The sequence below is a fragment of the Haemaphysalis longicornis genome, unplaced genomic scaffold (assembly GCF_048455015.1).
Source record: "Haemaphysalis longicornis isolate Haplotype H1 unplaced genomic scaffold, Haemaphysalis longicornis Haplotype H1 scaffold_9, whole genome shotgun sequence".
In the NCBI taxonomy this organism is placed as follows: domain Eukaryota; kingdom Metazoa; phylum Arthropoda; class Arachnida; order Ixodida; family Ixodidae; genus Haemaphysalis; species Haemaphysalis longicornis.
In genome coordinates this window covers 150,361,240-150,432,691 of record NW_027526460.1, presented here as the reverse complement: position 1 = coordinate 150,432,691, position 71,452 = coordinate 150,361,240, and the positions used below count along the sequence as shown (strand labels likewise).

At 47.7% G+C, this 71,452-nt stretch overlaps 1 protein-coding gene, 1 long non-coding RNA gene and 3 pseudogenes across 3 annotated transcripts; 1 reads left to right on the top strand and 4 right to left on the bottom strand.

The window, feature by feature from the left end:
* Positions 1-5,321: 5,321 nt before the first annotated feature.
* On the top strand, positions 5,322-6,577 carry LOC144152222 (uncharacterized; annotated as a pseudogene). The gene is made up of 2 exons (XR_013319107.1): positions 5,322-5,543; positions 5,704-6,577. The product of XR_013319107.1 is annotated as an uncharacterized LOC144152222 (transcript).
* Positions 6,578-11,632: 5,055 nt separating this feature from the next.
* On the bottom strand, positions 11,633-18,477 carry LOC144153820 (uncharacterized). Its single transcript, XR_013319386.1, has 3 exons — positions 18,314-18,477; positions 15,856-15,932; positions 11,633-11,986 (listed from the first exon to the last, which is right to left on the bottom strand). It is a non-coding gene; the product is annotated as an uncharacterized LOC144153820 (long non-coding RNA).
* Positions 18,478-18,952: 475 nt separating this feature from the next.
* On the bottom strand, positions 18,953-52,352 carry LOC144153490 (uncharacterized; annotated as a pseudogene).
* Positions 52,353-52,921: 569 nt separating this feature from the next.
* On the bottom strand, positions 52,922-56,576 carry LOC144153488 (uncharacterized; annotated as a pseudogene).
* A 687-nt stretch (positions 56,577-57,263) lies between these two features.
* LOC144153779 (uncharacterized) lies at positions 57,264-66,751 on the bottom strand. Its single transcript, XM_077685508.1, has 3 exons — positions 66,542-66,751; positions 58,915-59,010; positions 57,264-57,451 (listed from the first exon to the last, which is right to left on the bottom strand). Exons 1-3 carry the CDS (start codon positions 66,740-66,742, stop codon positions 57,305-57,307), a joined length of 444 nt encoding a protein of 147 aa, XP_077541634.1. The 5' UTR covers positions 66,743-66,751; the 3' UTR covers positions 57,264-57,304.
* Positions 66,752-71,452: the final 4,701 nt, after the last annotated feature.

Here is a 71,452-nt window from a genome sequence, read left to right as displayed (position 1 = left end):
GAGATCGCTATCATGCTCACCTGCTCGAGTCCGCCAACTGGCATACACTACCTTTGTACGCGCAAAGCTTGATTATGCTTCAGCAATTTGGAACCCCCATCAAACGTATTTGACAAATTCTCTTGAGTCTATTCAAAATCGTGCTGCCCGTTTTATTTCTTCTACGTACGGCTTTTCTTCGAGCATCTCAGCTATAAAGTCGTCCCTCGGTCTCCCCACACTTGTTTCTAGGCGGAAAATAGCAAGGCTCTGTCTTTTTCATAAACTATATTATACATTTCCTGACATGCACACTTCATTATTGCTACCCCCGCTGCGCACCTCACGCCGCCTACATAACTCAATGAGCAAGCAGCGCCTGTATGGCTCCACAAATTCGTTCAACAAATCTTTCCTTCCTATCGCCATAGAGGAGTGGAATAACCTGCCTGAATCTATAGCAACTGAACGCGACCCTAACAAATTCAAGATGTCATTAACAGTACACGTATACAATTAGACTCCATGTCCGAACAGCATGTAGTACGACCACACCCAGATGTTAGTGTAAAGTTTCCATGTATGCTGTTCTCCTTGGTCTTTTTTTTTTTATCGCTGTTACCTCATGCGCTAATCTGATTCTTATTGACACATCCTCCTCCTATTGGCGCCCCATGAGTCGTGTCCTCCTTATTTCCTCTTGTGACTACATGTGCTCACACTACTGAAGGGATCACTACAAGCCTGTTGTCCGCCACCTTTGCTTGTGTGCCCTCCTTACTGCTGGCTCACCTTTTCATGAATGATGTTGAATCTGTTGTATTTTCTCCCTCGTTTATTTTTCTTAAGCCATTGTTACCCCATTGTTACCTCGTTTTATTTTTCATACAAGCCATTGTTACCCCACGCAGTCAAGCGGCTGCTGGGATGAGTCCCTTCTTGTTTCTCCCCCCAAACGGCTTTTACATGTTGCCCGATCTTTCTCTTTGGTGTTCCATTTGTTTTTCCTCCTGTCTTGTTTTTTCTTTTGTTTCTCCGAACATGTATACGCTTTCATGTTTTTCGCTTCACCCCATTTGTGCAATACCCCTGTTATTGCTATTGTCATGTTTATGTAGTCTTATTGTTCTTGCTGATGTCGTGTTTACGGGGCTTTAATATTGCCCCTGTGTTTTCCCCTTGTTTTATCATGACCATCGGAAGCTCTCGTTTCTGCCCCCCCCCCCTTATGTAATGCCCAAGACAGGGCCTGTAAGGGTAATTAAATGATGATGATGATTATGACATATCTGCGCCTGATAGCGCGCGCACACAAATTAGCATATTGACACATATCAAACAAATTAACACAATGTACAAACTAACACCACTATAGCCAAAGGTGACGAATTAGCAAATAACAAATTGAGACAGGCAACAAAAGGCATGTACTACATTTTGAAATTGTCTCACAATGCCATAAAACTGATGTTCTGAAGCTTGACGTTTCTAGCTTCCAAACTGTTTAATAGCCGAGGTAGTCTGTTTTTTAACATTTGTAGACCGCATGTAGTCCTAGTAGCCGTGATTTTCCATGGTTCAAAATGACGCGTCTTATATGTTTCTACATTTTTTTTTTCAGTTTAGCTATTTTCTGAATGAAACTATCACCGCGTTTACTTTCTTGTTTAAATACCTTGCAAAGTCGATAGTCGTAACATTTCGTGGCTGGGACAATATTGTATTTTGCAAATAAGTCGCTTGTATGATGGTGCATCGGTACATTTTCAACAGCTCGTAAAAACTTTTTTTGTAGAATGAGTAGTCTGTCTACATTATATTTAGTTGTTGACGCCCATACCAAGTGACAGTAGTTGAGTCTAGAAGAGAAAAGGCTATTGTAAATCAACACCAGAATATGGCGAGGGAATACATGGCGGTTGCGAGAGACTATGCCTACTAATTGAGATAGCTTTTTTGAATTGAAGTCGATGTGGGCATCCCACGACATGGTTTCTTGAAAAATAACGCCGAAAATCTTAAAGCTAGGTACAAATTCAACAGGAGTCGACCGCAGTAAAATTTGAGTTTGTGCAACTATGTTTTTGTTTTTAGTCTGAAATATGACTGCTTTCGTTTTCTGAACGTTTATTCTTAAGCTATTTTTCTGGGTCCATTCGTCAAGTTTAATTAGTGCTACAATTGCTGCAGCTATTAACTCATCACTAGATTGCCCGGAAAAGAAAATACTTGTATCATCGGCATAATTTATAAATATAGCCGACGTGGCATTACTGTAACCATCGTTCACGTACATATTAAAGAGAAAAGGGCCTAGGATGCTACCTTGTGGCACGCCATGTGAAACCTGAAGTGGATCGGAGAGTCAGTCATCTAGGGCTACAATTTGAGTACGATGTTTTAGGTAGTATTCCATAAGAGCGCCGGCTTTTCCCCGAATCCCATAATGTTCTAGCTTCCTAATCAGCAGCTCATGGTTGATAGTGTCGAAAGCCTCCGAGAAATCAATATATAGGCCCAAGACTAACTTTTCATCTTCCAGTTGGCTTAAGATATGTTCTTTGTTTGTTAAGAGCGCAAGTTCAGTTTTGAACCCCTTGCGAAAACTGAACTGTGAGTCCGACAGCAACTTATGTTTTCTTTAAAAGACGGACATTTTCTGTAAAATAGCTTTTTCCAAGGCTTTCGAAAAGACCGGGAGGATTGATATGGGACGGTAGTTTCCCATGTCATTTTTGTCACCTTTTTTATGCAGAATGCTTTCTCGAGCGACCTGCATTTTAGTAGGAAATACAGCCTGCTCCAAACATAAATTAAATAAAAGGGAAGGATATAAGGCGCGTTTGTAGTCCTGTTTACGCGTCTGTTCATAAAATAATAGGGATCGCGTTTCGAACCTCCCGTTGCGTTCGTGGTTGAAATCCCGGCGTAGCCTCGTCAATCGAAGTTTTTCTGGCGGTGGCATTTCCGTAACAGATATGACGTCAGTCAGATGTTGGTGGACCCCGGAATAAAACACTTTCCGTGTTAAAAAAAGAAAACTTTAGCGTTCATCGTAATCATGGCAACACTTGCTCGGAACGAGAAAGACACCGAAAGTACGCCTCTCCAAGGTGACGCCCAAAGATTATCACTTCCGAAAAATGAAAGAAGCTCATACTTATAGCAACAATGAAGGAGAAAAGAAGGTTGCGGCAGCGAAGAAGCCAACATAATTAGCACTTCCTGTATACCCCTTGATAAAGCAGTGATGGAGCAGCCCGAATCTACGTGCGGGCAGTCGTTGATCTCGCAAGTAGGTTTGTTTCTTCTTCTTAGGTTGTTAGATGGAAAAGGAAAAGAAATGAACTGGGGATATTATTGAGCCCAGCTGGGGGCTCACTGGAATACAACCCAGTCCCGGGGGGTAGGGAATATAGAAGGGGATGAATAGAATAGGGTAGAGAAAAAGGAGATGGGTAAAGAGAAAAGTTGAGGCGCCGCGAAGAAAAGAAGCGTTGCCACAGTCACTGGGGGCCACCGAGCACAGTACACACCACCAACACAGGTCCTGGCGTCATGCTCCGTCCGGGAGAAGATCTCGACGGGAGCGGTGGAGCGTAGAGGCGAGGCTGTGCTGCGATGAGTCGTGCGCGGAGGTCCGAAGTGAGGGGAGCTTGCTGAGTGAAATTCCAGGAAGACGAGCGGCTACTGGCGAGCGGGAGCAGACGCTCGACCGCCCCACGCGGCAGAGCCTGCGCCGCCCGAAAAAAAAAAAAAAACACTCATGGCTCGCGACGCGTGGCCGGCATAATCGCGATACCGCCCTGGCCGCGCATGCAGAGCGAACGAAAAACACGTCCGCACCCCACGACGACCGAGGCCAAAACTCAAGTAGGTTTGTTTGAGACGCTTGGGTAGATGAAAAACTTTGGGGAACGATTTATTTTCCGGCTTCTCATTGGTAGGAGATGTGCACTTGTTACGAGCGGACATAGGACACCCGAGGAACCAGCATGCTGCGCACAACGCGTAATTCTGGAGTATGCTCCTTTGCTCTGTCAGCCGAACAACAGCATTATGATGAAATATTTGGAGGCAATTCAAAACAATCATGGGCGCTTTGTTACTAACTCTCATAGTTACGGTGCTAGTGTTACAAGTGTAAAACGTTGTCTAATTGGAGTCGGAGTGACCCCTAAAACGCCGGCGCACTTCTTCCTTCGTGTTATTCTTAACAGATTGTATGTGAGCGTGTTACAACGGATCGACGTCACTATCTCCAGCCCTCTACGTATTTGTATAATTTTGCGGCAATGGCCACCTTCGGCAATGCGCAACAACCTGCCTTATGAAACGACTATTCGAATTCCGCATTTTACCTGCCCAGCAAGTCGAGCAACATTCGCAACGACTCGCCCGTGTCGGACAGCGGCTCCTCTACCGCACGCACGCACGCACGCACCAAGCCCGATCACCATCGCTCCCCAGAGTCGCCGACGCTGGAAACTAGCTCCTGCGAGCCAAGGAGCTGAGGTAGTGAGACGGTCACTTTCACCTGTTCCCCAACCTGTAGTAATGTCGAAGAACACCGTGATTGTTAGTGTGAGCGGTGTGAAACCATTAGCGTTAGTGGACACTGATGACCCAATTTGCCTAGACACCAAGTTATGTTTGTGTGGAATCACAACGCTCAATTCCGAGGTGTCGAGTGCAAGCATCCACGTGCTATCGGCGTTTGTTCTGCGCCGGTTGTGCTTGGAGAAGAGGCCTTCTGACGGAATTTACTTTGCTGGAGCAAGCTACCCATGGCTTTATATTAGATGCGACGCTGAGAGGAGAATCTCTTGCCGGCGGCCCTGTCCTGCGTGCGTCCGTTGTGTGCGTCCGCACAGCTGCGTCTCTCCTCCGCTTGCCTCCTCTCCTCTCTCCGATAGCCACCACTCTCTCCCAACATCTGCGGTCGCGCTGCATGCGGCGCCGCGTGCGGCGCTGCGCGTGGCTGCGCACTGTGCGCATGTGCAGTACTCTCTCTCCGCGGTCCCCTCTCCTTCGGGCGCTCCCCCCGGTCTCATTCGACGGTCGTCCGCGCTTGCGCTTGCTCTCTTGCCGTACCCGAAGATTGCTTGATTCGACCGTACCTCCTAAACAACGCCTAAACGACTTTCATTTGCATGTATGCATGGTCAAAAGTGAAAATTACGCCCACCTCCCCTCGCGCCAACCCAACGATGTGATGGAAACTCAAGGTCTCTTCGATTTGGCTGCACTAGCTGCACCAGTTCAAGTGGTGCACCACCGTCGTCCTCGTTTTGCCGATGCCGCGCGCGCCCTCTGCACTTCCTTCCTCGTTTTGCCAAGGTGCAGGTACAGTGCAGGCCCACCTCGGCACTAGTTCTCGGTCGCCGTGCACTCGCCGAAAAGGAGGTGCCGGAATAGTGCAGCATGGCGTACGGGCCGCCCAACGCGTAGCAGACGACGCTGCGCGTCGTTTGACGGCGTGGAGAAGGACGTGTACCTCCTTCGCAGCCCGGACGGGTCACCTATGCAGGGCGACAGCGGCTGCTACCTGTACGAGGCGTCCGGTAAGCGTTGTTGCATGCCGGCGATAAACACGTGTAGCGTTCAAGAGCGGTTTTATTTTTGGTCGTAGCCATGTCGGCCTCGTCGCGTTGCTTTGGGTCGCAGTTTGTGATTTCTCAAAGGCTGTGCCGACTTTATACATGCTGGTGTGTACTTTTGCAGACGGGCAGCACGTAACGTTGCGGTTCACGGCAGCCGGCGATGAGAATTTGCCCCCTCCGGCGCTACCGCCGACTTCCGCCTGCAGTGACGGCGATGATGGTGCAGCCGCACTGGCTGACAATGAGGGGGAACTGTGGAGCGCCCGGAAAACGAAGTTCTACATCGCCCAGTACACCGCACTCAAGGACTTGGTGGGAAAGACCAGAACACTCTGCTATGTTATCCTTTGTGTGCAGAATTACATTCAGGATGCCATAATTTCTCCCCGCGCTAGATCTCTGAACGCAGTAGCTGCTAATGAACTGTACAGGGGCGCTGCCATTGTCGCTCGAATTTCTAGTTCCAAGCAATTTAAAATTATTCACAGAATGCTAACGTTCACACATCTTTTCCTCCTGCTTCGAGTGCTTCAAATATGTGACAGCTGAAATACAAATATCCTGATAGAACGGCACTTAATAGCAGCGCATGTTTACTAAGTTATAAATAAAACGTTGTGCACCCCTAGCATGCGACTCGTGTCAGTCAAGTGTTACTTTACTTTACTCATACATTACTTCAGCTGTGCTTTTCTTTTGTGTTTAGGACAAAAAAACAGCTCTGGATTAAAATAACCGAGCTCATTAACAAAGAGTTCCTATGCAATATGACGGCCACCCAAGTGGAAAATAAATGGAAGTTTGTACCGATCATATAAGGCAAAAAAAAAATAACACTTCAACACTTCCACTGGCCGTGCCCCCACAAGTTGCGCACACAAGGAGTAAGTTGGAATTATTTATTGAACTGTTTAACAGTTCTGGCATCTCATAACAGGTGACTCATACCCTGAGTCACCTCGAGACACCATGAACCTGTTTAACCATTGAAATGTTCTTACAGGGAACTTGCCACAGTTCTAGAGAAGGAACATAGCATAAGCCCAAGGATCCTTTTGGAGCCTGGGAAGGCAATCCTACCAGGAGGGAACCCACCCAGGGTAAGTGAAAATTGCATTGTGTAAGCAAAGTGCTGTTTGTTGGCGTGACGTTTATCCACAACTTCACCAGGGCCAGCACTGCAGCCGAAGGACCTTGAGGGTGGAGGAGATGGACCTCCTGAGGACTTGTCGGTGCACAACAAGGGGGGCCCTGTACCGAAGAGAGTGCGGCATAGCAGGTCGCAGCTTGGTCCCCTCTTGGAGACGCTCCAAAAGATGGGGGAGGCCAAAGCGAAGCAAGAGGAGGCAGGGAAAAAGCCATAAAGCCCGCCAGCAGTGGCAAGAGGCGAAGGCAAAGCGCCACAAGGAGCGAATGCAGAGATTCGACCGCCTCATAGATCTGCTTGCGACAAAGGACAAGTGAAACAAACAATAAAGACGGCGTTTCAGGACTGCACACTTTTTACTTTTCATGCAAATGTTTCTTCTAGCAGTGCCAACTCTGTTTTCATGCAAATGTTCTCTATGCACATGGTTTGCACATGATGTGAACACCACCCTTTTTCAGATAGTTCCCAGCCTTTCACAGTGGATGCAGTTCAACAACATAGCAGTTTCCGTGATGTCGGATATGTGGTAACACAAGGCACTTTCATGTCGACTTTGCGTTGGCAGGGCAAGGGTGTCCACAATTAGCACTGCTCTTTAGCAATGCAATCTCTCAAAGCCTGAGCGTAGCCTCGTTGGTTGCAGTCGAAGTCCCCTTCGGAGGCGTCGTTGCCCACATCATCACGGCGCAATGACATCAGCTCCTGCAGGAAGTCTGTCGTCGTTGCAGAAGTTGTGCAGAATGCACGCAGCCATTACAATGTAGCAGGACTGCTCAACAGTTCTGGCGTCTACAAAGTACAGCCTCCTAAAACGCTGTTTCAGGAGGCTGAAGGCGTTCTCAATGGCCACTCTGCTGGCTATGTCGCCTATTAAAGTTACTTTTCCACGTGGGGAATGTGCACCCGTTGTCCCTGAATGGGGTCATGAGCCACGGCATCAAGGGGTACGCGCTGTCCCCAAGAATGTAGCTTTCCCCGCACTCGACGGCTGCGCGTTCGAAGAAGTAGCTCTCTCTCAGGACGCAGGCGTCGTGCGCCGAGCCCGGGAACCCGATGAAAACGTTTCGGAACTTGTTTCTATCGTCGCAGATGCCTTGCAAGATGATAGAAGGCCACTTCTTGCGGTTGAAATACGACTTGGCCGATTCGCTTGGCGTCGGTATTTCGATATGCGACCCGTCGATGCAGCCAATGGCATTTCGAAGGCCCTTTCCACCGCTCTTGGCTAGAAACCCGGCCTTGATGCGCGTCACTTCCTCCAAGCTACTTGGCCAGCCGATGACTTCAGCGCTAATTGAGTGGAGGAAGTGAATGACCCCTGTGACACAGGCATGCACCAACGACTCCGTCACGTTGAACTTGTCTCCGATCGCGTACATCGACACTTGCGAGCCGATGTATGTACACAAGCGCAATGAGGCACGTACTCTGAGCTGATATTTGTTGCCGGCCTTGCACTGCGCTTGGATAGTAGGCCGAAGCGCTGAACCTTGAGCTCAGGCAATCAAACGTCTCCCTCGACAGCCTAAACAGCCTCTTGAATTTTTGTTCGTTGTATCTGCTGACAACACGCTCGTAACCAGACGCACGATTGGCGTCTTCGCGTACCAACGCGCACGCCACGGAAATACACACGGTGGCGAACTCGTCGTCAGAGTCACTGCACGGATCACTATACTCCCTGCCGTCGCTGTCGGAGTCGCGCAGCTCACAGAACAGCGCAGCTGCGCGAGCTGCGCGAGCTGCGCGGCAGCTTCGAAAAGTGCCATGTCTGACAGCCGATCCATGCTCGCGATGCACAAAGCTCACGTTCGCGTCTCCCGGCTGCTGCTGCAGGCCTACACTTGTGTCCTCGTTTTGGTTGTATCCGGTGCGCGCTAGTGTCGTGGCTGCACCTGCACTTCCTGAACCGGCGCTGCACGCGCGCGACACCGGCCGGCACCGCTGCGGCACTTTTCGGAACTAGTGCAGCCAGTGCAAGCCAAATCGAAGAGACCTTCAATGGACGTTCACTACGCGTTTCACGCAATTCGACTAATCGACCCAACGGAAACGCCAATGGAACCTCCTTCAGCGTCGCATCACACCAGGGTTTCCGCGTGGGGAGGTGGGCGCAATTTTTCAGTGTTAGCTGTTTGAATAAATCGTGTATTCATTTAGTTGTTTCAATAACGTCAAATACAATTCAATAAGTTGTATTAGTAATTTGTGCTTTCTCCTAATATGTTCAGTACTTCTGTCGGTAACTATACCAGGCAGTTTGCATCTTGTTGTTACTTCGGTCATGTTCATTGTGTTAGGATAGTATACTATTTGGGTATAGGCTTTCTTCGGGACAGCGTAGCTACGCTGGACTGTGGCACTGGCGAAATTTCTTTCCGGGATGAAATTCTGCCCACGCCGGCTGATGATCCCCGCAAGAAAAGCGCTGGTGTACATTGAGTTATTGACATTTTTCTGCTAGAAGCTAAGGCAGCTTCGTTTGTTCCGGTCAACTGTTCTGGCCTTCGTTCGGGAAGCTGCCTTATTTTGATTGAAGGCGATGCGAACGACATCGTGAAGAAAAAATAAAGGAAGCTCACACTACCTTCACAGACTTGAAGGTATTGATACGGTCCACAAGCATCACGATCCTCATGGGGGTTTAAGTCCATGACTGCCGTCGATTTTCTTATTTTTCGCTGGCGCAACGACCCTTACTCCATCATTGTTGCTATAAGTTTGAGCTTCCTTTATTTTTAAGAAGTGATAATCATTGGATATCAGCTTGGAGTGGCGTAGGCTGTAACGTGTATTTGTCGTTTTGAGCAAGTGTTGCCATAATTACAGCGAACGGTGGAGTTCTTGTTTTTGGCAAATCTTCGCCGATCTCCCTAACTGAGCATTCTTGTCCTGGAAAACGTGCGCCGGGGACGCTGGGACCGCGCGCACACACGAGCGCTCGGCATTTTATTGCTCTTTTTAACGGCCGGGAGGTCGCCGCAATTTTGGCCCATCTTCCTAAGCGGGTATGCGTGGTAGACAAACGTGTGGCGGAGGCGCTGGGCAATCGCCACGAAGCGTGCACACACAAGCGCTAGGCATTTTCATTTTAGCTGCCGTGGGGTCGCCCGAGGCATGCGCTCAGCTGCGGTCGGCATTTTCCTTCTAGTTTCAACTGCAGACTCAAAAATAACCATTTGCTGAAAAGCTTTGTTGTTAAACTATTCTGGTAACGGCCAAGGACAGAATCATGTATGCACTCTAAGAAAAAAGGTAGTCAGTACTGACCCATTTTACAGAGTCATTGGCTTGCTACAGAATTGACTACCTTTGGACTCTTATGGGGAGGGCCACCAGACTCTCTTTCAAACAGAGTCCTGGGACTCTTAGGGAGGGAGTCGTGACGAAGAGTCAAAAGTGAGTCTGCAGGACTCCTGAAAATTAGTCCCGGTGACTCCGATATAGTAAATAAAAAGAGTCTGCTTGACTACGTTATGGCCCAGCAGTGAGAGTCGTCCTGACTCTGTTTGGAAAAGAGTCTTGTGACTCTGTTAGACCGAGTCAAAAAAGGGTATGCAGGACTCTGTAAGGGAAGTCACCTCGACTCCTAATTTTCAAATGAAGAGAGTCTTCATGACTGCTTTGCGACTAGTAAAAGTAGTCACACAGACTCTCTGTTTGGCTAGAGAGAGCCCGCGTGGCTACTTTGGCTACAACATGACTCCAGCCAAGTCGCCCTGACCTGCTGAAAGGGAATCCCATGACCCCTGAGATAGAGCATGCAGGACTCTGCAGCACCGTCACCGACACTGAAAATCTGCAAAGAAAAAGTCCAGCCGACTATTTTCCGACTCGAGCAAACAGAATCCCTTCAGAGTCCATAGGGTAAAAAAATACCATACAGATACTATTATGACCTTATAAGGACAGCCATGCATACATGCAAGAAACATCAATGCAAAGTACCAACACAACTATTTTATTGAAATAAAGCCTACAACCATTTTAAATTATGCATTGGCTCAATGACTAGAAAAAAAATGATACAAAATAAAAATCACGAGTTTTTGCTTAGACAACATATAATCGACTATAAGAAACGTGAGAAATACAAGATTTAAAATTATCACCTTAGACAACATTTGTGTCTCACATAACAAAAACTAGTTACATTGAACGGGACAAGCAACACTGAGTTCACATATACAAAACACAACCCTACAACAGTGATCAGCCATCAGCTGCTGGCTCAATAACATAACAAAATGATAAGTGAATATGAAAACACACATTTTCTTAAAACCACATTTATAGAAAAAATGTTACAAGAAATAAAAATCACGAGTTTGTCTTAGACAGCATATACATGAATAGAAGAAACGTGAAAAATACAAGATTCAAAATTATCACCTTAGACAACATTCGTGTCTCAAATAACAAATTGTAACATTGAACGGGTCAAGCAACACTTGAGCTCACATATACAAAACACAACGACACAACCCTACAACAGTGATCAGCCATCAGCGGCTGGCTCAACAACTTAACAAAATGTTAAGTGAATATGAAAACACAAATTTTCTTAAAACCACATTATCACAAATATTTGAAAATGTCACTTTAGACAACTGAAGTGAAAAAATTATAGAACAATACAACTCGCAAATTGAAAACAGGACAATAAAATGCACAAAACAGAGTTCGGGAGAGTGTTATTGCTTAATAAAATTGTAATCTTGAACACGTTCATATTTAATGCATACAACTAGGTTCGGCTTTATGATAAGGCCACTTTGACCACTCATACACAATGCAAATGGACATAAACAAAGGGTGTTAAAAATTATTCATTGATGATTGTTATAATTTGCCTGAGAATATTTTGTACATTTTAGAACACAGAAATGTACTCGGAGGCTATATGTTGCAACACCCACCACTTGATCTGCTGGCCCTGGACAATGTATTTATTCCCTGGCTGTCCCTGCACGAGCTCTCAAGGTAGTGACTACCTTTGTCGCCGGCATTAAGGTGCTCAAGCATGCGCCCTTTCGAACCACCATCAGTTCCTCCAAAACTGTAAAGGTCTGCTTTGCAGACTTCACGTACTGCAGGTTGTATGCCCAGGACATGGCACATACAAGAGCGATTCCTGACGTGAAGTCAAAGACGTTAACGGATACATGTTCGCACACCACCTTAATTGAGTCGGACCGAGTGCGCTGATTTCCGTGTACAGCAGAGTCGGGTGCGAGTATGCAGTATTTGGGTCCTGTAAAAAAGAAGATAAATAATGCTGAAATTTAGTTGCTGTAAAAAAAAGTTCTTTATGTGAACAGCCATTAATATGTATAAATTATTACTCAGACTGTCTTTACTATGCCACGTGGATTAAAAAAGAAAATACCTGCGATGATAAGTTACAGGGAAAGCTCAGTTATAGTACATCCCCCGGTTATGCGAAGACCCGCTTCTTATGATTAATCATTGGGGTCGCAGCAACCTGCCCTTAGAACCTACGCATTAAATACACCGGTTGTATCACGCACAAGTACACGCAGCTAGCTTCATGTGATGCACGACTCGCAACCTGACACCCCTATTGCGGTTAAGAAACCTGCATACTTCCCACCTTTCAGGCCGCTTTTTTGCCACAATTTCCTTGAGGCTGTGGCTAGCGTTCCGTCCAGACGGAACGGAGCACTGCGGGTTATCCTTCCGTCCAGACGGAATACAACTGAGAGCTTAGCGTTCCGTCCAGACGGAGCCGGCGTGAAATTTGTACGGTTCCGTCCAGACGAAAGCAAAACCGGCTGATTAGACGCAATCTTGAGTGTTCATATTTGGTGTAGCGGTTGCGCCTCGGATAATGGCGCAATCGTACCGGGTTCGATTCTCTTGGGACATGCTTCTTTTTTTTTTGCGTGGTTGTGTCAGCGTTTCGTAACAGCTAACTGCGTCAAGTCGGTCTAAATTTTGTACTCAACCGAGCCAAGGCCGACGTAGCCATCGCTAGTTACGCTCGATTTCCTGTAATTATTACCAGTGATTAATTAACAGCTAGGGACTCAGGCTAGTCTCAAAGAGTGGTAGCGGTTTGGCCGGTTGGGTAAAAATCAATACCGACTGCTGTCGCTGAAATATTGTGAAGCGGGTCGCGTGTGGCGGCTTGGAGATCCGTTCGGATTGAGCTAGAGTTAGTCGGATCATCTGTGATTACTAATAATGACTAATAATAAACATTGATTCTGGCTAGTCCGTGAGCGGAAGCGGTTTGGCCGGTTGTGTAAAAAGAAAAAAAAAGACTGCTCTCAACGTGAGTTGTGTTTCCTCTGGACGGAACTTTAGTGACAGCTGCCTTTCCGTCTCCACGGAACTCGACACTTTTCTCTTCGCGTAATAATTAACAGTGACTCTGTCTAGTCAGTGAGCGGAAGCGATTTGGCAGGTTGGGTGAAAATAAAAAAGGACTGCTCTCAACGAGGGTTGTGTTTCCTTTGGACGGAACTTTAGTGACCCTTTCCGTCTGGACGGAACTCGACACTTTTCTCTTCGCGTTCCGTCCAGACGGAATGGCAACTGTCACTAAAGTTCTGTCTAGAGGAAACATAACTCGCGTTGAGAGCAGTCTTTCTTTATCTTTAACCGACCGGCCAAACCGCTTCCGCTCACTGACTAGCCTGAATCACTGTTAATTAATCACTGGTAATAATTACAGGAGATCGGGCGTATCTAGCGATGGCTACGTCGGCCTTGGCTCTGTTGAGTACAAAGTTAAGACCGACCGCTCTCACCACATCAATTGTAAATTGGGCGCTAAGTTAGCTCTTACAAAACGCTGGCCCAACCACGCAAAAAAAAAAATGTCCGGGGGGAATCGAACCCGGTACGATTGTGCCATTATCCGAGGCGCAACCCCTACACCAAATATGAATACCCGAGGTAGCGTCTGCTCAGCCGGTTTTACTTTCGCCTGGAAGAAACTGTACAAATTTCACGCCGGCTCCGTCTGGACGGAACGCTAAGCTCTCAGTTGTATTCCGTCTGGACGGAAGGATAACTCGCAGCACTCTGTTCCGTCTGGATGGAATTTTAGCACTTGTATATCGTTCCGTCCGGACGGAACGCTAGCCACAGCCTTTCCTTTAACATTGCGCTATCTCCCGGCTTGTCTCTTTGAGGCACCACTCTTTTTCTACTCGTTTCTTTACTACCCCAGTATGCTCAAGGCATTATCTCAAGCAATCGCGACTGCAGCCGCTCGTGCCTGTTTTTTTGTTCACAATCGGTGAAGGGTGCTCAGAGCCACAAGGTCAATTTTTATTTTTCTGGCTGAGCACAACAAACAAATGCCACAATTGCCACTAACGCTTCGTGATAAGATCAAAATAACCGAAGAGACCGAAAAAAATTCCCCCGCATTTCCCCGAGGGGGAGAATGTGAAAGTGCGAATGCACGGTTGTCGGCCCGCTTGCGGCGCTTGCGCTCGGCCCCCGCAGCCCACCGCCTCGCCGCCTTCTCTTCCATCTCTTCCATCGGGTTTGTAGTTTCACGTGCACACCACGCAGTTATCAAGCCGCTATAACGCCACTGAGTCGCCAACGCACGCCGCTGACGACGTAGTTTGAATGCGTTAAAGATATAAGGCGCGTCACTAACGCTGATATCACGTCGCGTCCGTGGCTTGGTCGGTAGAGCGTCGCGCTGCGGCCGCAAAGTCCGCGGATCGAAACCTGGCGCCGGATGCTGTTTCTTTATAGAGGAGCACTGCGGACGCCGACGCCGGCGGTGGATGGTTTGGGGTCGCTTACAAAGTGCATTCTTAAAAACGCTGAGCTACCGCCGACCCTTCCATCTACATTCGTTGCTTCTTTGTTCACGAATAACCCATTTAGCAAATGTCCTGCTTCAGAAAATGCCCTGCTTCACTCATTGCATTTGCATTCTTCTCGCACTTTTGCTATGTTCAGCTTTATCCCATGGCACACAGCTAACACAGCAAAACGTTTTTGGAGCGCACATATTGTGGAAGTAATTTTTTTTTCCTGGAATAGGTGCTTAGGTCACGCACTCACAAATTACATGAGGACAAGTTACACAGTAAATACCATGTTGCGCCGAACCATTTACAAAGCGCTGTTTGTCCATTTTCGATTTCACATGTCTGTATCTAGTCTGTGCTACTTCAAGATGTTAAAAAGCACTAGCAACTACCCCACTGTGGATCTTTCCAAAGCTTGACTTTGCTGGCTGATATCTTAAACACGCTGGTTCCTTCCCAGAGTCTAAAGCTTCCCTTAAAGGAGCCATGAAGACTAAATACAAGTTGGGTGTATTAGAAAGACTGCTTAGGCCCGATAACAATGATGCCAATATCATCGCAATCTTTGAACAAATAACGGAGATAATAAAGAAAACGTGTGAAGCCAAGGCGACCCCCTAGACAATTTCCCGCAACTTTTCTATGACGTCACGGAACCTTGTTTGTGCGATCGGCGGCCGCCTAACTGACCTGTCGCGACGACACATGACTGGACGTCTGTAATGAGGCCTCTAGTTCCATTTGACCGCATCACTTGAATGCTAACGTGCAGTTAACGCACTGAAAATTATATTTTATTGTTGGTCCATATGACGTCATTCTTGCTCATAACACGTCACTGTGGCGCAAAATTTGAAAGTTTTGAAATACTTCTTGCTTTTTTTCCGTTAAAAAAACATCTTTTGTGGCTCTAATGGAGCTGAGTGAGATACTGAATCCTAGTTCTTTCAAATTAAATGAAGTTGTATTTTCTCTTCATGGCTCCTTTAAGGCTTCTCTTTATGGTAAGTTACAAAATTGAGGTTATCAAGAAACCGAAATTTTGAGTGCACTTCACATTTAGGAAAGCAAAAAAGTACAGGGTCAGGGCTATTTCGCTACCTGTGGTCAAAGTAACCATGAACGTTAAGCCTAAACACGTCAGGCAGCCTTTTAAAGAGCAACAATTTTTTCCCAGTTGCTCTCTCTTACATGTAGATCATTTCTTTTAGTTTAAGATTGGGTACACCCTAATATTTTTAATTCCGAGGGCAACTCAAGCCAAGAGCCCTTTGCCAATGTTGCCATCTAATTCGCAAGTTAAGCTCACTGTTCTCACCAGTATCGTGAAGATGTCATCCTCTCTTTCCTTCGCCAAATAGGGCAACCAAACAGGAGCGCTGACACCTTTTGCATCTGTAAAGAGAACAAACTAAAGTTGTACAGCCGAACCCAACTGATGGAAACCATTTGCATCGATTAATTAAGTATGTTGAACTTCTTCCGGTAACAGTATAGTTGCAGTGAAACATATAGCAAAAATTACGTCTATATCGAATGAAAATACAAGCGAAACCCGCTATATCGAACGGCAAATGACGCAGGAATGCCCCCTCCGCCCCCCCCCCCCCCCCCCCCACACACACACACACACCTAGTTGGCTTTTCCTCAAGGCGAAAGAGGAATACTGCCGGCACATTTATCCCGGCCGCTCATCGGCAGTTGGCGGCTCCTTCCCTCCTCCTCGCTCTCCCTCTCTATCGTAACGCACCTGCGCCGTCTAAGGCGAGTTGTCGCACCCCCATGATAAAAATTATCGTGGCCTGTCCACCAGGGTTTTTTTTTTTTCGTTCTTTGAGTTTGTACCGCTCGCGCTTTATAGGTTTTTTTTTCCGACGTGTAGCTGTGATGGCTAGCGCTAGAAACGTTTATTTGACGGCTCAGCTAGCGCGAAGCGGCCGAATTTGCATTTCGCCGTGAAGCTGACAATTATAAATAGAGTCAAAAGCGGTGTGGAGCTATAGTACTACAAAGGAATTGTCATCTAGTGCAAGATAACGCTGAGTATACTTAGGTGTAGCCGGACATGGCGTGCACGCAAATTTCCTTGCCTGCTTCCTTGTGCCTGATTTCCACGTACGTGTGCTCGTTAAGGAGGATATTCCCGCCTTATGCTCCCGAATGTGGCCTTGCAAACGCTCCTGCGCCACCCTAACGCATAATAATAGTTCACTCCATAGCCCACACAATGCTAATATACCTTTCGTTAGACCGGCGGCCTATGAACAAAACGCTTACGGTGCGCAAGCTGCAGCAGGATGGTGCGCAATTTCATGTTATACAAAAAACAAAACATCTACGCGTTGCTGGAGCAGGCGAGACAGGCTTGCGAGCAAAACATAGAAATGGTCTCATAACGAGCACAGTCTCTGCGCTGGAGTAGCATTAAAAGCGTTCTGCGCACCTCCTATATTCCTCTAGCACCAGCCACCGTAAGCTTACCGACGCGGTATTCAGACATAACCTGAAAAATAAAAACCGCATTTCACTATGCTTCGCCGTACCATTTAACCACAAAGCTACGCCAGCTTCCTCGAGGTCCGTGTGTACGGGATTTTGGCGCACGTTAAAGATCCCCAGATGGTCAAAATTAATCCGGAACCCTCCACTGCAGCGCTCCTCATTGCCTGCGTTGCGTTGGTGCGTTAAACCCTTCAATCAATCAAGCTTCCTCGAGGTACCCGGCGTTTCCTTTGGTTGATGGCCACTGCAATGGAACAGTTGATACACCTTCAACCGTTATCAAAGGGAACTTATTTAACACTAGTTTACCTTCGCAAACATTATAGTGAGAGTGAGGGCTGGGGGAGGAGAGGAGGGCAGGCCCATTAGTGCTAGTAAAATCTGCGGAGCGGGCCGTACTGAGCATGGTTTGGGCGCGACCCAGGTGTCCATCGTTATTTGCTCAAGTTACTGCACCCTACATGCAAAGCTATGTCGGCAATGTGACGCCAGCATACAGGGGGAGCAGGCACTCGTGAGAGCCGAGCCCACAGTGGCCATAGATACCATACTGTCTCGCGCCGGATCACTAGCAATTGTTGTCAGCGCTCTTGTGGCATGGCGACAAAGCAAACATGCGAGTGAGCAGACAGCAACATATCGCAGTGGGACACGCAGCCTCGCTCCCGACATCTCAACTACGCATGTCCGTACGTTTTCCTCGGCCGCTGCCAGGTGACGGCACCGGGATCTTCGGCCGTGCGCTCCGCGGTTCGTATTTGAATTGTTCATTACTGTTAGCGCAAAATTATATTCTTCCTATACATACGCGTCCCGCATTTGTACGAAGTGGCTGCTGCTCTGCGCCGAAATAAGCCGCTGTCGAACACCTACTCGTTTCTTTTCATGTTGACATTTCGCCCCTCTGTCAGCCTGAGCCATATTCATCAAAGCGCACTCAGCGTTCCGTGTTCAGGGTCAAATAAAAGCGCCAGAGGAAGTAAAACAAACTTTCACTGCGCCTAGACCGTGGAGCGGCCATCGTGTTCAAGGTCGCCGTTTCGTCGGCGGTGAGCCATCGGCGGCGGCTAGCGCCAACGGTCATGCTGCCCTGTTCGCATACTCAGGCCGTCGAAAAACCTGCCACTCACGCAGACATGCGGTTGGACGTTTCTGCCACGACTGTCCGCATAGTATTCAAGCAGCATATCTTACACAACTGAGCGTTATTCGCAGAGTGAACGAAGTATTTTCACGAGGGAAAATCTCTCGCCGCGGTGAATACTTCACTTACCTCTATCAGATGCAGTTGCTGTGTTGCCGCAGCTCCGTCCGTATATCTTCCCATATCATGGACGCTGTCCTCACGTGGAGCACGGCAAAAGCGCTGTAAAATTGTCGCGACACTGACCAGCGAGACCACGTAGTTACGAAAACCACCCTAACGGCCACAACACAAAGAACGCCCCTCCGGCGGAGCACGCCGGCAGTTCAAAAATTTCCACTCCGCGGCGCCGGCGGCGCCTGCTCGCCTGCTCGCGGGAAACGCCTGACGTCACACCTGCGTCGACCAATAAGAGCGGCATCTTTTTTTGTTTGTTTTCTATGCTCCTCGTATCAGTACCCCTCTCCCGCAAAGTTGCGCCCCAACCCGAGTCAAAGAAGAGTCGCCAAAATTATGACTATGTTCTGTGACTCCTTTTGACTCGCCAAGCGTAAAAGGTAGTCGCGGCGCCGGGGACTCTCTTTTGACCACCTTTTTTCTTAGAGTGTGGACAGTGAATTTATCTAGTCAGCCCTTAGTTCGTCCCTGTAGATTCAAGATTGCACTAACAAGTAAACGTCGCCACCCATAGCGGTGAACAACAGCCTCGCCCATACGACGAACCTGACTTTACTGCGGCCACAATGCGAGGTACTAACCACTATACGATCACGGCTTTCCGTAGGGACAATTAAGAGCCATCACGATTGGGAGGAAGCTCTGCACAGCAAAGACCCGGAGATCCAACTGCGGCTGGTCCGCCTGGCTCTGGGTGCGGCGGCACCGGGGTGTCGGGGCGTGCGGGACCGGGGGGACTTTGCCGTTCTCTCACGGGTCTCTGAGGTGAGGGAGCTCGGCAACATAAGCACCGGCTGACGCCCACGGGTGACTCCAACGCCTTGGCTACTGGGCCTCCCGCAAGGGGCTCAACAGAATAAGTTTCTCTCTCTCTCTCTTTCTCTCTCTCTCTCTCTCTCTCTCTCTCTCTCTCTCTCTGTCTCTCTTTCAAGTGATGACGCGGCGCTGTTGCCCGTGCGCTCGTTGGTCACAGAAGAGCTCTACGTTGCGGACGTTCGAGGCCTTGCCAGTCTCGAAGACCATGAAGGAGGTGTCTCTCAAAGCGGAGGTACCCTGGGCGTTGGTGCTCAGCCAGTAACTCCGAAATACCTCGTTTTTTGTTAAACCCAAGCGGCTTGAAGACGCTGCTTCCTGCTCCCAGAAGACAGGACAAGACATGACAGGACAGGCCAGGACAGGACAGGAGAAGGACGTGGCTTGGCCTTGAGGTCTCCTGGACGTTCGCTACAAGCAGATAACTCGCCGATTAGCCCGTTCTTCCTGCCTCCGACATGCCACCCCGCTTCCGCTTCTTTAGCTCGTCCTCCTCCTTCTTCCCGGCGTGCTCTTTTCTTTCCAACACCAGCACGAGCGCTCCGTTGTCTTCGCTTCTTTCTGGCCCTCAAAAAATTGCCTGCTCACAGTTGGTTTTCTGTACTTAGTCGTTGACGCCGATTGTGGGCAACCTTCTACTCTTCAAGTGGTCACCAATTGATGTCAATGTACACGCTGAACAGCACGCAACAGCTGTTCAGCGCTCAGGTCCGGTGAGCACGTGAGTGAGCACGTGAGTTGGGTGCTATTATCGCTGTTGATATTCTCGCCTGCAGACAAATAGCTTCTGGAGCACAGTGTTACGCCTTTACCTGTTGCACTGATGTTTCTCTAACGCGCAGGAAATTAAAAGGGCAAGAAACGAGAAATCTGAGAAATTTTATTGATTCCCTCTAGTTTAAACCAGCTGCCAAAAAAGATAGCTTATTCTCTACGAACACACCTATTTGATAAAGGCGTCTCAAAGCGCTCTTGCGGCATTTTCTTACTACTGGAATCGATCTTAGACGCGCCGCTGATGTGCAGAAAAAATATACGATAGTTTTGTAGAAGTATATATGCCTGCCTTTGAAAAATCTTGATCCAATCCAGACTTCATTGCTGCATTTTTGTTGGTACCGACGGGATGCAGATAATCACAAGAGAATAAATATTTTTTACGACCACAGTGGATACAGTACCCTCCGGTAAAATGTAGTTGCAAGGGTGTTTGAGTTTCGGCGGATGAATGTTTTTTTTTTATTTATTTGCCTGATACCTGTCGGATGAATTTTAAGGGTGGGTATTGATCGATTAACTTTCCGGTTAGTCGATTATTGCCTTATTCGCGAATAATTAGTTTAACCGATTAAACAGTTGAAGTCAAATGAGAAAACTAAAACAATATTTCCGTGTCAAAATTGCGCACAAGCATGTCGAGGAGCATATTTAGGTTCTAATAACGCGCCTGATGTCATCATATAAAACAATGCAAACATGATTAGACATAGTAATGATTAAAACTGAAAGCTTACAGCCAAGACAGACAACAAAATAGCTACCCTTATAGAAATCTACACGCTACAAAAATCGGAGAGCGAGTGCCCGCACCGATGGCTCGTTGTGGAAGCTAACTGGGTCGTAAGTAAAGCAGAATTATTAGGCACCCACCGCAATTACATTGAGAATGTTCCCAATTCTAGAAAATTGTTTGTGACGAACGCGGTGATAACCGTCCAGCCCGCATCTTCGCTATGATGATTACCTGTTTACCTCCCTTGGAGTGCCTGTGAACAAGCCGATGAACTCATAGATATTGTTCTTATATATATGTTATTAGGATATAAATAAAACTTTTTTGGTTATTTTTCTTCGTAAATCAACCCAACCGAATAATTGATCAATTAACCAATAAAGCCTGCCTATTTATCGGATTAAAATTTTTAACCGACACCCAGGCCAACTGTAGTTGTAAATCGTTACGAAGCTGAATAGGCTTCTGAATCGTTACGCTTCTGAAGCTGAATCGTTACGCTTATCCCCCTCTACTTAGAATAGAGGGGGAGAAGCGAAAAATGCGGACGGGCAAAAAACTTTTGCATTACATATTCCATAAACGGTTTTAGCAGCAAAAACCATTCCTTCGAATACAGGGTAAGTTATTTCTCAGCATCTTTACTTTTCGTGTGAACAGCGGACTCACATTACATGTTCCATTGACAACATGGACATTTTCAGTACGAAAGCTCGACTACGCGACAACTTTCAAGGTGTTCAATCGCATCGCATAGAGCTTACGCCGCCCGCGCGAACTGCGCCTTTCGTATCCCCTCACCTGCTCGGACCTCCACCACTGCAGTACCACGTGATTAGGCAAGGTGGAAACGTCTCCTTCGCTTGCACCTTATCCATAAGCGGCATCTGGGCCATCTGTCCGTGCTGTTTTAGTACAAGCAAGCCGCGTGACTTTGCGAGGCATTAGCGACTGACATGTCAAACACCGCACAGGCTGAGCTAACCGGAACGAGGGCTAGAGAAACACATGATGCACGACACAAAAAGATGTTTCGCGGGCGGCTTTGCGCGGTTTGGTTCCTGACAGTCGACATTGACGGCGCGCCGGTTGGGCTGTCAGTATGTAGCTGCCGTTCAGCGCAAGAAATAGTATTAATCCAGTCACCTAGTGAATATAACTATACGCCAGGATGCGAAATGCCAGTATGCGACACCGGACAGGTCGAAACTAACTGTATGACGTCGATCTATCGCAAACACAACGAACATGTATGTCATCAGTGAAGGCGTGAAACGTATAGCTCCGTGTACACGACTGCACCATCCCCCCCCCCCCCCCCCCCCCCGCCCGTCCCCTCCGCAGACTACTATTTGTGCATGTATAAACCGGCAACCGGTTAGGTGCGTGTGCCGCGAAATAAAAGACGCCGTCAAATATGTCGCTCTGAAAGCCCGTCAAGCTGAACACGAAATATTCGCTCACGCTGGCGTTCGGAGCGGGCAATTGATATTCATATGGGCGAAATTCGCTGCGATTCAACGAGCTGGATCTTGCAATGGCAACCGCAGCTGCTGCGGCTTTCCGTTGTTTGCAAGCCCACTGGCCCTTCTGTTCAGGCTGATAGTCCTTCAACTCGCGCTCTTCTTTCACCAAGCTAAGCACGTGCGTCCTTCCCATAGCGGGCTACAACCTGGAGGGACTCGAGCTTTATTTAAGTGGAAAAACATGTGGCTGCCCGTTTGGCTCCCGCGACGTAGGCATCTTTGTGTCTGCGTAACACATCAAGCCTATTAAACTGAAACCGCTCTACAACAAACGGCATCTGACAGGTCACATTGAGCCTTGAGATATCCGCGTTTTAATCTGAAACCAATACAACAGACATGTCATCGGTAGCGGCGGGAAGCCGAACAGTGCGTGCAAGCCCCCCCCCCCCCTTCCCCGCCCTCTTCCCCCTCCTTCCTCCCCCAACCCATGCACGCACGAACCGGCAACCAGTGATGGTTACCTGCTTATTCGTGAAATACAAATGAGAAAATGACGCTAGGAGAGCCTTTCAAGGTGAAGAATTATGGGCTCACGCCGGGGTTCCGAGCGGGAAAGTTTCGATTTATCCAGAAGCGAATCGAAGCTGCTACACCAGGTGGAATGCGATGCCGCAACGCCGGTGGCCCCATGTTCGGCGTCCCTTCGTTTTAACGCCCCTTCGCGCGTCTGTTGATTCTCCGCAATCATCTGATAACGGTACCGTCGTTGCCAGCCGAATGCGAAACTTGTGAAAGAGGCATCAGTCCAGGCGAGGGAAGAAACAGTCGTGAAAGAGGGTTCGGTGGCGGCGAGGAGTAAGTTGGCTTCACCGTAATGAAAACATATTCTACTTGTTAGTAAAAACAATGTGTTGTATGCGTCGCGAAAAAATGTTACCGCGAAACAGCAAAAAACAAATATTTTGAGCATGTCAATGATGCGGCAAAGCTGCAGCTGGATTTGCTGGAAGCACATTTTGAATACAACGCACCGGGAACATCACCCTAGCTTCAAAGAACGTTTTATATGAGCGAGCTCTCCGTTGTTCCCCTGCCTACCGCTTATCTGCTGAATATCAAAATCCATGCAAGAATCCCCCATACGCACCTGAAAATGCCGGGCGTCATTTTGAAATTCCCACCGCTACAAAAGCGTCTCATTATGCATTAATGCTTGATTGGTCATCATTTATTTATTTATTTATTTATTTATGTATTTATTTATTCATTCATTAAAGTACCCCTAAAGTCCCTCCGTATAGGATGGTATTACATAGGGGGGAGCATACGCTTACATCAAACATAACACTAAGGGGTGCTAACAGAATCACAAATTACAAACGCAGAATAAAATACAAGTAATAAGAACTTTTCAAATACATAACTCCAAAACATATATCTAAAGGCAAGCACATAACAACAACAAAAAAAAGAAAAAGGTCCATATACGCACGCAAGAACAGAATTAGGTCCCTTCCATTTTCAAAAAGACTTGAAATTTTGATATGTTTCCTTCTCTGGGAATGTGGTGGGGTGTAGCCCGAAAGAACCCATTCCCGTTTGACCCCTTCCCGTTTGAACCCATTCCCGAAACGCCCTTCCCGCTTGACCCGTCCCGTGTGCGCCAGTTCCCGAAACGACCTTCCGGCTTGGGCTCTTCCTGCTTCAGCCCGTTCCCAAAACGCCCTTCCCGTTACAACCCGCTCCCAAAGCGCCCCTCTCATTTGAACCTGCATTGTTGCAACCCAGTTGAATTTCTGAAAATATGCGTTAGCGTCTTCGAAACTGTTCCCCAAAATGTGCTTACAAGCATTGGGTCATCGCTAAAAACATGTATGCACCAAATGTTCCGGAATCGACCGATATTTCCGGCCGATAAAAGTTTCCGATAGCCTTAGGCCGATACGCCCTCTTGACACAAAATTTGTAGCGGCGAAAGTGTACCATAAAGATACCCGATATCTTGAGTAATGCACGCATTCGATTTTTCTGCAGTTGGTGTTCGTACGTGCGGCTGAAATTTATTTATCAGCCTCTCTTATGCCCATTGTTGGGAGCGTAGCTTTGTCTTCGGGTTCGAGAGATCTATAGATCAAAGTTGTCCGTAGAACAGACTTTAAAAAAGGCAAAAACATCTGCAGAATTCTGAGAATTATCTACTAATGTCGTTCCTACGTGGGTAATGGGCAGATATTTTTATTTATTTACCGACACTTTACGGCCTGATCAGGCTCACGCAGGAGTGAACCTAAAAACACATCAGTATTGGTTGGCGTAGTTTAAAAACGCCCCACACAAATAAGTAAAAAACATAAATATGTAATAGACGCAAAGGGGTCTGAACAAGGATATGCATTCCTAATGTATTCCAGTTTGAAAATACGACGATTCAACCAGAACACATATTTGCAATACGTAGGGAAAATTCTTATAACGATACCGAGTTCACTGTTCGTTCATTTAACTTATTCCAGTAAGAAATTGCACGAGGAAACAAAGAGAACTTTCGAATAATAATTCAGCTGATTTGCTGCCTAATAGTCTTACTATGATGTCTTCTCGCTGAACGTCTGAAAGGCCCTTGGAGGTAGTATTGCGGGTCAATTTTAAGTTTCTGTAGCAAAGAAAATTTAGGCTCGAAACGACCCTGCGCTGCTGAAGTTTCTAATGTTTCGCCCTATTATGCAAATTGAGTACGCTAGAGTGACGGGAATGAACAAAATCAATAAAACGCAAAGCTAAGTTAACAATTTTCGCCGCTTCTCATGGCTGCGATTTTTTATAGCCAGATGTATAGATACATAGGGTTACTTTATTTTTATACATTTTTTTATATTTTATAGTTTTCATCTGTATCTTTTCGACATTGATGCACACTTGCGCTACTATAACGATTAAATGTGTTAGTCTGCCAAATACGATTTCTTTCAAAGTGAGGGTGTTTTTGCGATTTTTTATTTGTGCTTCCGCGGCGCTTTTCTGGGCTTTTTGATTTTACCATTTTTTTGGTTTGTTAATTTAAAAGATTTGTTTCTTAATTTAAAATATTTGTTTATTAATTTGTTAATTGTTTATTTGTTTGTGTAGGTTTTGTTAATTTAAAAGATTTGTTAATTGGTATGACGAATTGTAACCAAATGTCGTCGTCTCTAGATTCAAAAACTGAACCCCAGGTTTGAAAAGCAGTCAAGGACTCTGGATGTACTGAGCATGCTTTTGCAGCGGCTGTGAACAAACGGAAATAAATGAAACATAATATGAAAATGTTTTTATAATGTTTCATAAACTGGGTACGCTATTCCGGGAACGGGATAAATAGGAAAATACGAACCGGGAAGGTTCTTTCGCCCCGGGTTGAAATGGGAAGGAACAAACGGGAAGGTTGAAATGGGAATGGGTTCAAACGGGAACAGGCCAAGCGGGAAAGGGCGAAACGGGAAGGGCGTTTTGCGCCGGGTTGAAACGGGACGGAACAAGCGGGAAGGGTGAAATGGGAATGGGTTCAAACGGTAACCTCCCATGTGGTGTGGCAGGTTATTCCTGTGTATTATTGGGACTGGAATGAACGAGTGTGCGAACGCAAACGAATGGCAAGTAATGCGCTTAACTTTACTAGAATGATCGCGCCCCGGAAATGTAACAGTGGGTGAGTGAAAGAAGTCGTCACGAAGGCGCTTATGGTGCTGGATGTTAGACGGACATGCCAGAAAGCGGCCACACACTGGCCGGTCTTGGGACACACTTTCTGCGCCGCCTGGGTCGTTGGTACACTCTTAGGCAAAAAGGACTAAAATAGGGACTAAAATACAGCCGTTAGTCTTCAGGGGCAACCGTTCATCTTCAAGGGGAGTATCTGCGGCAGAGTATGTACCGTGTGCACAAATGCGGACTAACTGTTCGTCCCCGCCGATCGCTAAGGAGTAACGGGAAGACGAAACGCATTCAGTTAGTCTCTTTGCTGCGTCGTTAATCCCCTCATGCCGTCGTCGTTGCCCTTTCGCGCATATGTCTGTGAACAGTTTTAGATTTCCAAAACACACGTCATTGCAGTCAGCAGGTCCTTTAGATGGTGCCACATGAGAAAATATCGATGTTAATTATAAGAAAATCGCCTAGGGTTAATAGACCGCCGGGTAATGGCAACGAGCGGCGACGCGCGATGACCAGACGCTTCTCGGTGAGGTTATGTTGATACGCTGTGTTGCATACGATTCGTGGGCGGTAATAAAGTTCAATGAAAGCTTTCAAGCGCGTTAACAGTAACACAAAAAATTAGTGACAATAGCAAACGTGGATTCCTAGGCGTAATGAATATGTAAATGTTTAACAGACGAGAAAAAAACGTAGTAGTTGCGGATGACAACTGCAAAATAAAAAATGCTCGCTACAGGTAACCGTCTCGAAGTTATTCTTTGTGCTGTGTACATAATTGCCTTGTGCACCAAAGCTATGACAATGCTGCAACTGCTGTAAAACCCGCTTGCATTTACCAGTCGGAATCGTCTAGCGACGCGATTGAACAATTCAGGCTAAAGAAACACCGAATTTGGTTTCTCCGATGCAGGAAAATATGGTCTGCTTCCCTATTCTAACACTAAAACAGACGACACCGTTCACACACGTTACGTAGAGCACTTAACATATGTATCGAACACTAAGAATACATATAGTTTGCGCTATTTGTGAGGAAAAAAAATGAGTCGTCCGATCGCCCAGCTCTTACCTCAACTAGGCGACGACGAGTTCATGGTTATTTACGAGAAAAAAACTATGGTTGTGAGGCTGTACTTACAATCAAACTGAGCAATAGTACGTAAAGTTAGCAAAGCGCTAAGCGCAAAGTGCGGTCACATTCGCTTGCACGGATTGAAATTCGGACTCGAGTTTCTATGGGTCTGCCGCGTTATGCACAGAACTAAACGCTGTATACTTGAATATTATCTACTGCGACTTCCACCCGGCGCTGTGGTCCAGCGGTAGCGCGCCGAGCTCATTGCGTCTATTTCCGGGCATCGGTGGCTCGATCCCTGGTGGTGCTAACGTTTTCTTCTTTTTTCTGCGAATCAGCAGTTCGTCCTTGGGGAGCATCGGAACGGACCATCCGGGAAGGGGACTAACCGTTGGTCCCCTCGCAGGTAGTACACAAAAGGACTAATGATTGTGGCAGGGGCTGTTAGTCCCCCAAAGGACGAACTGTTAGAACTTTTTGCCTAAAAGTGTACAACCGGAGAGCTGTGTGTCGCATGAGTAACCCCTGCGAAAACCATGCTGATATTTGTAAATAATGTGTTTTGTCAAGGTATTGGATGATGTGTTTTGTCAAGGTATTGGATGATTTGGGAGTGTACGATGTGTTCTAATTGTTTACAGATCATAGTAGTTAATGAAATGGGTCGGTAGTTTAACGGTGATGTGGGATCCCATGCTTGAATTCTGATCACGCAGTAATGAATCCGCTTGTTCAACTACCTCTCAATGTTCAAACAACAGTGTCGAACCTCAGCTGACTCTTCGGCTGCAGTCTTTGATTTTCGATGCGAACGCATCTCATTCACTCGCCTTGTCCCTGCATCCATCCGGCGTTGTTGTCGGTGTTGTTGGCGTCCACCCCTTCCCCATTCTCCTCGCCGCACCAGCTGCACTCTCCGCCGCTCACCCCCTCTCCTCTCCGATAGCGAATACTCTCTCGCGAGGGGCATTGGATTGGATTCGATTGGATTGGCTTGGCTTGGCTTGGATTGGATTGGATTGGGTTGGATTAGGTTGGATTGGGTTTGGATTTGTATTGGATTGAATTGGATTAAAGTGGATTGTGTTGGATTGTGTTGCGTCGTAGCCGCGGAAGACGCACTGGCGCCGGCACATGCGCAGTACTCTCTCTTCCGCGGTCTCCTCTCCTTCGGGCGCGCTGCGCATATAACCGGTGTGCCGCTCTCCGGCGGCCTTTCGGTCGACGGTTGCTCTCCGCTTGCGCTTGAACCCCCTCAGCGTCGCATCACACCAGGGTTCCCGCGAGGGGAGGTGGGCGTAATTTTAATCACTGAATGTGTCTTTCCCCCATGAGGCACTAATATGGCTGGGTGCCAGGTTTTTAAAGCGAAGCCTTGTGTGCCTTATCGATGGCGGCTGCAGTAACGACAGAACACATTGCCGAAAGCTTTTTTTTTGCAATGAGTTTTTTTGTTGTGCAGTGGGTTTTGACAAAAGGCTCATCAAGCTCGTTGTTGCGTTCCAGAATGCCAAGCGCCTCAAGAAAAAACCGCTTCATTTGACCGGAATCGACCAACCTGGGTCCCCGAGTTATGAAACGGACGTCTATCCCATTGCGCAATATCGTTTTTCTTGTTATTGCTCCACCCAGACTTAGACACTCAAACTAGCACCCACTACAAAAGCTCACAGGCAGCGAAGAATCCGCCCAGTTTTGTAAAATAATCCAAACCGTTTCCAAGCAGTGAAGATAAAGCCCGCACCGAAAAGTTGCTGCGCTGCTTAAACGATCGGCTCCAAATGTAGGACGTTCCGCGTACCGGTCAGTCATGCGGCAATTACACAGTCAGTTCTATAGCAGAATAAAAACGTCATAGGTAACCAGACCAACATTTTGAAAAGGCAAGAAGTGAATTGTGAAATGTAATTTCTAAGAGTCCGTTGCAAAACTCCCAGAGAAACACCCCGTCGCGGCACAACACAAAGCAATGATCATTAGTCTCAGGCTGGTTGCAGAAACGCCAATTGTCTAACCAAGGTATCGACATCCCCTCTTCACGCAGTTATTTTTTAACTGGAAGGAGATGCAAAGAAAGAAAAAAAAACATTTTTGCATTTGGCAGCCCACACATACGCGTGTCACGATCTAAAACGCCGTTCGCGTTGTAACGCAAGTAAGGCTAGCGATAAGCAGCCACATGAAACAGATAATCAATTAAATAATTCGTTATATCCTTTCGTCAAAGGCTGAACAGACAGTACAAAAAAAAGCACGCAGTAAGGAAATTAAAAGTGTTCACAACGTCTTTCAGAAAACCCCACGAGTGTTTCCTGTCAACCTCAGCCGTAAAAAAGGCGAGAAAAACGGATACAGACCCCACGAAGGCTGGCGGGAGTGCGGCGCAGCCATTCGCCAGTATCGTCCTTGTGTTACTTTTGTGAGAACCTCGTGCTTAATTATCATCACGAGCCTATCTAGGTCCACTGCAGGGCCGAGGCCTCTCCCATTAATTTCCAATTACCTCGGTACTGCGCTAAGTGCGACCAATTTATCCCCGCAAACGTCTTGATCTCATCTGCCCATATAACTTTCTGCCGCACTCTGCCATGCTTGCCTTCTCTAGGGATCAACTCTGTTACCCTTCATGACTAACGGTTATCTTGCCTTCGCAGCATGCCCTGCCCACGTCCATTGCTGCTTCTTAATTTCTACTAATATGTCCTTAACACGCGTTTGTTCCCTGACCCACTCCGCTCTCTTCTTTTCCCTTATTGTTACACCAATCATCTTCCGTTCCATTGCCCGCTGAATCGTCCTGAATTGAAGTTAAACCATGTTAGTGAGCCTCCAAGTTTCTGACCCGTAAATGAGTACTAGTAAGATGCACCTGTCCTACACTTTCTTCTTCAGGGACTATGGTAGGCTGCCTTTCATTATCTGAGAATGCCTGCCGAATGCACTCCACCCCATTCTTAACTTTCGAATTATCTCTGCCTCATTGTTGGGATCCGGGGTCACAACTTGGCCTAAGTAGATATTCGCTTACCACTTCCACTGCCTCGCCAACTATCTCAAAACGCTGTGCTGTCCCGATGTCATTGATTAATAATTTAGTTTTCTGCATATTAATTTTCAGGCCCAGGGTTCTACTCTGTTTTTCCAGTGTAGTTAGCATGCTTTCTAATCCCCGAGTTACTTAACCAGGCAACGTCCTCAGCAAATCTGAGTTTTCTGGGGTATTCTCTATTATTCATTACGTCCACCTGATGCCAATCCAATGTTCTGAATACTGCTTGTAAGCATGCTTTGAATAACATTGGAGAGATCGTGTCTCCTTGCCTGACGCCCTGCCGTAATTTTACTGCTCCCCTTTTGGAGGATGATGGTAGCTGTGGACCCACTGTAAGCATGCTCTACTATTCTTACATAATGCTCGTCTATACCCTGGTTCCGTAATGCCTGAATGACTGCTGAGGTTTCCGACGAGTCAAATGCTTTCTCATAATCTATGAAGGATATATATAGGGGTTCAATGTACTCCCCGCACTTATCTATTACCTGATTGATCGTGTGATTATGGTACAGTGTTCAATAGCCTTTACGAAACCCTGCCTTCTCTTTAGGTTGACTGAAATCTAAGGTGGCAGAAATTCTGTTATCGATTACCTCGGTAAGTTTCTTGTAGACGACTGACAGTAAGCTGTTCGGCCTGTAATTTTTCAAGTCCTTCATGTCACCTTTCTTATGTATTACTATAATGTTTCTGTTATTCCAAGATTCCGGTACAGTCGAGGTAATACAGAGTTTTAGCATAGCGTTACTGTGTTTGCGTTACCGTTTATTGTATTTGCGGGAGTCAACTACGCAGCGCGAGAGTTACCGCGAACGGTAACTTATCGGCACAGCCTTCAACGTCGCCAGCGGCTTCCGTTAATGCGGTAAACGGTAGCGCAAAAACCGTAAAGACATACTAAAACTGCCTAATTAGGAATTGCGTGAACAGGTTCGCCAGTTTAGTAGTACAATGTGTCCGCCATCCTTCAAGAGGTATGCTGTTATGTGATCTTCACCAGGTGCTTCGCCCCCTTTCATTTCTTTCAAAGCCTTCCCTAGCTCTTCTGTCGTCACTGGTGGGACGTCTATCTCCTCGGAACTACTTTCTCTTTCGGCATTATCCTGGATGTCCCGGCTACTCTGCAGATCTCTATAGAACTCCTCGGCTACTTTGAATATTTTATCCCTATTTGTGATGACATTGCTTTGCTTGTTTTTAAGTGCATACATCTCATTTCTCCCCACAACTAGACGCCTCTTCACTGCTTTCAGGCTGCCTCCATTCTTTACAGGATATTCGAACCTCTCTACATTATACTTCCGTACTTCAGCTGTTTTGCGCTTATTGATTAACGTCGAAAGCTCCGCTAGTTCTGTTCTGTCAGCTGGGGTGGAGATTGTCATGGTTTTCCATTTCCTAATTAGATCTTTCGTCTCCTGGGAAAGGTTACCAGTATCCTGTATAGCCATCGTGCCTCCGACTTCTACTGCACACTCCGTGATAATGCGTGTAAGGTTGTCGCTGGCTCCCTGTGTCGTAAGCTCGGCTTCCTCGGCAAGAGCTGAGTATCGGTTCTGCAGCGCGATTCTGAATTCTTCTACTTTCCGCCTTACTGTTAGCTCATTAATCGGCTTCTTTTGTACTAGCTTGTTACGGTCCCTCCTCAAATCTACCTTAATCGAGATCTTACCATACGATCATCACTACACCTTACCCTTCCGAGCACTTCCACACCCTTCACGACGCCAGGGTTATCGCAATATATGAAGTCTATTTCATTTTTATGTTCTCCATTTGGGCTCCTTCACGTCAACTTCCGGCTCTCCCGTTTACAGAAGAAGGTATTCAGTATTCGTAGGTTATTCCGTTCTGCCAAGTCAACTAGTAATCCCCCCCTGCTATTTCTATACCCCAGACCATAGTTCCCAACTGCCTTGTCTCCAGCCTGATGCTTGCCTACTTTAGCATTGAAATCTCCCATAACTGCGGTATACTGTGTTTTTACTTTAGCCTTTGCCGATTCGACATCTTCATAGAAGCGTTCCACTACCTGGTCCTTATGGCTGGATGTGGGGGCATAGCCCTGTACCACCTTGAGCTTGTACCTCTTATTGAGCCTAATACAAGACCTGCTGCCCTTTCGTTATTGCTAGAGTGTTCTTCTATGTTGCCAGCTATGCTTTTATTGAATACAAATCCCACGCCCAGTTCTATTGTGTCCTCTAGGCCACGGTAACATAGAACGGGTCCATTTTTCAGCACCGTAAAGGCTTCACCTGTTCTCCTAACCTCACTAAGCCCTATGACATCCCATTTGATGCCCTTTAATTCCTCGAATAACACCTCTAGAGTCGCTTCACTAGATAAGGTTCTCGTGTTAAACGTTGACAGGTTTAGATTCCAATGGTGGCCTGTCCGGATCCAGGTATTCTTAGCACCCCCTACTGCGTCACAGGTCTGACCGCCGCCGTGGTCAGTTGCTTCGCAGCCACTAGAGACTGAGGGCCGTGGGTTAATTGGCGTATTCATGGGAGGTTGTTGCCGTTACTACACCAGGGTGGCCAATCCTGCTCCGGTGAGGGAGTGCGTTACCCGCAATGGTCGCCGGGGTGAGCCCGCACACCAAGCCCCAACTGGGATTACATAATTGCGCGGTTTTTTTGGGGGGGGCGGGGAATAGTCCGGCGCCGGGATTCAAACCACGGTCTTTCGAACCACTCTCTGCCTCTACGACACCGCTGCACCGCACGGCGGCGCAGCGGAAAATCAAAAGTTGCCCGGGGACACATATCATAACAAAACACGCAGCCTTTTTTCTTCCTGCGGCGGAGACTGAGCTAGTTCCCGGGAGTCTGTGCGAACACGAATGCCCTCGTGCTTTCTGAGTTGGCTTTTAAATACACGTCAGGGGATTAACCCGCTCTAGAAGTTTCGGGGTTAGAAATCGTTCGCGGAGGGGCCAGTGGCCTTCTAAGAAAGAGAAAAATAAGAAGTTGCCCTTGGAACATACCGTAACGTTGTTCTCTAAACACGCAGCGTATTTTCTTCACGCGGCGGAGACTGAGCTCGGTCTTGGGCGTCTGTGCGAACGCAAATCGCTGCTTCGCCCGATGTCAGGTCGGGACAAATATCGGGTTCCAGACGATCATTCCTGTTCATCTCTGTTTGACATGAGGGAGAAAGAAAAGCCGCGTTCCCCGGGAAATTAACCACATGCCCATAGCGCACAGTCAAAGTTGAAAACGATGATTGGCTGCACCCGTCGCTGCCAAATCAAGTAGGTCGGCCTTGCCAACGTTGGGCCTTGCGGCCGCAGGCGCCGGCAGTGTCTGGCCCTTTCCTTCCTTCCTCCCTCCCGACGGCGTTCCCAGCGTATTCTGTCTCCTCGGAACAGGCATTTATTTGTTCGAAGCAAATGGTCAAGCGGCCGCCGCTTGGCATCGTTCGCCATATTCGCAGCTTCTGCACTCGTTTTTTGACGGTATGAAGGTCGATCTTTGTGATGACATGATCGACCACGTCTGCATAAGACTGTGAATAAGACTGCTCAGAGCAGGCTTATTCACAGTCTTATCAAAATCCTATTGAGAGTCTCATTCGCCGTCTAATAAGTTTCCCGAAAACGTTTTATAGCCTAGGGAACATAAGACACGAATAGGAGTGCCAATAAGAATAGTCTGCAAATAATACTGTCCTAATGGGCTTCGAGCAAGCGGGCCCTGGTTTGTCCAACTAAGACTTCCACGTTCGATTCTTGTCGGTAGCAGCGATGCCGACCTTCTTCAAAATTTATACGCCAACCAATAGTGGCGCCATAATGAATGTAGTCTTTAGCTCGGTTGAAGCCCTTTTAACAATAGTTTCGAAACTGTAAATGAACAGTAGGCAAAAGGAAGTGCCTTAAAATGCCTTTCCTGTTTGCCATTACGGTCAAAAGAAAACATGGCAAAACGATAGTGTTAAAGCATCGCGTAGTCAACGGCAATGCACTTCCATGGCAGTGTAACCCAGGCCGCAGAGCCATTTAAAAAATTGTCTGGCGATTACGATACTCCCTAATGCGATATTTGGGCGCAGCAGCAATGCGCTGAGGCAGCAGTCACTCGTGGGTTCTCTCTACGGTGAGCCTTTGCGGCGGCGGCGGCGCGAAGGGCCTCTCACGAAGGGACATCATAGTCACGCGCACACCACCCTCACGTTTTCGCCAAATGTCGCGCCGTCGAGCGGCTCGTGCGGACACAGCATACTTCCCCCTCTCTTTCCCCACCGCACACTTTCGGAGAGCGCTTGCTCGCGCCGCCACAGCGAACCACCCTCCCCTCCCAATTTCGCGACACTCTCCTTCTTTGCTTTCTTTAATCGTTCGCTTTTTCTTTCACTGGTCCGTCTTGCCATCGTTCACTCGGTTGCGCCGACAACGCGGCTCAGCCTAGAGACGGCCGATAAAGGTCTGCGCCCTGAAAGAGTGCGTTGATAACGCATTTAATAAAAGGTTGAAAACCAGAACTCTTCGCCTAGCAAGAGCCTGTGCGCATTTTAATTATTTCTGTAGAAGTGAAGGATGGGTCAATATAAATTTGTATAAGTTACGAAAACGACTTCAATGCCCACAGAAGATCTCTACTTATGCATCTCTACCTTGAAGATCTCTATCTTGCACCAGACCTACGCAATGCCTGGTGCAAGGTATTACACTACCGGTGATTGATCACACAGGTGTTTTCAAATTTAAATCGACCCAGCCGAGGTACGAAAGACGGCTCTTACTTGTCACGGAGGACTGTTTGAGTTCGTACGCATGCCCGTTGGCTTGAGCAACAGCCGAAGTGCCTATATTCGAAGCACAAGTTTGCCCTTTGGCGATTTGGTTGATGGAACTGTGATTTAACGATCGTTTAAAAGCAACGGGGGCGTTTGAAAATTCTACTGCAGCGCATGCGCGCTGCCACCCTAGGAAAATTGAGCTACCTCAGTGTCCTTCCACTTTGTGAAGAAGGATAACCAGCAAAGCTGGGGTGGCGAGCGTAAACGCGAGTGAAGATATGCTTTGACCGGGCCGCGGTCCAAGGGGTCCACGAAGCAAACACGTTTGTTTGTAATTTGCGATTAGGCATAGTATACCTCCGAGTTTATTATCTGAATGCAACTTTGACGAACTACAGGACGCACATGGGTTGGTCCATTTTCCAGCCGTAGAACTCCATTTTCTGGTAGCGGGTGAGAATTCTACAATTATTTACAACCTCGGTAAAACTATGCAATTACGAAAGTATATAAAACTCGGCGTAACGTTACAGTTGCCCTCGAGGCTAATTATCTTGTAATTTGTTTTAAGAGAGTTTCAATAAAACAAGAGTTAGACCTACTTCCTGTAAAGATACTACCTCCAATTATGGCCGCTCTTTAACAGCAAAAAACAATGAACAATGACACCAGCATTTTGCGGCGGAAGCACATGGAATTTTACTTGCAGTAACCCATATTATAAAAACCAAAACACAACAATCAATTGTTTTACAGGCTTTTTGAGCGTTGTCACAGCGTTGCAGACAGGGAAAAATAGTAGAAACATGGTTTTAAATAATCTCATCAAATCGAAAGTTTTGGCGTATTCGGACAACATCCAAATAATAGTTTGCTGGATGCCTGAATACAGTGGAATTCTGAGGAATGAAATTGCTGATAGATTGGCTGGTAAGGCCGCACCACGAAGTGGTATAGACATAAGGCAGGTCCCATACCAGGATATGAAGCCTCTTCCACGAAGAAAACTTCGGCAACCATGGCAACAAAACTTTGACAAAAAATCATTAGCAAATTACACTTAATAAAACCACAGTTAGGTCGATATACAACAGAAGAACGAGATAGATTTACTGAAATATGTATGTGCAGACTCAGAATTGGCAACACGTACGGTACTCATTCTTACCCATTAAAAAGCACCGAACCACCAATATGCAACACATGTGAGGGACGGCTCTCAGTTCTCCAAATCTTAATTGACTGTTCAGGATTTGAAGACGCTAAACGCCGCCAGTTCCCGAGATTTATAAATATGTCTTACCCCTGCACCCCTCGCTATTTTTAGCAGATGAACCTACGTTTCCCACAAATCGCCTTATAACTTAGATACGTGATACCGGATTTTTAAAATTTATTACTTACCGCGCAAAATTCTAAGATAGTATACGCGAGGATCTTTACATTTAGATTGAGGGCCTTTTACACCCTATACCAATGATTTATTTTTTATCGTCCCCAAGTCCTTCCAAATTGCATTTTACTGACTGAAAGACCACACACTCTGACATGGTGCTCTTTCGCTTCGATTCCCTTGTGCCATAAACACATACACACAAACATTCTTAAACCCTCAATGTTAAGACGCCATCTTACTAGCGTCAAGCTTACAACAATCCTAATAAAGTCGGCTTCACCTCTAAACAAACTTGCACTGCTAGAAAGACAATTCCCAGGGAAATTTACCCATTCATACTAAAATATGATGGCCATATAGTTTTTTTTACAATTTTTGAATATTTTTTATCTGCTGAAGGTATGGCGCACAGTTTTACGATCCTGGCGATATGAGTGGGCGCCGCCTTTTGGCTCTACGCTGGCGCGCGATTCTTGCATAGATCGCTCTGTTGCCGGCATCGTTACTCTGGTTGCCGGAGACGGTCTCCTGAATCCTAGGTATATATAGCTTTTCTGTACAAAGATTTAGCCGATGGGATTTTAAGTTGTCGAAGACCACCATCGAGCCAATCCAGAGAAGCTGCAGGCAATACCTAACTAGGGACCCACCCGGTCGGGATGCAAACATCGAGCGTTCTGTTCGCATTCTTTCGTTTTGTCGGCAGTTTAAATCATAGTGCAATAAGAGCCCCTACCTTTAACACAGTGTTTGCATAAAGGCACAATATATATCTTGGGAACAGAACAGCATGGAGTTTTTCTGAAGTTTCTGCAAAGGATAGCGAAGAAAACATCACGTATCAGACCCTAAAAAATCGTTGTTCTAGAGAGAGATGACAGTGTGTTTAGATTGGGGGCTATCTTGTTTTAGGATTGTGATGATGCGCTGATGCATGTTGTGTTCCCCAACCACACGAATGTTCTTGCTGGACGAAAGTATTGCATAATAGCTAAGTAGGGCCTTGCCACTGTTTTGCACTAAATATTGTTGACTTGTTTTTGGACGGATCTCTGTTAACAATTCGGACGGGTCACCTTACGTTTCCATGGCTGAAACGTCTTCCTTATCCAGCTGGTAGAGTCACCAGGTAGGTGCTTCAGAGCCCTTCAAGTATTGCATAGAGTATCATAGAGATCCACAATGCAGTTGCGACGGGAGAGATGGCGCTGACATTTCAGCGCTACAATTGCTCTATGTACTATAAAAAACGTCCACAACGCAGTTGCGGATAAGTGGCACGTGATCCTGTTGGTAAACCGACGCGGATGGAATCTGAGGAAGAGGCTGTAGTCGCTTTGGTGCACACGACTCTAGACAACGACCGTTGCACCTTGGTGAGCAAGAAGGGCCTTCGTTACGCCTAACAGTACGGCGGATTCTCTCGTAAGGTGATCGGCAAGCTCTCCGAGCAAGCATCTTCCGATACTGCATTGGGCGAGGAGTTCAACTCGTATGTGCTCAGAGACGATGGCCTGTTGTTGCCCTACATCCACATGGCGGAGAAATTTATGGGTGCAACTTTCTGGGTCTTTTGTCTGCGCAAGCCGCGTAAGCTGGTGGTGCGGACCTATTTTGGTCTTGCCTTCGCTGGTGATTCATTCAGGCAGAAAACCTTCAGGCAACTGTTTAGGGCACTGACTTGGCGAGAAATGCGCCAAGATGTTTTGCGTTGCGTACGCGCGTGCGCGGGTTTCCAAAAGCTCTGCCACGTGGAGGTTTTCATCTCGGAACAATAAATGTTGCAACCCGTTACGTGCCATGGAATGTTGTTGTTTGTTATATACTAGGCCTTTTTTTCAGGAGCCCCTGCACTGATCAGTTTTTCTTGTTTGCGAGATGTGCTCTCAGTGGGTCGACTTGTTGCCGCTGTGGCAGTTCACATGACAGGATGTGTGTAAAGGTTCGGCTGCTCTCAACACCTGACAACTTACAATGGGACTTACTTACAACCAGCCAGATATTCTTAGCCTCCTGCCATGCCCTATAAATTCGCCACACCCCAACGTCAACCTACCGTCCACGGGCTAATATGACCGAAATCTGAAACAGAAATTTAAATATCATGCTGATTGAATGCGCTGTTCTCCACACTGGCTGCGATTTAAAAGTGTACTGAATTGGTTGCAAAATCGGCAGAAATCTTTTTTCGGAAAATATTTCTCATTTTTAACAAATATAAAATGGTAATTATTGCATGAAAACGTCTTAGTCATTTATTGCTTGGAGACAGCGGTATTTGTCAATAAAGTTGGCACAACAGCCCGTCCACTGTTCACTCCAGTGTCACCGAAATAGCTAGAAACAGAGAATCAGCGGTCGGTAGTGACAAGCAACAAGAAGCAACAAGTGACAGGAAGAGAAGCAACAATGCGCGCCGCCTATTCGGTGTTTTCCAGTTCAATTGGCGAGGCTCTGAATCAAGCAGACGCGAAGTGAAAGCTTTATAATTACTGCCATGGTTGCGGTGAGTTGCATCCAAGTTAATTTTTCAGCCATGATATTCTTGCGTTTTCAAATGACTCTATAAACATTCTCCTAGACATTACCAACAAGTGCACTCGTAGCTATAGAATAGATGAACTTCATCTGTAATCCAGGTCGCCTGTACGTTCGTGGGTTCTGCGTGTATATGCGATTCGACGGGCTCAAAAACGAGTAAACCCCAAGTTACTCACGATTTTTAGGGAGGCTTAGAGAAAAGGTTTAAGGGACCAAGGCGATCTGGGTTTTAAAAACGTCTGGCTCGTGATCTCGATCAAAATTGTAGTCTATGACAATAGCTTAGCTAAGTATATAGATTTCGCCCGTGGTAAGCAGGAACAAACCAACGTGGATAGCATGAACTTGAAAGTCAACGTTTGACAGATATCTGTCTAGTAGGGAGGTTACAAATGAGCAATATAATTACACACTGAGCCAAACTATTTTTCAAAGAATGAGCTATTGTGCTTGCCTGGTGTGCATGCCTGCACGGCGCACGAAGCGCCACGAGTCGACGTGGATCTCGGCATCTTTAACTTCTCGTCACTCGTAAGAATTATATCTGTTTCCAAAGCAAATTTCACATGCGACAAAGAAAGTGATAGTAATGTGAAGAAATGGGCTGCGTTTCTCGTCACTCGAATGCAAATGTCGTAGAAAGACGATAGTCCTGTGCCGCGCCTCCACGTCAGTGCCTCTTATTTCTGTCCCCGCCCACCTACCGTCGCTGCCGATTTATCGCGAGGGACACTCGGTCTATGAATACTGTTCCTGGTGCCACTTTCCAAGCGTCACGCCTTAATTGGCGGTGAGCGCGAGTACGGGCGGCGCTGCGAAGCGCGCCTCTGTGACGTCGGCTTAGGGATTCTCGCATTTGTCGTCTGCTTCACTCGGGCTCACTCTCCCTTTGTTTCTCTGCGCTCGGTTGACGTCTGATGCTTGTCCGCGCCAGATTTTGCCTGTGCGTAACTTTTTATAATAATAATAGACATACAATCGCATACACTAGCTGAAGGCGTGAGTTAAAGTGCAGTTTTGGATACCGCTACGGAAGAAACATTGCCGGCGTCGCCCCATTCCTTGGCGAAGCCGGTCCTGTGCGGAGCGCGAAGAGTCTGAGATAGGGGTCAGCTTCTGTAATAAGCAATCTTTCGAACAAAGGCAACAGGCAGCTGCTAATAACCGACAACAGAGAAATTGCAAGACAAAAAACAAATACCAGTCCTTCGGGGCTGTCGGCTTTGGCAAAAGGCATTACGATTGCCGGTAATCGTATGTAAAGTTACAGTTTTTGCCACCTTGCCGAACGCTCCAAGGTATTGTATCGCATTCTTTTGTGATGGCATGGCATGAAAGTATGCCGACAGGTATTATGGGTCTGCAAGAACGGTAGGTTGAGTTCCGAATAACCCACTGTGTTTACAGGCATGTGGTGGTTTTATACCCAGCTTCTAAGAAGTATGGATGTTTATTGAGCAAAACGAGTCACGTTTATGGTAAAGATACACTATCATTATGCTTGTTCAGACCTGGAGGGATAATGCAGTACATTACCTATAGCCATGTCTTCCCAGAATTCAGATTTGCGTCATCCGAAAACGGCACTCAAGCGGAGGAGGAGGACGAGGACGTGGACGAGCGGGAAAAGGGGGAGAAAACTGTAACCGTAAAATCGAGATGATTAGTAGTTCGGGTCCTCAGCCCAAAACAAATGAGTAAGAACAATTTTTCGAATTCATAGATCGCCATCCCGGTGTGTTCTTTACGCCTCGAAGAGTGGAAAGAGTTGAAGAGAACTCCTTGAAGCTATTCATCGGTTTCGGTTCTTCTAATGTATGCACGTATACTAGTTATTGCGTTCGTAAGCGAGTATATCAAGCCTTAAACACTGTAATCATCTCATGATTGATCGCGCTGAGAGTCAGTTCGTTATGATAACAATGGTTGACACAGAAATTCGGAGCATAAAAGCCTCCTTTCAGTACTCTGCACAACGTTGCCTCGGGCGCGATCGCGGTGGTGTAGCAAAAAACTATATGTGCATGTGAATAAACAACGTACGCAGCGGATATGCAGCTTCTTGCAAGTAGCCACAACGGAAGCCAATTTGTGAAGAATGGAAGGTATGCCATGCATACAGCATGAAGAAAGTGTCCTCACGATTTTTGTGAGCTTCCCGAACAACCCCACACCTACTAATAAGACGTTTGTGAAGGGGTAATAATTAAGTAATTATTATTATAATTAATACGTTGTGCACAAAAAAACATTCATCTGCTACAAATCGACAACAGCGAAAAAAAGTAAACAGGCGCTCTATTTCCTGCTGTGCGATGCGCTTGTACCCAGCACTAGACTGTTGAGTCTTGAGACTGTTGAGTCTTAATCGCAAAAATAGTGTAGGGAAGCCAACGCATTTTGAATACTTGTCTGTGCGCTGTACCTCGCGAAAGGACGGGTTGAACACGAGCTTCTGACGGACGCTCTCAAGAAAGTTGTTTTTTCTCTTCTCATGTGTTTCAAACTTTGGGGGGATACAGCTTGAAATTATTCAGTTGTGTCAGCAGCTTGCAAAAATGACTGAAGTACTGAAAATACACTTTTTATGGCACTAAAGCAACAAAGCGGGAGCAGGTACTGCTGCCCCTCACAAGCGGAGTGTAGCAGACGACAGCGGCGTGAGTCCCTAAGCCGACGTCAGAGCCAGGGGGCGCCACTCAAACATCTCACCGCCAAATTGTTGTAAGCAGCAAATAAAATACTCTGCTGTTTAGCCACTACTTCAGCGTACGCCATTTGCCGGTAAATACAAGGCTGAACTACGTCAGCAATGCACATATGTGTCTGCCGCTTAAGTAAGCGAAGCACTTGGACAAAAACAGGTGAAATATCCTTATTGAGAAAATATCGTTTGAAAACAGAACGACTGGTGCCATAATACAAAGAGAGTCTCATGAGTATTTCAGGCACACTATAAGAACATAACTCAGAGTACGAGCGCTCTTGTATATAGACGGTAACCAACGCTTGGTATCAAGAACGACAACCTTACAGGGCTACCTAAACGGCAAAGGTTTGGTCTATGTGTATGTCCTTCTCTCAATTGAGCCGCCTCAGATGCTTTCAAGCAGTTATTAAACTGCAGAACAGCTGAAGCTTCTGTGATCGAAATTGTTAGAAACGACTCAAGCATTGCCGAAAAGAGCTTTAAGGCATTTATCTCCACCACATTAACATAGTGGAATATTCCTGAAACGCCGCGAGCGCAGATTACTAAAAAATCGTTATTCAATCAAAGTAGATTATGCTTCTGCCTTGCGAAATTCATGAAATAATCGCTGATTTTGACAATGACCCAGCTGCTGGTAGTCACGGCATTAAAGCAATTCTCCTCAAATATGCTGCCCAAATTATTATCCAGATACTGTGATACCTAATAAACCCTACATTTGAAACAAAATTTCCGACGAGCTAAAAGTACCTAAAGTTACCCTTATGTATAAGGGAGGAGAAGAGGTGGAAACAAACGAGTACCCCCGTAGGTCGATCTTACCGTAGTTTTAAAAGGTATTTGAAATCGTTGTTTACACTAGACTCACGCAATATTTTTTTCAAAAATCGCAAAAAATCTCTTAGGCGGAGTATGGTGGACATGAAGTAAACGAAATATCAGTCCTATTAACGTAGCATATGAAGTGAATTACTGGAACAAGTGATTCACCAATCCTTTGGGGTTTGGATTTCTGGGAAACTTTCATGGCCATTTCACGTCAATAGACTTGAGTTGCCACAGTTAAATTTTCACAGGTCGCGGGATGCATGTACCACATTCAAAATTTGATACCAACTTGCCTGAAACAAATATGAGATATACGTGGGAGACAACAAAATACTAAAACTACGATTTATAAAAGAATGGTTCACATATGTCAGAGCTCCCTAAGGAATCAACAAGAATTAAGGACATACCGACGTTTTGTGAAATAAAACACGTTAAGGCCGACCAAATTTAAAACTTCTAACTCAATACAGCATATTCATAAAGACCATCTACATAATGAACTGTCGGCCCAATCCAGCACATACACAATACACAAGGTCCAAATTACACCAACCAAATTTTAAGTAATTATGGCAAACCAGCCGCATCTCTCATCAAGCTACAAAAATATTTAGTAGGAGTGACGTAAAAAAATTTGCACAAACCATATGACGCCTTCACAAGTGAAAGCAGAAGATGTCTTGATAGTACTCGTATAACGTACTTCCAACCCTACACATACTACATCGATTAGAAGGCCATCGCAGCTCTGCACGGTGCTCTAAGTGCTTTGGCTTTCCAAGTACGCCGAATGTTCTTTAGGAATGTTCTGCTTCACAACCATCACTCTCAACTTATCTTAAATACTTTCACCTCTTCCATCTTCTCCCCAAGACCAGCTCGCGGCGCCGGAGGGATCGGACCGAGCGGCCTGGTGACAAGCTTTGGTGGGTCACGTTCGCCAGGTCTTCCCGTCTGTTTAGAGAGAGAGAAGAAACATTTAATAGAGCAAACAGTGGTGGTTGAGCCGTCACTCGGTGGGGTGGGTTCGCCTCAGTCCAGGTACCCTTGGGCCTTGGCTGCAGCCCTGGCATGGGTGACGAGAAAGACATGGTCAGCGTGACGGGAGCGGGTCGAGCAGGCCCTCCCACTTCTCTGGGGAAGGTATGGGATTGGAGGAAGCGATTGGGTGTTTTGACAGGCCCACAGCATGTGGTAGGCAGTATTAAGAGAGGGGCAGAATTGACAGTTGAGGGTGTATTGGGTAGGGGAGATAGCGTGGAGGATGGGTGCGTTGTAATAGGTGTTTGTTTGTAATCGACGCCAGATGACTTCTTCCGCCTTGGTTAGTTGAGGGTGAGGTTGAGGCAAAGTCAGGCGAAGGTTGCGATAGTGGTGCAGGATGTTGTGGTAAGGTGATGCAACAGCGGGAGGTGGAAGAGGCTGGACCATGGGTTCTGTGTCTGAGGGAAATGCCCGTTGTGGAAGGGCGCGGGCAGCGGCGTGAGCCGCCTCATTTCCCTCGAGGGACGAGTGACCAGGGGTCCAGACGATGTACTGCTCGGGGAGGGGATTGATCGATGCGAGTATGCGTAATGCGGGAAGTGAGATGCGTCCACGTTGAATGTTACAGCAGGCTTGCTGGGAATCTGTTATTATTGTAAGGTAATCGGAGCCAGTTTGTACCGCCTGTGTAGATAATTTTTTTTCGTTTGAGAACTCCGGACTTTGTGTGTGTGTGTGTGTGTGTGTGTGTGTGTGTGTGTGTGTGTGTGTGTGTGTGTGCGTGTGTGTGTGTGTGTGTGTGTGTGTGTGTGTGTGTGTGTAAATAACCTTTATCAACAACAACAACAACAACAACGAACTGTAAACTGTGAAGTTTTTTTTTCGATTTGTGCCGCAATATTCCATTGTATGTCTGAACACACAACTTGCATTTATGCTGCCTGTGTTATACGGTAACCGAAATCGCTGTGTGTATTCTACTTTTGGCAAACGCATGTTTGTTCCTTTCTTTACGCTGCAGAAACCGATGAGCTTTCTTGCAATGTATTTTTATTTTACTATGTTTGTCTTACGTAGGTTGCACGACTAGACACACGTCTGTGTCTTACTCTTTTGTGATGTTGAAGTTATTTTGTTACTTAGAACTTCCTGTCTCATTTTCCCCACGCAAGCTGTTTGAAGCTATGTGCTCTGTGTGAGATTTAAACCTGTAGGGTAGCCAGGGCAACGTGAGGCAATGTCCGCCTTTAAAGAAAGCAAAGGTAGACAATAACGATGAACAAGACGTATGTATAGGCGAGACTGGCCCGAAATACCTAAAAAGCTCTCAGGGCTTATACGTGTCTACATTACTGAGCGCGAAAAAACCCGCAGCTACATTTCAGGCAAAATGTTGGCTCGTAACGAGAGTACAAGCGGCGTTTAAAAATATTCATAAACAATTAGTTTGCAAGGGTCGAAATGAGGGGAACGCGTTAGAAACAGCTGTGAAGTGAGGAGAGATAAAAACGCACAACAAATTAAAAGAAGTCGGCGCCTTCTATTCTAATTATTACAAAAAGAAAACGATAGAGAAAAGTGTTTCTGTAGTCAGAAAAAAACCCCGCGTCGGTAGTGAACGAACGAGGGAAAGCTAATCCTCGTTGAAAACCCTTCATTTCATTCATCTTAGCAGAAGCTCCAACAGACGGCAAGAGAATAAGGGGTTAGCACAGGAAGGTTTCATGAAGGGTCCATTACGTATCGCGGGTTATAAAAAACTGACGTCTGGCTCGTTTTTGGGAGTAACAGTGGACCAGAATGCAGTCGGCCTGTTAGTATGATAAACTCATCGAAAGGTGATGAAAAAGGCAAAAGAGAGCAAGATTTGTTGATCTTGTTTTTAGCCTTGGAAGCACAAAAATACAACACGTTTGTAGGAGAGGATTAGATATTTTATCGACAAAAATAGGCAAGGAGTTTGCGTAAATACCTGTAAACTAAAAATGTGGTCACTCAATTCCGGAAGTGAAAGTTAGAGCTTTCGACACAATACAAACGTAAGTACGAAAACGAATACTCAGGGGACGTTTTCCATGCAAAGATAAAAAAGCAGGTCCGGGGGAGATGCTAGTGCGGTTACGTGGCGAAAGAAGTTCAAAAAACCTATTGAGCAGTCCATAATGCAGGCAGACAAAGAGTCCAGAAAGGGAACCTTTACTATAAAGCTAAAGGGCTTGTGTTGCTTTTTCATAGAAAGAGAGCAAGGGAACAAATCTTCTCTAGAGCGTTTTTTATGCGTTGGAGGTGTTTTAAGTCAAAAAGTCCCCACGTCGTCTGGGCACGTCCACGTAGCACACTCCGGCAGCACGAGCTCCTCAGCGAGGGGTGCACTTGAGTCTTGTCACCCTCTGCTCCAGGTGTGGGATTGGGGTGGCCCATCCGGGTTTCAACCTAATTCCGAGAGTGTATTGAATTTTGAGGTAATGTTAAACTCCGGGCTGGCTACTTTATTAAGGAAACATATATAAGCAAAAAATGGTTGGGGCTCTCAAGCCTGCTTCCGTGCTTTGAAAGCATAAGCCTGGCGACACTTATAATAAAGTGTTTACTGCTACAGCGTATTTGCGGGATTTTATCGCTTTCTATTCTCTGCATTTTGCCTCTTTTTCTGCAACACCGACTTTCAGTCCGTTTCTTAGCTTGCATTTTATCGTCTTACTTCGCAGGTTACGCGAGCAAGCAGACTGGTACAGACCAGAGCCTCCCGAGATTCTGGGCACTGTTCTACCCCCGTGCCATTACGTTCACGTAGTTCACTACAAGCACATACTACAACGTTTGCGCTTCCAAGTCTTAGTTTTGTGAATGTTAGAAATAAAGTTTGTTAACCCTATCAGAGCACCCGAGTATACGCCCATTCCAAAAGTGGGCTTCCTCTAGAAAGATAGATGCAACAAAAAGAATGACGGCGACTTGTGTTGTACCGCTCGCAACGTGGAGGTATAGCTCAGTCGGGTCGGTGAGCGACGCGCGGGGATAGTGCAGCTGGGTTAGAACAATGAGGCGCTTGAGGCGTTCCCCTTAAGACTCACCCCAGGATAAAACGTGCGTATGCTGTATAGACGATAAGGAAATAGTTGAACATTTATTAAAGAACTGGCGGCATAGCCTTCTAGCCATGCAGGAAAGCAAGCCCACATTTTCAGGTCTCTGAGTTAGATATATCTTTTTTACTGTGGCAGTTAAATAAATACGGTTAGAGTACTAGCGGAGAAAAATTCGCGAAGTGGCTGACCGCGGGGCGATCTAACTATAGACTGCTTAGGACATACAGTCTTCGAACGTTTTTTCGGACTCGACGGTAGTCCGAATAATCGGTAGTCCGAAAAAAAGGATTCACCGAAAAAAATTGGCCGCGTATCTGCTCATTTCGTGGCAAATGTCGTCAAAAGGCGATAGTTTTTGTAGACATTTGCAAGGAAATGCCCCCCTTTGGTTCCTCGATGCCAGCGCTGCAGTACGGCGGAGACGCGCGTGAACGGAGGCGGCCGACTAGAAGGTTTGTTGAGCCGCGTGGCCATGCTCCACGTGCGTTCAAAGCAGAACGTGGAACCTAGCTAGTGGAACCTTTCGTTGCTGTTGTGGCGTGATTTTTCATATGCCGCCAGGAGGCGGCGGTTATCTGCAGAAGATGTAAAATATCATTTGCTATCGAAAAACCAAGCATCCATGAATTTTTTAATAAAGGAGCACCGTAAATATCCCTTGTGTACTAATCTCCTGTCTTATATTTGCGTAATGTCTTGTTCTTGTTCAACAAAGTTGACAAGTATGAACATATAAACCGGGCGTAGACGTTTACATGTGGCTGTGAGTATATAAGACTATTGTACAATTTCAATTTTACTTTAGCCGGGTGGCTGAATCGAGTCACAGACAGACAGAAGGACAGACAGACATACAGACAGACCAAAATTTCTGGGTTTAAGTAGCACAAGAAAGACTATTGTCTTTAAAAACCTTTATTGGCCCTAATGCTGAAAAAAACGTATGTATGCGCGTCTGTACACACCCACGCCTACGCGCGACTAAGTCCGCCTCTATTTCCGCCAGCGTTTGTCCGTCACTGTAGGCAGACAATAGCACTGTTAGAGCGCGCGCTAGATCGATATTTGATGCCTCTGGCGTTGGTGGCATGTCATCATCAGAGTCGCTGTCCACCTGCGCCGGTTCGAGGACCTGGCGTACGATTTCGTCATCATCCAACTCGGCACGCGGCAGGAAGGCACTATCGATGTTGGTGAAATCTTCAAACGGAGCCGCTCCCACGTCGACACCGCTAGCACGGAGGTCATGGAAAACGTCGGATGCTGCGGCAGGCGGCATCTCAGCTGTGGGGTTGGGGACTGTGTGACTATCCTCGGCCTCACTGCCAACCACAAATCCCGCATGCCGAAAGCAGTTGCGGATCGTGACCATCGTGAATGCCCTCCAAGCATCAGACAGGATGCCGATAGCTGAAAGCACACCCACAGCGTAGATTTTGCCACTGTCCACACACAGCAGCACACGATTAAGAAGGCGCGATCGGTAGTGCAGCTTCAAGTGCTTGATGACACCTTGGTCCACGGGCTGCAACACACTTGTGGTATTCGGCGGCAAAAATTCCAAGGTGATCGCTTTCAGGTTGCTGATGTGCCCGTGGGCACCACAGTTATCAACGAACATAAGCACCTTGCGCTTCTGTTGCTCACACTTACGGTCGAGATTCCTCATGTACTGCTCAACGAGGTACTGCGTAATCCATGTCTTCGAGTTCACTTCGTACCAAACTGGGAGCGATTTAGGTACTTTAAAACATCTCTGGTTTCTTGATTTGCCTATGACGAGGAGGGGAAGCTTCTCCGTCCCCGACATGTTGGCTCCCACGACAACTGTCAATCGCTCCTTAATGTGCTTGTAGCGGTGGCAGGGTTCACCAGAAAACGCTTCTCAGGTAACATCTTGTAAAACAAGCCAGTCTGATATCACAGTTGAATATGTTGTCTGGGGTGTACTCGCGCAGCAGGGAACACAGCTTGTCGGCGCGGCAATTCGCCACAAGGGTTACGTCTACAGCACCACTCTCGCCACACATGCGTTTAAAGGCGAGGTCGTATCTTTTCTTGAAGTTGCGCAGCCAGCCATCGCTGAACTTGCAGTCCGTAATATCCATGCACAGGGCGAGCTTCTCTGCCTTGTTTCGAAGCCTATCTCCAAACACTGGCACCTTTCTAGCCAAAGTTGCGCGCAGCCAGATGTTAAGTGCCCCTTCCAGCTTTGGGATGCTGCCGTCTCGGAAATTCTTCTGCTTTACCCCAGACACTTTTTCCGCTGCCTGCAGGATCTTCTCCTTCTTCTTCAAGTAATCGGAGACAGTTTGCTTTGAAACCGAACATTCGCGAGCAACTTCGTATTGCGGTCGGCAGCTTTCAACTTGACGGATAATGGCAGCTTTTTTCTCCACAGTAAGTGTCTGGTAGTTGCCTCGTTTCTTGGTAACTCGGGAGAGCTCCTGACGGCGCAGTCCTGACGGCGCAGGTGGCCGTGGTGTCACGGGTGGTGTCGGAGCCATTTCAGAAGATCAGTCTTAGCCCGCAAAGTAGCATACTCAACGGTACAAAAAGCACAGAAAACGACTGACCGTGACAACGGCCAAAGTCCGCAACCACGTATCGGGCAGTCCTACAATTGCCTTCCGTTGTGCCACGCCTCTGCCAGGTGGCGACACAGGTCCCGTGAGAGCACCGTGAGAGCACCGAAGCTGGAGTCCGAAAAATCGAACGGCGGGCTGTGCAGCGTCCGAAATATTGGTCGTAGACATGTACAGTAAAGCCTGTTTATATCGAACACAGATATATCGAATTATTGCCTATATCGAACCATTGTATAGTTCTGGTAAAAAATATGTTAATTTAAGTGAGTGAGTGAAAACTCTTTATTGACGATCCGGCATAAAGGGTGAAGGGATAGGGGAATTAAAGCGAGACACTAGCGTACTCGGACGTCCCGGAGCAGCAACGTACTCGCGTCAAACCCGTGGGGGCGCCGCTTTCGGCCGCTAGCGTTCCAGGATGCTAAGCACGTGCTGGACCACGTCTCTTTGGTTGCCTAGCTCTCGGCTGATGATCTTGCTGCTGATGGCAGTTGGCATTGCTTCTTCTTGGTTACCCGGCGGTGACGCACAGTCCCAGAGGAGGTGTCTCTGAGTGGCTCGCGCCTTCTTGCAGTGTTGGCATATATCCGTGGTGTATACCTCCGGGCAAACGTGCTTTGCCCAGAAGGGGGTCCATATGGCTTGTACTTGCAACTGCCGTAGTGTGGTTGCTTCGCTGCGTTGTAGGTCTCGATGAGGCGGTGGGTAGAGGCGTCTGCTCGTTCTGTACCACTGCAGAACGTCGCCGTAGGTTGTGATGGAATACTCTTCGTCTTCGGTATCGCGTCGTTGCGGCTCCGAGGAATGCGTTGACGGAGACCCGCGGCTAGTTAGCGCGGGTACCTCCCTATCTGCCTCCTCGCTGCGGTTCGGGCCCGCGTCCAGCTCACCGGCGTGCGCAGGGAACCACTTGACGGTAACGTTGGTTACCGGTCTTGCTAGCGCTGAACTTACTCTTGCAATGGTTCCATGGACGTTGTTTGTAGCAAAGTTGACTATTTCCGGCTTTGAGTCGCTGAGGACCGTGCGGCAATCCGGGATCGCTAGTGCCAGTGCGATTGCAAACTCCTCGGCTTGCGTGGGCGACTTGCACCGTATGCTTCCCGACGTTGTGAGTACTCCGGTGTCTGCTGCGATGACTGCTGCTGCGTACGTGTTTGGCCGGTGGGGATACTTCGCCACGTCCACGTAGTACGCGCGCGGATCGTTGGCGTGACCTTTTGTGAGGGCCGTGGCTCTCGCCTTTCTTCTTTCTGGGTGTACTTGCGGATGCATGTGCTTCGGTAAGGGTGGGACCCTCAGTCTTTAGAGAACATCCCGGGGTAGCTGCTTTGCTACCTCCAGGGTCGTCGCTGGCGCGTTGATTGCGATGCGTTGTAGTATCGTTCCTCCCGTCCTGGTCTGGGACAGGCGGTGATACTGTGCCGTTCGCTGGACTTCTGCGATTTCTTCCAGCGCGTTGTGAACGCCCAGCGCGAGCATGCGTTCCGTGTTGGAGTGGGGGTGTAGGCCCAGGGCCGTCTTGTACGCCTTTCTGCTCATCGCGTCAATCTTGATCTTCTCCTCCGCTTTCCAATAGTGGAAAGACGCTACGTAAGAGATGTGGCTGACTGCAAACGACTGGGTGAGTCGTAGTAGACTGTCTTCTCTCATGCCCTGGTACCGCGTGGCCACCTTCTTGAGTAGGCGGGTGTCCAGCGAGAGCTTTGCGTGGAGCTTCTGTACCGTCACGTTGTTGCGGTTCAGGTCCTGGAGGTGCGGCCCCAAAACTCTGAGCGTCTGCACGTGCGGTATCGGCGTTCCGTCTTGGGTTACCACGTTGATGTGCTGCGTTGTCGGGCGTCGCGCACTTTGTGGTGAGATCACTAGCAGTTGTGACTTGGTTGGTGAACATTTGAGTCCGGTGGGTCGTAGGTGTTCTTCTACGGCGACGACGGCTTGTTTGAGGGCTGCCTCGATCTGGCTGTCACTTCCTCCCGTTGACCACAGCGTGGTGTCGTCCGCGTAGATCGTGTACTTGATGTTTCTAACGCGTTCCGATCTTCGTGCAACGCCTATCATGACGAGGTTGAACAACAGAGGGGAGATCTCCGAGCCCTGCGGCGTCCCCGTGCTCCCCAGCTGCTTGAGCGGTAGTTGTAGTTCTGCCACAAGCCGCGTGGTGCGGTTGTTCAGGAAATATTTGATGTAAGCGAAGGTCCTCTCCCCCATGTTGAGGTGGGACACCTGCCAAAAGACGGCCGAGTGGTGTACGTTGTCGAACGCTCCCTGGTGATCCAGTCCGGGCACCGCTTTTTTATCTAACGTGGGAAACTGTCTGTCCACGATTTCGTTCTTGAGTAACAGCATGGCGTCCTGGGTATACAGTTTGGCCCGGAACCCACACATTGTATCTGGATATATGTTGGAGTCTTCGAAATAACGTTGCCATCTGTTGAGTAGGACATGTTCTAGCACCTTGCCCACGCACGACGTTAGAGAGATAGGTCTGAGGTTGTCTATGCTGGGTGGTTTGCCCAGTTTGGGGATCAGGACCGTTTTCGCGGTCTTCCATTGTTGCCTTAGCTTGCCCGTCCGCCAGCACTGGTTGTAGTACTTGGTAAGGGCTTCGATTTCCGTGTCGTTCAAGTTCATCAATGCCTTGTTGTTAACGTGGTCCGGTACCGACGCCGATTTACAGTTAATTGTTTGTAGAACCGCTCGCACTTCCCATTCTACGATGTCGGCATCCAGGCTCTCGTTGGTTGCCCCTTCGTAGCTTGGGAGTGGGTCCGTTGGTGTTACGGGGAGATACCTGGCGTCCAGGCGTCGTTGCACCTCGGCCTCTCCCATTTCTTTGACGGCTTTGTGAATGGTCTTGTTCAGCGTGTCGCTCCCTTGGTTGTCTGATCGTTGAGCAAGTGGCGCAGCAGGCCCCACGTCTTGTCTTTGTGTAGTTGACCGTGGGCTTCTTGACACACTGCGTGCCACTGTTGTTTGCAGAGGACTGCGCTGTGATGCTCGGTGTCTCTGTTGAGTTGTGCTATACGTTTGCGTAGCTTTCTGTTGTGGCGTTGACGTTTCCAGCGCCGTTTCAGCGAGTTGTGGGCTTACATGAGGTGGGCTAGTCTGCTGTCCAGAATCGTAGCCTCCGGCTCCGCTTCTACCGTCTGAGTGGCGTATTTGTTCGTGGCGTTTAACATGTTGGTCCATGCTTCTATGTCTTCCATGGTTTCCGTAACGTTGTCTTCTAATTTCTTTCTGTACTCGTGCCAGTCGACGATTTGCTTTTGCTGTGGTCTTTGCGTGCTCTCTGCGATGGGTATTGTAATTTCGAGTATGCAGTGGTCACTTCCCAACGTCTCCCCGGTGTTCCGCCACGTGACGCCCCGCAGTGCCGGGGCCGTGCTTATGAAGGCGAGGTCCGGGTTTGTGTCTCGCTGCGACGACGTTCCGTTTCTCGTTGTTGCGTTGGGATCGTTTAGCACTAGGTAACCTGCGTCCATTGTTTCTTCATAGAGACTGTGGCCCTTCGCCGTCGTGTATGGATACCGCCATACCGTATGTTGAGCGTTGAAGTCGCCGCCCAGTAGGGTTACGTTGGAGCCCGCGAGCTGTTGCGCTTTGTGCACAATAGTGCGGAACGTTTGCTGGAAGTGCTTCGGATTGCTGTACGCGTTGATTATAAAAGTGCTTTCACGGCGCTTGCACTTCCCGGCGACGATTTCGACCACGGTGTGCTCGATGGCGCCGTTGGGTAGCAGCTCGTGATCTATTGAGGTTAGATTCTTCTTTACCAAGGTGCAGACCCCCTGCCCTGCTCCTTTCCCAACCGTTCGTGCGCTGGGGGGCTTTGCAAAGGATGTGTACCCCGGTAACGTTGGTGGAGTTTCACTGTGCGTTTTTTGTAGTATTTTAACATCGGGTCTCTTGGTGCTTTGCTGTATGTACTGTTGTAATGATGATTTGCTTCCCTGTATGCCGTTGGGATTCCATAGACATATGAGGAGATGATGCTGTTGTGTCCGTGCTCTGTTTCTGCGGGTAGCGGTGCCTGTTGCCGTTGTCCCGTCCATTATTGCGGTTGGGTGAAGGCCTGTTGTGGGATTAGTCCTGACGCCGTAAGCGCGTGTATTAGTGCATCCAACGTGGTCTGTATTCCTTGTATGGTAGACTGCATGCCATGTACGGTTGTCACCAACGTGTAGAGGCGTGCGTTGGTAGCATCGAGGCGATCGTTAGTAGCCTGGATGGCTTGGCTCAGGGTGTCGTAGTTGGCTTTCATGGTCTGTTCTAATCGATCTTGACGTTCTTCTAGGCTGTCCAGCCTAGCGTTGACAATTCGTTCACGTGCGTATTCGAGCGCTCGCTTCTTCAGTGCCGGTTCGCTTGTCCTAGCAACGTCGATCGTTTCGGGTTCTGCGCTGTTAGCTTCCGTAGTAGCTCTTGCTTGTACCTCCATGGCTGAGTTTGCGTTGTTTTCCGTTGGCGTTGGGGGTATTGGTTGAATCTGCGGTGGCGACGGTGGCGGTGGCGAAGTCGCCTGTTGCTGCTGCTGCTGCTGCTGCGCGTTGATGAGTTGGTTCAGCTTGGCGTTCATCCATTGTATTTGAGCTCTCTGTTCGGCGATGCATCGCTTGAGCTTGTCGTTTTCGTTGTGTAGTGACTGGACGGTGTTGTCCTTCGCTTGAGCTACTTGGCTGAGCGTATTGCGGTTCGCCGCTTGCGGGTTGATTGCCTGGGCCAAACTTATCACGTTGCCCGGTCGCTGCTGGTTGCGGTTGTAATTCATGTTCTCGCTGCGCTTGCCGTCGGAGCTTCTGCCGCGGCTCGCCGAGCGTCCCCTGCTTTTGTCCCGCTTCCTCGAGCGGCTGCGTCTTCTCTTTGATGGATGTGCTTCGTTTTGTTGTTGCTGTTGTTACGCTGGCAGCTGCGGGAAGACTTGCGACGAAAACGTTGACCCCGCGTTTCTGCGCGCCCATCTGCGCTGAGTAACTACGAAGGGCACCTTGAACTTGTTCGTACAGCCTTCCGCGCCCGCGGCGTGGGCTCCGTTGCACAGCTTGCAACGTGGCTTGCACCGCGCCTCATGGTCTGCCGCCGGGTTAGGCGCGCCACACGCAAAGCAAATCTTGGTTTCCGGTGTGGGGCATACGTCGGCTCGATTGCCGATTTTGCTACATGTCCTGCACACGTTGTGGTGTTGTCTGTATAATACACACTTTACTATAATGGAGCCGTACTTTATGTAGTTGGGAACCTTTGTTCCTGCGAACAAAATGAGGATCGAGGTAGTGTTTCCAATCCTGTGCGCCTCGAGGGCCTGCGGGTTTGTTTGGTTAACAATATTTTCCTTCAGATCTTCGGCAGTGTTCTCTACTGCGATGCCACGGATCACTCCTTTCACTGTGCCGTGAGGCGCGGTGCAGTAGGCATGCGTTTCGTAGTTACGGTCCCCAATGTACAGGGAGCGTACGCTTGCGTAGGAACGTGCTCGTTCTTCATCGGGCGTGCTGATCACGATGATGTTCTGCGTGGGGTTAGTACAGATCGTATCTGCTTTCGCTGCGGTCTTGGGAACGTTGGCTGCCGCTAGAACTGCGGACATTACGATGTCGGCTTCGAGTCTCACTAGGCATAGCCCTCCTCTCGGTCGTATTACAATCTTCTGCTCTTCCCGCGGCAAATTCAGCGGCATGCGGGACGCTTTGGTGATTCTCGCTATCATGCGTTTTGCTTGAGCTTCGCTAAAATGCGAAATTGCTGCTTTGGGTAACTTCGCTAAGCTGGGGATTATTAAGTCGTTGGCTTACTTGTTCTCCGGAGATTTTCCATCCCACGATGTCGCTTGGGTGTAAGTCGTTGCCTCGCACCGCGACGGCGATGCAGCCGGTGCTGCGCAGAACATCGTGGTCGTTGATCGTGTCGGTGGTCGTAGTGTCGTTGCCGCCAGCACAAAAGTCCGTGTATTCCGTAGCAAGGGCCGTGAAACGGTTGTGGGAAACGGCGTTGAGCTGCGATGAGGCCGAGGCGATCTTCGGCGATGAGGAGTCGAGCGTCGAGGCGTCGAGCGGGGCCGGGCGGCCGGCGCAGCTGCGCGCCGCGGCCGTACTCGTGCTAAGCCTAGGCGTGGTCCGCTAGGCCTAGCGTCGCACAAGTGAAGAAAACGTCGAACATTGACAAAACGTCCGGTTGACCGGGCCAAAAATGGTATCAATCGAGTCCAGGGATGTTCACAGACACTGCAGTGATGATTTCCAATCGGTTGGAAGCAATTAAGGTGGCACAATTAGCAAAAACTGCGGAGCCCATGCGGAGCACGTCTGCTCAGCTCGGCAACCGGAGCGCCCCCCCCCCCCCCTATGAATTTAAAACTTTTCCTATCGAACGCAATTTTGCTTAGAACGGATACATCGAACTGTCCCGCGCGGGATTTTTCGCTCTCCTCAGGCATGCGGCAGGCTTTCCCGCAATACATCGGCCCGCAGCGGTGCCGCGGGTGTCGCTTGCGACTCCCGCGCGAGCTCGGGCGCGTCCAAACCGGCCGTGCCACACTGTAGCCACAGTGGACCAGCTCCACGCATGCATGCCGTTGTAGCCGAAAACGCCACATTGGGCGCTGTGGGCTGTGGTGTCACCGAACTTCAAGTCCGCGCCACTCGCTGCCCGCACTTGCTCGGTTCGCTGGGTTCACCGTTATTCGCTTGTATCTATACTTGCCTCCGCTCTGTCGAAGACGCCGAGGACTCCGTACCGCTTCCGAGCACAAGCGAAGCCGTTGCTGCCGTGGCCCTGCTACGGAGATACTGCAGTGCCATTGAGGACAGCGGTCTTGTGCTTGTGGACTGTTTAAATACCGTGGAACAAGCACTCACCACCAACCCGTTGTCCTCCAAGAAGCAGGCTACACTCACGCAGTTCTTCCGCACCAATACAGTTATGTTTCTTTCCGAGAAAGTGTCGTATCAATAGTGAACTGCAGGGTGGTAATAGCTCAGCGTTAGCTTGTGACTCCATCGGAAAGACTGCTCTCATATAATTTTTTTTGCTGCACTTCCTATATCAAATTTTTGCTATATCGAACTACTTTACAATCCTCGCGCTGTTCGATATAAGCGGGCTTTACGGTACTTCAATGAGATAAGTGGCCGTGCCGCGAAGGTGTCCGAATAAACAAGCGTGTCCGAAGTTTCGGCGTCCGAATAAAGGGTCGACACTTGTAATCCAAAAGGAGAGATAGTGTGAAACTTTATTTGTGGTGAGTCTCAGTCATAGCTAGTGCCTTTTAAGTGAGGAAGGCGCGCCAGGTAATCTTACCCCGTACGCGTGGCCTGGAGCCGTAGCTCGAGAGAGAAGCTCCCGCGCACCTCCGGGCAGGTAGTGGAAGGGTCCCAGTGAACGTACTGAGGTAAAAGGGGGAAGTCCCAAATGGCGTGCGGCGTGGTACCTCGAGCGCTACATACGGGGCAGTTTGATGTGGTTATGATGTGGAATGGATGTGGTGGAAGACGTGTATGAGAGGGGATTCTGCTATCCCGCCCTCCTCCCAACCAAACCATAATCGATATAGAAGCGCGAGTCGGGAACAAACCGGAAGAATATTATTTGTAGATGATAATTAACACAGGCGAAACACGACATTCATTCAAAGCGCAGCTTCTTTTCATCCCTATAAGTCACCGTGTCTCCATATGGAGATCTCCTGCCGTCATCGTGTCTCCTGCCGTCATCGTGAGAAAATTAAATTGAAATAAGCGAGCCTCCATTTGGAGGATGAAGGATGATGGTGCTACTGAGCAGGAACAACAAAAAATATTGGTCTGTCGAATACGTACAGTCAAGACAGCAGAAGCACAGCCCATCTTTTAGTATTGTTTTATATCGACTCAATTTGAGAGTTTTTCTCCGTCTTATTTTCACAAAGACCACTTCCACATGTAGGTCAAAGAGCCCTCTACGTTCGCTTCGCTGTCCAAAGTTTTAAAATTCATGATCTTGCCACTTGTAATTTGGGAAGGTTTGCCTATACTATATGTCCTTCTGGCCCTAGAATGAGGGTAGTGGTTTTCTCGATATAACAAGCACGGATAAATATTTTGTTAGAGTGCCCTGAAAACCTATGCAGCTCACACAAGAACGCTACGAATGGAGATGTATTTATTTTATTTATCCATTTATGCATACTTCTGACGCTCAGGCCGTTACAGGGTATATGGATTTGCGACATAATCTGTTTATATTGTGAGTGATTTTTTAGTACAAGTGGGATTTTTGATGAAATGTAATTTTATGTACTGAAAAACCTTACTTTACTGATGAAAATCTAACGACGGAAGTAGAAATAGCGGCGGATTGTTTTGTTGTCAAAGAAATTCCAAAGATTCTAGGAAACTTGATTACTTTATTTGGGTTGTTGGAATATTTAAAAAGGAAATGTTTATGTTTCTGAGCTGAATGCTCACAACAAGCTTTTCCTTTTCCTCTGGTAATCTTCAGGATATCGAAGACGTCTGGGTGCCATGAAATCATTGCAGCGAACCCATTCCAGGGTGGCTGACTCGACGTTTCCATCGTAGTCATACATCGCTACGCAGTCACCAGCAGCCTAGAAAGGCAAAAAAGAACGTTAATCATGAATGAATTTGATAAAGAACATTTGGTTTCTCTAGCGACTGTGCGCATCATTCCTATGCCAAAAACGTGTGTGATCCTTTAAATACTCTCTTGCAAATGTTAGTGCGTTAAGTACTTTAAAAACGTTTTAACTCGTTTAATACTATATTTTATGGTCGTGGCTGAGCATTGCTTCCTTCAGAACCTCGGCCCCGAATAGCTCCAACAAATTTATCTGTAATTGTTTACGTTGTTTGCCTGTACTTTATATAGGGCGGAAGTTTGGTTTTCTTTAGTCGTTCATTGTTCCGCATTACCACAAGGCTTTAGGCAGGAGAATGCAGAGTTGACATAATCAAATGTTCACTTTTCAAAAACAATTGCAATTCAGAGAACCTGTGCCGCTCTTTACGGTTCCAACGAAACAGAAAATTGGCCCATCTTGGCAAGCAAATACCCCCATTTTTCTGTTTTATACAAATTGTAATAATGTTCCGTGATGTATTTTTTGCTGATGTCTGTTTTTTATTTCAATTTAAAATTAACTTCAATACAGCTATGAGCAGTCCGAAGAAAGAAGTGTTCATTCAGGCGATTTCTTATTTCAGGGTGTGCTTTTCCCCTTGTTAGGCTGTTCCGAGATGATAAAACTGTTCAACAGCAGTCCGATCAGGTTAGAGTAAAACCGCTATTCAAAATCGCTCGCTATATTTTAGTAGAAACGCACCCGGTACAGAAAATTACTTGTTTGGCTGTTAAATAGGTTTACTCTTGGAATAACTGTTACCTAGCGAAAGGGGTGAACCGAATGTATATAGAAATAAACCCAACAAAATAAATGGGAGAAACTAAAGCCATATAAATTATGGCTGTTTCAGGATGACTTGGGAATTTATCCAGATGGGTGATTGTACCCAGATGTCTTTACTAGACTCATCCACAGGTTCCAGTTTACTGTCATAGTTTATTCTACTTAATCTCCCAAGCAATATAAGGAGTTATTACAAGCGGACGAAAATAAACTTTTGTATATTTTAGAGGGACTTGTTGTTGGGCCAGTTGGTGCTTTTTCTCAGAAGGGGTGAACTGCGCTAAGGAAGACGCTACACAGAGAGAGGTACACAAAGACAGGCGCGTGTCTTTGTGTACCTCTCTCTGTGTAGCGTCTTCCTTTGCGCAGTTTACCTCTTCTGAGTAAACTTTTATAATTGCATTCCCTTGGGCCACCTTCGCACTAAGGTGGCGTGGTTTTATTGTACATTACAAAAGGTGAATGTAATGAACCATAAATGTTTTGCACCACTAGTGATAATGCTACAGTTTGTTCTAATGCGAACATAGCGATTGTAATGCCAGGTACACATAATGAAAAAGTTAACTAAGCGCTTTGCTCTGCTTAGAAAAACACCGGAGAGCAATGGACAGCCTCGAGCATTGTAATGAACAGAAACTTACCCTCGGGACGATTTTCTTGCATTTACTGGCATCAAAAGGTTCGTCGACACTGCATGGTGTGGGGGTGTACGAAAAATACAATCTATGCTTGTTACCCTGTCAACAGAAAGTGAAAGTTTCAACGCATGTATTGTTGAAATCAGCATTTTCGCGATCAGAATTACTTTTAACACTTTAGGAAGAATATTCTTGAACAAATATTTTAAGCAGTTGGCTTTATTCCCCTCCGAACTGTTTTAAGCGGATATTTTTTAGTAGTGGACTCTGACGGTGTTTATGGTGATCATCTGTGTACCATAATCACCTCACCGCAAAAGCGTTTATACTAGCATGTGCTCTTCGGAAATTTCCTTCTGCTTTTCAGAAAACGATCTTGTGCTCTTGATTGCGTTAGTGCCAATCGTGTCCAGAATTCTTGTTTTGGCATTTTAAATATTTTTACTATTCCCTCACGTATGTAAAACCTCTGTTATGTCGACCACATTCGCGAGTAAGATGGCAGCAGGAGGTAACAAAAAACTTGAAGGTATTCGGTGCTTCCGAAAACCAAAATAAGTGAAAATGTTTGTCCTCAGCATTACCATAGAAGTAAAGGAGGCATCACCCTTGTCTCTAAATTTTAGGAGCCAACAGATAACGTAAGCCTTTGCACTTAGAATAAAACTGTGTCAAGTTGTAGTGCTTACAATTGTAGAGAAACTCTTTTTCGGTCAAAATGTTATTCCGGTATTTTAATGCCTGGAGCCCGATTTCTCTCCACCGGTAAAAAGCCTCATCCCAAAAGTTCTCTTCATAGACTGATGATCCAGCTCCTATCCCATTGGCATGCATAAAGCCGATACTTATCTTGACCCCAGATGTGTTTATGGACTAATGTGATTTTACCTACTAAGTGCTATTCAGCCCAAATGGCAGAAAAAATAATTTCTCAAGCTAGTAAGTAAACTTTTTCGTTCTCTTGATTTGACACCCCTGTTTGTTAGTGTAAAAAAACGAGATGCAGCTTTTGCCATCTGTTTAAATCAAAAGCAATATTGATTAATTTTGCTGGGTTACATCAGTGCAATTTGCAGTAACCTCGTCATCACTTTGAGCCTGAAGTGGGCATAGCTAAACTGACTGAGATTGCCATACGGGTCAGCTAAAAATAATTATTTCGATGTCATAATGCTCACACCATTATTGAGCAATTTATATTCTGCCAAAAGCATTCAAGTGAATAACACCATCAGCCGCTTTATAACCTGGAGAGGACAACGTCCCATTAAAACAAAAACATCCAATCATTCCACTCCTCAGGTGTGAGATGGAATTGTTGGCCCGTAACGTTTGAGGAAAGCCCCAAAACTGAGGTGCCTTTTCCTACTTTTATCAATGTCTCTCGGCAGTCACCCTCTTGCCGTAATGATTCGCAATTGTCAGTAGTACTCATTACGGGTGCTTTAAGCGTTACTTCTACAATCAATTCTTTCCGTGGGTAACTTGGCTTACCTAAACTTTTCTGAAAATGTTTTGTAAGACCCCAACCGCACTTCTTTCAGTGCGAAAACATTATTTTACTTCCTCTGCTGGTTTCGTGGAAAAATCAGTATGGTTTCTCATGAAGTCTACTTGACGAAGTTCGTTCTGTGAGGACCGACTGAAACAGCCTAAACAGTAAATCAGCATTCGTAAATTCTCCGGCATTTACAAGTGTATATTGCGGTCACGCCAATGTTGATACGCGTCGGAGAGCATAGGCGACGAGAAGACGACCCGACGTTTGGCCAAATGTACCGCTCTGAGGCACAAATTCGTCCGATGCTACGAGTGGCTCGACGCAGGCGGTGCATGATTTTGCTTAGCAAGCGCTTGGGCTCAATTATGAGGCTAGCAATTATAGGCCGCACGTTTCACGTTGAGCTTTAAGGTGGTCAACCCGTATAAACTGTATAAAAATTTATAGCAGTCCTTCCACTTTAATCTGCTGGCACGGGGATACGAGCAGCGGTCATGCTTCTCAAAGCGTAGCGGCAGGCCTCAGCTCGTAAACACCAGACCATAACTTAAAGTTTTTGCTTTCATTTTAGCAATGCTACAATGAACGTCTCAGCAACAATGTATCAGGCAACGATTCACAGGAATAAGTTCTCGCGCCCTGAATACTATGTGCGTAGTCTTGAAGCCTCAAAGTTTTACTTAGCGACACAGTGGCACGCACCAAGTAAGGTTTTGGATAACGCATTATAAGCGGGATTGCATTCTGCCTTCTCATAATGTTGAGCAGTTGGCGCAGCGAAACTATTTCTACATTTTTTATTTACGCTATAAAATGTTCCCCCCGAGTTAATACTGCAACACACGACGCTTTTTCCATAGCAATCAGCGTTACTCCTACAATCAATTTTTTTCGTGGGTAAATTCGGCTTACATAACATTTTCTGAACGTGTTTTGTGACACCAAGTTGCTGCTGCGTGTTTTTACTAATTTTGTTTTCTTTCGGCATCTTCTCCATGCAGCAGCCCGGGAGGTCAGCTGCTGAAGGACCGAGAAAGTGGACGTATAGCTCGCTTAAGTTTCAAGAATAGACTATTTATTTTCAAAAGATGCGTGCGCCGAGAGCTTTCCCGGCGAGGTAAAGAAGAGGAACCCCCGCGTCTTTAAAAAGGGAGAGGAAAAAGTTCTCCTAAGCGAGCACACAGCAACGGCGCCATGACTAATGCCAGGCGTCGGCTGGACAATTATGCCTCCCGCGATGGCGACCGTTGAAGAGAACGGCGGAATGACCCCCGTAGTAAGCAGGCGGCGGCGTTGCTAATACGCATCTTCCACAAAGGCGCACTTTCGACAAGTCGGTGGCAGACCTGAGAGAAAGGAAAAGTCCCCGTCGGCAGGAGCCGGTTGCGCGCTGATGCGGAGCGGCTTCCGCTTCAGATGCTCCCCCACTAGATTGCGGAGCTTTTAAAGAAAGGCAGCAGTGACCGGCTGAATGGTGAAATATCTTGAAATATCAGAATCCACTGGTAATCACTGAGCACGTACATGAGAGGCTGCATGAACAGAAACCTCAATACGAGCAGGCTTGCACGGTCGACGGCAACGGTGGCCCCGCACGTCGATTGGTATGGTCTTGTTATTACTTCCCAAAACTTTGAAAGGGCCGTCGTACGGCGTAGTGAGGGGCGGCTTCGTTGCGTCGTGTCGCACGAACACATGTGTAGGTGAGTCCATATCGAGAAAAGTGAAAACCTTTTTGTTACAGGCGATGCGAGGTGCTGCTGCCCTGAATTGCGCACGCCATGCGCGCAGCTTCTCCACGTGGTCGGAGGCTGCTGAGGCGAAAAATGTTTGGTCAGAGAAGAATTCTCCCGGGAGGTGCAGTGTTGAGCCGTACACCATTTACGCTGCGCTGAAATCGATGTCTTCCTTCACCGTTGAGCGTAGGCCAAGAACAACGATCGCTAGCTTTTCTACCCAGTGCTAGCGACCGAGTTTGGCTGTTAGTGCAGATTTGAATTGCCTGTGCAAGCGCTCAACCATTCAATTGCTAGCGGGGTGGTACGCGGTTGTATGCTGCAGCGTCGTGCCGAGGAGGGACGGAGGCGCAGAAAGAAGGTTGCTTTGGAATTGCCGTCCCCGGTCAGTTGTTATGCGGGCGGGGCAGCCAAAGCGGGACATCCGTGTCTGAATAACGGCCCGCGCGACGGTCTCAGCTTATATGTCCGCAATTGGTATAGCTTCGGGCCATCAGATGTATCTGTCAATGCATGTCAGCTGGTGCCTGAAACCTTGGCAGGGCGGTAGCGGTCCCACATGGTCGAGGGTAACGTGGTCAAACCGCGACTCAGGAGTCCACATTTCCTGCAGTGCAGCCCGATGGTGGCGAGTCACATTCCCTTGCTGACACGTTTCACATGTCCGAGCCCAACGTCGCACGTCCGCGTTGACGTCAGGCCAAAACAGAAGCGTTCTGTTATCAGCCACTGGGTGGTGCGGACACGTGGGTGGCTGATGGAGTAGAAAGTGCTGCATACCACTCGGCGGACATCCAGTGGGGCGAAAGGTCGTGGGGTTGCCTGGGAGGTACCACCGGTTATCGTGCCCTGAACGTAGGGAAGTGCAACCTCCCTAAGCACGAGTGAAGATCCCTACCTTTCAATCCCGTCAATCACTACCTTTCAATCCCGTCAACTCAGTGTCCTCCCACTTAGCCGCAACCATCACTTTGAAGTCCAGGTCTTTTGTGCCGGAAGCGTTGACGCAAGTCAAGGCGTCGGCTGCTGCGTTTTCGAACCCGGGAATGCGGCGGATGTCTGTAGAAAAGTCAGAGATGAATGAGATCTGGCGAATTTCCCGTCTTGAGTAGGAGGAACTGTTGCTGTTGAATACGTAGGTGATGGGCTTGTGGTTTGTCAAGATGTAGAACTTACGACCTTCGAGAAAGTAGCGGAAATGCTTAATGGAACAATACATTGTTAGCATCTCCTTTCCAAAAGTGCTGTACCGTACTCCTGCAGGCTTCAGACATTTCAAAAAGAAGCCCAGTGGCTTCCACTGTGCACCCTCCTGTTGCTGCAGCACTGCTCCGACCGATGTGGGGGAGGCGTCCACCATGAGGCGTGTAGGAGCATCAGGCAGCGGATGAATGGTAAGGGTACCCGCAGCCAGCTCGCCCTTAGCTTTTTGGAAAGCGTTCTGGTGTTCGTCGGACCAACAAAATTCTGGTGTGTTTTGTTCGTCTGGGCGCAGCAGGTCGGTGAATGGCTGGAGTACTCGAGCACAAGAGGGAATGAACCGCCGGTGGAAGTATAAGAGCCCGAGGAACTCTCTAAGCTTGCGGAAAGATGTTGGAGCATGAAACTTTTTGACGGCTTCCACTCCCGAATACAATGGCATAATGTCCTCAGCAGTGATGTGGTGGCCGAGGAAGTTTAGAGCCTTGACACCAAACATGCACTTTTGAGGTTTCAACCCCAGAGCGTGCTCATCCACACGCTGAAAGAGCTGGCGGAGGTGCTGTTCTTGCTTGATAGTTCTGCTGGCCACCAAAATGTCATCCAGGTAGACAAACACAAGGAAGACCCCGGGTGACCTTATCCATGAACCTTTGAAAGGTCTGTGCTGCATTTTTCAAGCCGTAGCGCATACGGACAAACTCAAACAGGCCGAATGAAGTTGTTATGGCTGTTTTTGGTATATCCTCCGGTTCGACGGTGGTTTGGTGATATGCCGCTACGAGGTCGATATTGGTGTATATTTTTGTACCTGCCAGCTGCGCACTAAAATCGTGAATGTGTGGCAAAGGATACTGGTCCGGCGTTGTCAATGCGTTCAAGGCTCTGTAGTCACCGCACGGGCTTCAGTCGTCCCCGTCGTCTTAGGCACCGTGTGCAGTGGCGATGAATGGTTTCTAGATAAAGGGCGAATAATTCCTAGCTGCAGCATATGCTCGTACTCACTGCGTGCAGCTTGAAACCTGTTGCTGGGCAGCTGTCGTGCTGTGCGGTGACTGCCGGCTAGGTGGTGACGATGTGGTGACTACGTTGTTTCATCGGCTGTTCCGTGTTATGGGGCTTGGTGAGACAAGGGTTTTTGGCCAGGACGTGGTGGTAAGCAGATAGTGGCTGGAAGGCGCAGATGGCAGATAAGCAGATGTTTTACTCCAAACCACGTACTTTGAGGGATGTATTGGTATCCTTCAGGCAACGGTCACGTATGCTCACATCCAGTTTGAAGTAGCTCAGAAAGTCTGCTCCGAGTATGGCGAATTTAACGTCCGCAACCACGAAGACCCAGCAAAACAGTCGCATGAGTCCGACGTCTATTGTCATCGAGCTGGAGCCGTACGTAGCGGTGGCACTGTTGTTCACCGCCTGACGCGACGATATGTTCTTTCTACGTCGGCGATCCTCGGGGGTTGTTGGGAGAGTAGAGTTTTCGGTTCCCGTGTCGACTAGCACGCGCGAGTTGCTTACGGGGTCAACTACGAAGAACAGGCGGCTGGTTGGAGGCCCGATGTCGTAAGTCGCCGTTAACGACTGGCCGGAGCGTTTCCCGGAAACGAGCAAGGTTGTGTGCAGTGGCTAGCACCTGTGTCGAAACGACGGTGGTACCAGCGAACTCCATGCTGTCTATCTTGTGACGGGCGTCTCTGGAAAGAGCTTGGCTGTCTTGAAGGGGCTGGGTTGCGTCGTTGCTCTCCCTGTTGGGGGGCGCCAGACAGTAAAAGTTGCTGCATGGTCTAGGTAAGTTGTTCCACTTTCTCCTCAAGACACCACAGTCGATCTGGTTGTTCGTGTGTTCCTGCAGCAGCTATGGGCGCAAAGTTTGGAGTAGAGTATTTCGTATGCGATCGGCAAGTTTCGCCAGTCGATCAAGGGACGTCTCATCTAAACCCGCGAGAACCACGCGCACCGACTGGGACAGCCGTTGCAGAAAACGTTCACGAAGTGGGAGCTGGCCGTCCTGACGCGCGTGCACACTGGGTGGTAGCCACATCCGGTGCAGCAGTTGGGAAGGTCGTTGGTAGCCCAGCTCCTCCCGACATAGGAGCTGCTGAAGTCTGTTTTTTTCAGGCGCCTCGATGCAGTCCAGCACCGTCTTTTTGAGGGTGTCGTATTCCCCTTGTGTGGGGGTGTGAAACCAGAATGTCGTCTATAGCTGCGGCGATTTCTCGGGGCAGGGATGCGACGCCGTGAAGATACTTCGTCGACTGCGAGGCGATGTGCCGGAGCTGACAACGGGCCTGCACTTGGCTGAACCAAACTCTTGGAGTTTTAGGCGAAAACTTTGGAAGCTTCAGTTCTGTGGCGGAGACTGCAGGCGTGGAGGCAGCAGTGTTGTCGTCGGAGCTTATCGCAGCGTGTTGGCTGAAACGTTGTTCGGGTCACCAATTTTGTAGTACCCCGGAGTGTCAGCTGCTCAAGGAGGCGAGAAAGCCGACGCAGAACTGGTTTGCAGTTTCCAGACACGACTGTTTATTTTTACACGTTGCGTGCGCCGAGAGCTTTTCCCGACGAGGGAAAGAAGGGGAACCCCCGCGTCCTTCAAAAGAGAGAGGAAAAAGGCTCCCCAAGCAAGCAGGCGGCAACGCTGCCAGGACTAATGCCAAGGTTCAGCCAGACAACAAATTATGCCTCCCCCGACGGCGACCGTTCAAGAGTGCGGGGAAATTATCCCGGTAGTAAGCGGGCGCACTTACTGCCGCGGGTGCACTTCCACACAGGCGCACTGTCGACAAGCCGGTGGCAGACCGGAGAGCAGGGAAATGTCCCCGTCAGCGGGAGCCGCCTGCACGGTGGTGCCGAGCGGCTTCCGCTACACCAACTTAAGTATGGTACAACGCGGTATGGCTGAAAATTGTATTTAAAGCTGCTTCTCTTCGTTACAAATAATTGCAGGAAAAACGCGTCGTTTATTTTTGTCCGGATGTCTGTATGTCATTGTTTTGCCCCCCCCCCCCTCGTGTAATACTCTCCTATAGAGAGCCTGGAGGGGCAGTCTGAATAAATAAATAAATAAATAAATAAATAAATAAATAAATAAATAAATAAATAAATGGAGGGAATCCCCATGGCAATAATAAAAATGTCTCAGTAAAACACACTTGTAAAGAAAAAACAAAACGAAACAGCTTTCACTTCTCACTTTTTTCTCCACCGTATCGAGACTGTGAAGAACCTGAAAGAAGTCAATGTCTCTAGTGTACTCGATGGCGGCCCTTTCTGCAAGCTTGACGAAGTTTTTGTTTCCTGCGAAATCCAGTGTTCGCCATTTTTTGGACAAATTGGTGCCATCGCCGAGGACACCACGTCCGATTTGAAAGGCCAGGAATAGGATGCACAGCATGATCCTTGTAGGAGGCTCCTGTGGATGTATGAATCAAATTTTCTGTATTTATAGACATCGAAAACATTCATTCATTAGCCTATCTACATGCATTGAATGACTAAACTTCCATTGGAGGGTTTGGCGAGTGGAGCGGAAACGGAGAAACACAAGAAAAAGAGTACTAACAGACAGCGCTGACTCAGACATAAATTTTTTCAGGCTAACTTCATCTCTTGTTAAATCCCGCACATAGCCCAGCAGAAAACAAACGAAAACAAATTGTAGCGGGCGGTTCAAAACCATCGGGAGTGACAGCACGTGTGTAGGTTGCCTTGCAAGAATGATACGATTACTAACTGGGGGTATTACAAATGTAAGCGCGCAAAACGATTACTAACTGGGGGTATTAGAAATGTAGGCCCGCTTTATTGCCGTAGAGGTAGCGGCCTACTAGACACGATCAGTGATAAGCGCTAAACAACACGGGAGGAAGAGCCACCAAAAGGCTAGTCGGGTAAGTTTAGCTGCAAAAAATGCGCTTCTTTTTTTGACAGGGAAAGGGTGTTATGCTTGCACATCCAGAAAGGAGCAGCAAATATTGTCTACGCAAGTGTGCTGACATTGATCAATGCGTTTATGTGATTTTGTGTGCATCCCGCTTTCTGAGAGGTGCTCGGTTATTGGAAAAAATGGCGGCTAAATAGCTAGGGAAATCATAGAGGTAGCGGAAATCCACACTGTTATCGACGATTGCGTAAGAAGGCCCTTCTTTTTAATTGAACTGGCCGCGGCTTAGCTAAGCTAACACTGGATATGCAAAGCGAAAGCTCCGTTTTTCCTGGTTCGCTGCCGTCGTTTTGTTAGCCTGACGGCTTGCTCTCCCCCAGACTCTGACGCTATACCCACGAGCTTGGCATTGCGGACCTTCTGCAGAGAAGTATCTCGCCGGGTGATATGCGCGGGGTGGTCCAATGTCGTTGTTGACGACGGCTCAAATTCTCCGGCTCCAGCTAAACGCTGAGAGAAGATGGCCCGCACTCACCCGGCCCAGCAGCGGAGAGCGCATGCACAAATTGGGTGGCAACGGCAGAGCTCGGTGCGAGGATTAACATCATGCGTTTCCAAGGCTACGGTGCATCCTCAGTCAAATGAAGGCCACATTTCCGGCGGCTGCGAAACTCTGTTCGACAAAGTTAGTAAAGCTTTGATTTAAAAAGAGTGTGTGTTTACTGTAGCTGAACTGCAAGGTTAAGTATTATTAGTAGATAAGGACAAACGAGGCCGAGGGCGTGTTTTGCGGGTTTAATCTGCACGTTATCAATGTCGAGGGCTTTGCATTTGTTACTTGACCTAAAAGCTTCATTAAACACCTAGCTGTCTATTGTCTTGAGGAAAGGAGTTTCCGGAACATTATGGTCCAGAGTACAAGACACGTAGCTTGGAGGCGTAATGTTAGCAGTTGCATTTCTGAAGGTATCATTGTTGCGTTAGGGTTGTGATAGTGCTGTTGCAGTATAGGTCTCACCACGAGTGGTTAGTTCAGACGTTTCAGTCATCGCGCTGGTTGTTCCCATTGCATCATTATTGCATCATTAAATATTTTCTTTGTCTGAGTAGCACGGGGTGCATCGAAAAATGCCGGCATTATCTGTAGGTCTAACACAGAGTTCTGCAAAACGTTTGTTTTATCTTTTGTCTGTCTTTACCCCCCTACAGGAAACCAATGCTGGAAAGTCAAGTTCGGAAAGCGATGGCGTGTTGTACGAGATTTGACCGATAGAAGCCAAGTGCCTAGAAGATCGGCTCGTATTTTATGCGGAAGATCATTGAGGATAAGGCGTTTTAAAGCAAAGCTTTCTACCTCTACCCCCCAAGGGTTCTTTCGCGACCGTTGGTGTCACCAGAAAACTACCGCGAACAAATAAAATAATTTACTGGCACCACCGGGAATCAAACCTGGAACTAATAAACCAACAAAGCGAGAGCCCGTTTCTTACCGATTTAGCTACGAGCCCACGCGAAGACGGGGAAGACAAGTGGTGTACTCGCCAAGCACATCTACGGGTTTACCCCCCTGCGTTCTCGCTGAATGCCACGTGAAAGCGTCACGCGACCACTAAGGCCCGTCTAGCGGACCTATGCGCACCTTGCTCATGTGCTAAGTGTTACAAAAACTAAAGGAAGCTCACACCAATGCATGGCATCTCACTTCAAGTACGCAAATGTGCTAAACAATGTGGCCTGCAGTGTTCACGTAAAAAATCACAGCTCCTTGTCGTCCGCCCTCACGCCAAATCAAGGAATACATTCAAATACTCATTGATGACCAGGCCATCACTCCAAGCCGCAGCACCAAGATCCTGGGCCTACATCTCGAGGCTAACACTAAGAGTGACGTCTCCTTGCAGCGCCTCAAAAACAGCATTAATCAAATCATACACATGATCAGCCGAGTTGCCACCAAGCAGCGAAGCCTAAAAGAATCCGGTACCTTTCGAATAATTGAAGCTTTTGTCCTCTCGAGAGACACTTACGTCAACCCCCTGTCTTCTTCTCGACAAGGAAGACATAGAGATGATTTATATAATGATTAGAAAGGATGTCGAGCAGGCCATTGGTCTTCTCATGAGTGCGTCCACACAGAGGCTGCTTAGCACGGGGCTCCGCAACACGGTGGAAGAGCTGATAGAAGGCCATATTTTAAACCAGAAGGTCCGACTCCGAACTGCGGTGGGTAACCGCATGCTTCACCAGATTGGCTGGGCAGCCCAGAATGTTACTCCGCTTGACGTAGTCCCAGACTCTTGGCGACTAAAACTAAAGATGCTCCCTTTGCTTTGAAATATGAACCCCTCACATTACGAGGGTCACCGAAAAGCACGGGCTCAAGCGCTAAACACCACCCTCGGCGGGGATCATGCAGTTATCTACACAGATGCCTCCAAACATCGAGGGCAGCAATACGCCATCATCGTGGCTACCTCCAGAACCAACCTCCTTGCGTGTACCTCGCATAGGACCCAACAAATGACGGCAGCAGAAGAGGCAGCCATCACCTTGGCTCTCGCTCAACCAGGGGTTCGGAGGGTAGTCAACGATTCCCAGCAAGCCTGCTGGAATTACCAGTAGGGTTGGGTGTCCTGACCTGCACTGCGCGTGCTAAAAACCCACTCCCCAAGCGGTTCCATTCAGCTCATCTGGACACCCCCTCACGCTTCAATGGAGTGCAACAAATACGCCCACCCAACAAGCCTGCGATTTTACCTCCCGTTCTATGGAGCTGCACGAGGACAGTCACCCCCGTGCCACGTTCAGGGAGATAACCCAGCATTATCACCTTCTGAGACAGACCGTACCTTCGCCTTACCCTGATGTTTCGAGAGAACAACAAACTACCCTACGGCTCATACAATCCGGGCTCCTTCCCACAGCCTACACGTCTTCACCTAATGCATCCGAATCGCTACGACGTTGAATGTAAATTTTGGTCAGAAGTAGGAACACTCCGCCCCGCAATCGGGGTGTGCGACTTTAGCCCTGAGCGCCCTTCTCTCTCCGTCAACTACCCAACAAGAGCAAAGGGAGATGCTGCTGTCCAGGCCCTCTCTACCTACCCAGCTTCAGCGAGTGGACAGAACACAGGCCGCGCAGACTGCATATGGGCACCACAGAAGAAGGAATCACTCCCCAGGGCTGCACGCTGGGCCGTTCAGAAATCTGAACAGAAGTATTGCTTCTTCCTCCTCATCCTTCTCTGCCGCCGCAATTCTCGTCGCCTTCGTCCGCGGCGCAGAGACGGAGAAGTCGGATCGTCTAACACCGGGTTGGAGCTTACTTTAATTTTATAAAAAAAATTTCCACTCTTGTGCTACACCAATACAACTCAACCAAACACCGTTCACGCATCATGCATTGATTTAACTTACCAAGAATATCTCTTTGAAGTAATAAATGGTGTCGTTAAGTGCATTTCACTTCTCTCTGGTTTTACTACTTGTAGAGCGATGTGAGTGAATTTAAGTGACGTCTCATGGGTAATCGTTATGTGTGCCGTTTAAAGCTTTGCTTTCCCACCACATTCACGAGGTGGATTGGCGCGATTTTTTTTCTGTGGCATTAAGGCCGTCTCATAAATAAGTACAAATGCCATAGGGGTTTCATCGGTCATCTCCCAATTCCCCGAATATCTGTGCGGTCATTTCATACACGCATGCCTATATATGTTCATATGCATTGCTGGAAGGCGCAGTTTTAAGATCCCATACTATGTTTTCATATCAGTTTCTCAAAGTGGATGCACGGAATTCCCGATGAATACGCAAGAGATGACCGGCGGGAAAGAATGCATACACACTATTCGTAATTCCCAATTGAAAGTGTCTCCATTTTTTCCCAGACAGTAATGTATCCAAACAATCAATTACTGGCTGTTTCCTTGCAGAAGAGTCGAGCATTTTGCAACGCTATCTTTGTCAAGCACATCAGCACTGTCGACACTTGAAGAATAGATGGTGATTCTTAAGGTTTTTGTGCTAAGCTCTAGCTCGAATCAGAGAAGATCTGGCAAATGCAATGAAGCATTGACTCCTGTAACTATTCGATTTGCTGCGGAACGACAATGGCCACCACTACACAAAACTGGAATTTTGATTTTCCTAGTTGCTACCTAATATACAATTACACCTTTGCGGAATCGCAGTGATGTACTGCGGAAATTTCGCCAGTGTT

Excerpts from the sequence above, each read along its gene's own strand:
- LOC144153779 (XM_077685508.1), bottom strand. The coding sequence starts at position 66,742 with ATGCTGTGCATCCTATTCCTGGCCTTTCAAATCGGACGTGGTGTCCTC. Across the intron at positions 59,011-66,541 it reads TCGATACGGTGGAGAAAAAA|GGTAACAAGCATAGATTGTA; the intron begins GTGAGAAGTGAA and ends TTCTGTTGACAG. Across the intron at positions 57,452-58,914 it reads GCAAGAAAATCGTCCCGAGG|GCTGCTGGTGACTGCGTAGC; the intron begins GTAAGTTTCTGT and ends TTGCCTTTCTAG.